Source organism: Impatiens glandulifera, chromosome 3, assembly GCF_907164915.1.
Source record: "Impatiens glandulifera chromosome 3, dImpGla2.1, whole genome shotgun sequence".
Lineage (NCBI taxonomy): Eukaryota > Viridiplantae > Streptophyta > Magnoliopsida > Ericales > Balsaminaceae > Impatiens > Impatiens glandulifera.
In genome coordinates this window covers 22,725,132-22,797,220 of record NC_061864.1, presented here as the reverse complement: position 1 = coordinate 22,797,220, position 72,089 = coordinate 22,725,132, and the positions used below count along the sequence as shown (strand labels likewise).

The following is a 72,089-nucleotide window of genomic DNA, read 5'->3' as shown; positions in this document are numbered from 1 at the left end:
TATTGAAAATTTCCTCCAAATTTTCAGAATATTTGAAGATCACATATTTTAAAAAAAGTTTTACCAATTTATTTTTTAAAAAAATGAGAAATTTAGGAGAAGTAAGTGAGAATTGAAAATGAATATTAAATGACTAGAAAGGAAGAAAAAACTTGTAACTACACAAATTGATTTATTTTTTACTAGGGTGTTTATTTATTTATTTATGAGGGAAGCTACAAATCCCCACAATGATAGTCTCGCTTTTATATATATATATCATGGTTAATAAAAACATTAATTTAGTTAAGTTAGGAACATATAAGATAAAGAACAAGAGAGATAACAACAAGATAATGTATTATTGTTATTAAAGGGATACATTTACAATGTTCATATGTGTGAACTAGATACATAGAAACTAAAGGTCTTCATAATGGTGGAATATGAAACCAAGAGTCTAATCCAATGACATTCATTAAATATATTGCATTTATAATACTCTCCCTTGGATGCCATTGATATACTAATCATTAAAAACCCATTGGGATAAAACCATGATTAAGGGAAAAAGAATGCAGTACGTAAAATTCCCCTTTTGTTACATCATTTTAAACTTTTGAATCTTCGCATGCCAATATTATACAGTAGTTTTTCAAAGGTCGTAGTAGGCAATGCTTTTGTAAATAGATCTTCTAGATTATCTGATGAACGAATTTGATGAACATCAATATCATCTTTCTTCTAGAGATCATGAGTGAAAAAGAATTTTGGTGATATGTGTTTCGTTCTATCGCCTTTAATATATCCTCCCTTTAATTGTGCAATGCAAGCTGCATTATCCTCATATAAAATTGTTGGAGAATTCTTGTTTACAGATAAGCCACATGACTCTCAAATATGATGAATTATTGATCTCAACCATACACATTCTCTCGACTTGCCTCATGAATAGCGATGATCTCGGAATAGTTTGAAGATGTGGCAGTAATTGATTGTTTCATAAATCTCTAAGATATAGTTGTACCACCATATGTGAGACTTACCATTATGAGGATCAGATAAATACCGTGCATCTACGTACTCAATCAATATGGATAATATAATCCCATGTCCATAGTTCTTTGAAGGTACCGAAAAATATGTTTAACTCCATTCCAATGTCTCCTTGTTTGTGAAGAACTATATCTCGCTAATAAATTTACTACAAATGATATATCGGGTATAGTATGAGTAATCAGATACATTAGTGCTCCAATAGCACTAAGATATGGTACTTCAGGACCATTTAGTTCTTCATCACACATACGAGGTCGAAATGGATATTTATTTACATCAAGCGATCTCACGATCATTGGACTACTCAGGGGATGCGCTTTATCCATAAAAATATTTTTAGTACTCTTGATGTATAAGCAAATTGATGGACAATAATTCTATTATCTAAATACTCAACTTGCAAGGCATAACTTTGTTTTTCCCAGATCTTTCATCTCAAATTCTTTCTTAAGATATTAGTAGTTCCAATAATATTCAAATCGTCCACATAAATTGTAATTATTACAAATTGTGATCCAAATCTCTTAATAAACACACATGAATATATTGGATCATTTTGAAAGCCATTCTTTAATAAATATTCACTAAGACGTTTATACCACATACGTCCAAATTGTTTCAATCCATATAGAGATATGCATAATTTAACCGAGTAAAAGTCTTGACAATCTGAATTAAATGCTTTTGGAATTTTAAATCCTTCAGGGAGGTTCATGTATATGTTGTTATTAAGGGAGCCATATAAATATGTCATAACAACATCCATTAATCTCATCAACAATTTCTCGTGTATTAATAAACTTATCAGATATCTAAATGTTGTTGCATCCACCATAGGAGAATATGTTTCCTCATAATCAATACCATGTCTCTACGAGAATCTCTGGGCAATAAGTCGTGCCTTATATTTTATAATTTCATTTTTCTCATTTATTTTTCTTATAAATACCCATTTATAACCGATCGATTTAATACCTTCAGGGGTACGGGCGATAGGTCCAAAAACTTTATGATTTGTGAGTGATTTAATTCAGCTTCAATCGCATCTTTCCAGTTTGGCCAATCATTTCTCCGTCCGCATTCTTCTACAGACTTTGGTTCATGATCCTCATCTTCTTTAACAATATCACATACTATAGCATATGCAAAATTTTCATCGACGTCGATTTCATCTCGATTTCATCTCGATTCCATCTTTTTCCAATCAAAACATAGTTTATAGAGATCTCTTCATTTTCAGGTACCTGTGATTCTTCTAGAATCATTTTTTTAATGACTGGATACTCTTCTAGAGTAATTGTTTCCTTAGTTTGAGCCATTACTTCTTTTCTTTTTTGAGGATTTTTATCTTTGGAACTGACTGATCTACCACGCTTCACTTGTATTTTAGGCTCGTTAGTAGTAGTGGGTTGTCCTTCAGGAACATGAATCCTAATTGGAGTATTTGCAGCTGAAATATAAGTTTTCGTAACATTTTTAGGATCAGTAAACGCATCTAGCAATTGATTTACTAAAATTTTCAAGTGAATGATTTTCTGAACTTCAAGTTCAAATTGTTTTGTACGAGGATCGTAGTAATCTAATGATAACTCACGCTAGATTATTTCATTTTCCAACTACTTATGTTCCCCTTTCAATGTTGAAAATATCATTTCATTAAAATGACAGTCGGCAAACCATGCCGTGAATGAGTCACTCGTCAATGGCTCAAGATATTTAATTATAGACGGTGATTCATATCTAACATATATCCCCAATCTCCTTTGAGGTCCCATCTTTGTGCGTTGTGGTGGAGCAACTGGCACATATCGCACATCCGAAAATTCTTAGATGGGAAATATTTGGTTCCTGACCATAAACCATTTCTAAAGGGAAGACCTCATTATAATGTGTAGGTTTAATACTAATTAATGTTGCTGCATGTAAAATACCATGTCCCCAAGCTTGTATCAGATGTTTCGTTTTCATAAGCAATGGTTTTGCAATTAGTTGAAGTTGTTTTATCAATGACTCTGCATGACCATTTTGTGTGTGAACATGTGCTACTGGATGTTCAACACTTATTCCAATTGACATACAATAACTATTAAAAGCTTGGGAGGTAAATTCTCCAACATTATCAAAACAAATAGATTTAATTAAATAGTCCAGGACGTGAGCTCGTAATTTGATCATTTGAGCAAGCAATCTTGCAAATGTTTGATTACGAGTTGATAATAAACACGCATGTGGCCATCTTGTTGATGCATCAATTAATATCATAAAATATCTTAATGGTCCATGGTGGATGAATAAGCCCACATATGTCACTTTGTATTCTTTTAAGAAATTTCAAGGGTTCAGTCCTAATTTTAGATGGTGATGGCCTTATTATTAACTTCCCTTATGAATAAGCAGCACAAGAAAATTCATTGGGTAGAAAAATCTTTTGGTTTTTCAGTGAATGTCCACATGAATGATTAATTATTCTTCGTATCATAATAGCTCTAGGGTGTGCCAATCTATCATGCCATGTAATAAAATTATTTTGATCGACAAACTTCTGGTTTGTAACTACATGTACTTCGTCAACACTTATGTTTGTGAGATATAATCCAGAGGAAACTGTAGATAATTTTTCTAAATAACATTTTTTACCCGAGATGATACTTGTGATAGATAAATATTATTTATTGCTTTCATTTGTAGTCTCGATGTGATATCCATTTCCGCGGATATCTTTAAAACTCAACAAGTTTCTTCGAGATTTGGACGAATACAATGCATTATCAATACAAATGTTTGTTCCTTTAGGTAATATAATATTTTCTCTTCCGAAGCCTTCAATAATTTTTGAACTACCCGATATTGTATTCACATATGTCTCTTTCATCACCAAAGAAATAAAAAAATTATTGCTTTTCAAAATGGTATGTGTTGAGGCACTGTCTACGAGACAACTGCATTTTTCATTCATCACGTGTTCGTTTTCAGGAACCTTCATTTTCTTCATTAAATAAAATATAATATTAATAATTAATAACGAACAAATAATAATAATAATAATAAAAAACATCATCAAACTAAATATATATATAAGGCATTAACAAATACTATTTTTATTTTTATTTATTTATTTATTTTCGAAATTTTATTAAATATTATAAAGAAAACACAAAATATCAAATGACCTAATTCTTATTTTCACGCTCGAAAAAGAAAATCGACGATGTCAAACCCGAAAAAGTCATCGAGTCCAAAAGCTATTTTATCATCGTCGGGAGTTGAAGTCGAGTTGGACTCGATGGTCCCTTTTCCTTTTAGCGATGCTTGATAAAGATTGATAAAATGCTTCGGCGTACGACAGATACGTGACCAATGACCTTTCATGCCGCAACGATAGCATTTGTTTTCCACGGTCTTATTAATTTGATCCTTTTTATCATCGTTGCGGATATTGTGTCGACCACCACCACCACGTCCTTGACCATTTCCGCGGGCACGACCTGAAAAATGACCATGACCACGACCACGACTATGATGTCGTCCTCTATAATTATATGATGTCACATTCACTTCAGGGAATGGGTTCGATCTAGTTGACAGTCCTAATGATTTTTCATCAAAAGCTCATTATTTTGTTCGGCCAATAATAGACATGATATTAATTTTGAATATTTCTCAAAACCTTTTGCACAATATTACTGCAGTAGGAGCACATTCGATGCATGAAATGTGGAGAATGTTTTCTCTAACATGTCTCTGTTAGTAATAATTTCTCCACATAATTTGAGTTGAGAAGTAATCTGAAATAAAGAAGAATTATATTCACTCACTGATTTAAAATCTTGTAGGCGCAAATGCAGCCTTTCAAATTGAGCTTTTGGAAGAATGATAGTTTTTAAATGATCGTACATTTCATTCAAATTGTTCCATAGGACCAATGGATCTTTCACGGTGAGATACTCAATTTTTAAACCTTCGTGAAAATCATTGATTTGGCATTATCTTGGTCGGACGTAGTGTTTTCATCTTTGATGGTATTTTCAAGACCATTAGCGGCAAGATGAATTTCAGCATCTAGAATCCATAAAAGGTAATTCTTTTCGGTGATGTCAAGAGCCGTGAACGCTAATTTCATAAGGTTCGACATGAAATTGTTAGATGAAATAGTTAAGATTGAGAGTATAAGAGAATACCGTTGTCAATCTTGATCGATTTGGTTTTCACAAATGAGGTGCGAAAATTTGGCTACCACAAACGAGGAGGGAGCCTTCGACTTTTGCTTTAGGATCGAGATTTATCGTGCTGATAACGTGTTATGAACATACAAGATAAAGAACAAAAGAGATAACAACAAGATAATGTATTATTGTTTATCAAAGGGATACCTTTACAATATTCCTATGCGTCATATTTATAGGACTAGATACATAGAAATCAAAGGTGTTCATAGTTGTGGAATATGAAAACTAAGAGTCTTACACAATAACATTCATTAAATATATTGCATTCATAATAAAGTATTATATATTATATTACATAATTAGAAACACATTTGATGATTTGAATTTGAATTTGAAAAAGTTTGAGTTGTTTTTGCTTATAATCTAGAAAATATTTTAAATATGTTTTGGCTATGAAAGGCATTCAATTATTTTTAAATGAAATAATATTTAAAAATATATTTTAGTTATATATATATATATATATTAAAAAATTTAATAATATTTATTCATTTACTTAATTTTTTTTTCAAATATGCTCATAATAATATTGAATGAAATATAAATACTTTAAAAAATAATTTTTAATTTACATATATATATTTAATTACACATTTAAGTAATTATTTGTTATTATTATTTAATATATCCATAACAAAAAGATAATTTATACTAACTCAACACTTTTATTTCTATGGCCACTTAACTTAATTAATAATGGTCATTATTATATATATATATATATATATATATATATATATATATATATATATAATATTGGAACGATCATTATTATTGAAATTGAGATACAAAAATTGATTTTAAAAATATTTAATTTTTAATAAATAAAAGTTCAAATTGAATATTTTAAATTTTATGAAACTAAATAAAGAGTCAATCAAGTTAAAATTAAAATAATAAAAGGTTAAGCAATAAATTAAATAACATTATAATATTTAAATTATGAGAAACAACTATAAATTAAATAACATTATAATATTTAAACTATGACAAACAATCTTAATATTAAATAATAAAAATTACTTTTAAGTTTTGACAACTAAAACTCTAAATTATAATCATTTTCAAATAAAATATAAGATCAATTAGATAAAAAAACAATAAAACATTTAAACCAATTTAAATCAAACAAACTTAAACTAATAAAAAAATAAAAAATTAGAAGTGATAGTGCGAGAAAATGACATCATTAGCTGCGAAATAGATAAAGGATGATGAGAAAGAAGAAAGAAAAAATAGTTATTTTTTTAACGAATCAAATTACGTCATATTATTTTCTCTCAAATTTCATCCCAATCATTTTTCATATAAAAATTAAAAATAAAAATTAAAAGAGATGAGCTAAGGTAGAGAGTATGCCATGCAACAATTTAAACCAATTCTTGTTTGAATGTAAAACCAGTCCCCAATTTTCACATAAGACCAATTTTTTATTTCACATTCTTCCTAAATACTTAAATTATAATAATATTATCAAATAAATAGAATAATGATATCGAATTCAACAATTAGACGTTTTTGTTGGAGCGAGCAAAATTGTTTCAATCAAATATCCGAATTATTAATAAAACTTTGTACAAAAATTAGAATTCATCGTAACTCCTCATAAAAAAAATACATATTTAATCTTACTCTCATTATTTATTTAATATATTAGGTGTGATTTTGTAAAATAAATATAATTTTTAATATACAAATGTTCAATTCAACACGGAGTATTTTGAAAATAAATGTTAGTTGGGAGAGTCAATACTTGTTTTTTGGTCAGAAATCGAGAAAAATAAACTCCTAAAATCATGTCATGGTTAATATCTAGGGTTGGGGACAAAGAGTAGGAAGAAATAATTAAAGAAGTGATGACACATGCATGGAGTCATCTCCCATTTTATTAATTGATGAATAAAGTAAACAATTAATAGTTCATATTATTAATCTATCTATCAATTATCTTAAATTATCCCGATGTAGCATAACTATTTTAACACATCTATAAATATAAAGTTAAAAATTACAATTCTATAAATGGGCATTCTCATTTTACATAAATTATACCCTTATTTTAACATATATAGTCTACATTCAATGTTTTTGTTTATTTATATGTGACATTTGCATTTTTATTTTTAGTATGAAATCACACTAAACAAGGGGTTAATAAATGAGTTTTGTTGGTTCCTTTGGGCTCCAAATGGTTCCACGTTCTCGGCTTAGTGGCATATTGGACTTTGAACTCAAATGATATTTGAACAAGATGAAGTTCACCTTGTTAATTAATTTAATTTTATTTAATTCCAATTATCATAATTTTATGTCAATAAATCAATATAAACGTCAATAATAATGAAAGTATACCCAAATTTATCATAATAATACTTTATGAAGACGTTCAACGAATCTTTGTTTGGTTTTGAATCTTGAGTTCAGAATCTGTAACGAGTCAATTATCGTATAGACTGTCTTAAGTATAGACTGTCTTAAGTGGTGAGCTTTTAAATGTTCAAAACAATAGTGGTAGATGACATGAATATTTATTATTAACATTCATTCAATCTATTTAATTTTTATTTGGTTAATAAAGATTGTGTAGATCTCTTAAGGAGAAATGCATATATATGAATATTGGTCTAAGTGAACTAATGTGGAATGTTCTATCTATCAAATGGATATTTTTTTTAAATCTGAACAATCTATCTTATTTATTTATTTCTTTTATTTTTTAAAAATAACTTTTATAATAAATAAGAAATTAAAATATTGTAAAGAATCATAAAATCCAACTAGTCCAATTTAATAAGACTCCATAGAAACATTTGAATTTTGTAATTTTTTTATTTTCTTTTATTAATTATTTGTTTTATCTACAATTAAAGTCCTCTAATCTATTTATAAATTTGTGTACAGTCCTCATAAAAAAAAATATAGGTTTGGGTCAGTTTTTCATAGCCCACCAAAATTCATTTCTCATCTTATCATTTTTCAAACTTAACTTTTCATTAAAAAAATATATATCAATTTTTACTTTATTTTTTTACTTACGTCAATATATTTCAAAAACGTCTATGAAACATTGAAAATTTAGTAAAATGATACTAATTTCTTACATTCCAACAAAAAAATATATTTAATAAAATTAATATATTAATTAAAATAGAATTTTAAATTTGTTACAGATTTCTTCGAGTAAATAATGGCAATAAAGACATAATTTCATCCCCTCTTTATACTAGGAAAACATGGGCCTCTTTAAATCAAATTTTGGTCACTGAATTCAATTGTTTCAATTTAGCCAAACAATTTAACTACATACATGATTAAATGTTCATATAAAATCTTTTGTTTATTATTGTAAACAAGTTGTTTAAGCCATTTTTTTTTGTGCATTGTCCAATTCAGATACGTTCACTCGTCTTTGAAAGGAGGACGAATCGTCGTGGATTCAGATTCGGTAGATGATTTTGTGTGACTATGATCTTTTCCGTGACTCATCTTCGAAGCTGCATGAGCCGTGTGAAAAACTCGGCGGAGATTTTCATTAGAACATAATCCCATTCCTTGTAGCAATCGTTTTCTTCGTTGTTGAATGCAATCCGGATCCGACATCCAAATGTCGTAGTCATCAAACATGGGCGGTGGTGCCACTACTTGGACCGTCTCAAAATCGTGAATTTTTGGGGCGGAATTTGAAGTTGTAGAGGAAAAGAAGATGTGGCTGTCCTCAAATTCTTCGTTTTCGTCAGAACTAGACGATGCATTGTCAATGGGGACTGACGATGTGAATCGGGTGGTTGATTCGAAGAACCGATCATTTTCATCGTCGTCTTCGCCTAATTCGTGTCTCTTAGTCTTCCTTTGATCCGTGTCTGTATTCGTGTTCGATCCCTTTCTTTGAACCGGTTCCATTGCTATTTTTTTTTACCATTCATAGTAAATAATTGGCGGGTATTAATAATGGATATATAAATATATACACTCCTTATAAAATGGCTCACTATACTCTTAACCACTTCTTTTCCTAATGAAGTGGAGAGGTGAGTATGACTTGCTAAATAAAAATAAAATAAATTTTTTTTTTCTCTTTTTACAATTTATCTTTATCTCTCTATTCATTTGCTAATATATATGTTTTAAAATATTTATTATATTTTTATTAGAATAATAAAAAAGATAAAAATAAATAAAAATAATAACATTATTGAAGCAATTTGTTGAGATTGTGTTTTGAGAAGTAAGATTTAAAATGAAAAAAAAATATATGTTTCATTTTTTCAATTTCATTATCCTCGTTATCACTTGTTATTTATTTAGAGATAGATTGTATATAAACATAATATATATTGAATTTTTTTAAAATAAATTAAAAATATTGATATTTTACAATGTCTTGTTAGTAAAAAAAGAATGAACATTATTTATATTTAGAGTACTAGACTTAGTTTTTGCATGCTTCGTTTTTATTTAGTATCAATTTTTTTCTTTGTAGACCAAATTTTTTTTTATATGAGGTCTCTAATTCTAAGGTTTGTCACCATTAACTGTAAAGAACATATTTATCTAATTCAGCCTCAAGAAAACTGAGTTTTATTTATAGTTTAAAGTCTATGAGAGAAGTTAATTTGACATCAATGGACAATTATATGAAATGAGTTAGTGAACAATATAAGAATGAATGTCACAATTTGTAATCTTTTCTCACTTCTTGAGAAATAATCTCGCACTTATATAGATTCCTTCAATATTTATGTTATTGATCAATTCCTTGTGTTCTTCAATGGAGGTGACTGGTGAGTGTTCCATATATTTACATATACGCGTTGTAATTCCTTAGGCGATGACCGGTTCAATCCTGTGGTCTAATAATAACGAAATTGAGATTGACATTGCGAACTGGGCTATGACTTCGTGCCTCAAGGAAATCCACATCCTCGAAAGCTTCTTTTACATGAACATTAACCTATGTCACTATGTACAATTCAAGTAGCATCATAAAATTTTCAAACCTACAATCAGTTCCAAATCTCACTCATTTTCACAAAAGCGCTACTCTTTATTTTATTTTTCTAGTAAAGCAAGACATATAATTTGTTTAGGCACTAATATCAAATTTGACCTAAAGAGATTAAAAACATAAACTTGACATTAAATAAGGAAAAAAAACAACGCCCACCATGGGGCTCGAACCCATGACCACAAGGTTAAGAGCCTTGCGCTCTACCAACTGAGCTAGACGGGCTTTTGATTATTATTTTAATGTATAAATATACAACTTATAAATAAATAAGGGTTATATACTTAAAAGACGTGAAAAATTTGAGCTTCGAAATACTTACGATTATGATAAAAAAAATAATAATTATTATTATTATTATTGGAAACTCATATCTTATGTCGATTATGTTGACACTGACATAATTTATGCATGTGTTGGAGAATAGAGTAGTCAATTCAAGTAATTAGAAGGATATGATATTGTGCACATCTTGCAAAAATAACTATTTTAATTTTTTAGAATATTATTTTTATTTATAAAGTAGGTGTAAGGTTGTTTTCAATTGTTGATTTTATCACCACTAAATCTAAAGTAAAGAAAATGAGAGGTTTGTGAGTTGAAAATTGGAAAACAACAAGTGAGTAGTGAACAACTATGATTGATGGTGAACTAAGGAAAAAAAAAAACAATATCCTCAATGTGAAGAAAGTTGAAAATTTTATGTTGATTATGTTATTATTTTCTTCTTAAAATAAAAAAAATTATTGTATATTATTATTATTATCATAAGAAATAACACTGCTCTAATTTTAATTTATAACGATTTTGTGAGATTAAAATATAAAATTGTTTTATTTACTTTGAACTATCATAATAGATATAATAATTATATATATTTATCTTTGTTTAGAGGAATGTCATTCTCATTTGAATTGAAGTGTTCTTATGATATTCGAATCTCAAAATAAGAGTCAATTTTTTAATTTACAATCTTTAATACAAAAGGAGTGATAGAGAAGGATATTTGAGAAAGAGAATAACAAACGAAAAAAAGTAAAAAGTGTGAAAAAATAGAGAAGATAAAAACAAAATTATTATTATTTTAGTCAATCAAATTACGTATAAAAAAAAAACATTAAATATTAGATAACTCATTTTGAAACTTAATTTAAATTATAATGGAAAACACTTCATTTTTATAAATTAAGTTTATTCTTTGGAGTAAAGTAATTAAAAGTCATTTCTCATTATTGAATTTAAATTATTTTTAAGTGATTTAGTTTTCTTCTATAAACCAAACTTTTTCAAAACACTTTATTATATATATATTGTTTTGCTAGACTTTTTTAGGGCTGAATAGTTAAAGTAAAATAGATAGAATGGAATCAAAATTACTAGATTTTGCCCCCACCCACCTAAAGGATTTTTATTTATTTTAACCATAAATTAAAAAGTGATTCCATTTTCCACACAGAAAGAAAATCAAGGGCTCAACTCTGTTTTGGGCCCACCACTTTCTATCTTTCTTTCTATGGGCCCTTCACTTTACTTGTTTAGTCAATTATATAATGGGCCTATGTAAAGTCGAACTCAAAACAATTTAATATGAAAAAAATTATTTTCATATATAATAAATAAGGATAATATGAACGATTCTCTTTTTACATTTCAAATATTTCTTCATACAGATTTCATTTTGTTTTAAATTATTCTGAATATTTATTTTTGTTCAAATATTATAAAACGTTAATTTATATTGAAAACACAAATTCTTTTGATACTTAGTATATCAATTTTGTAAGTTTAGATAAACTTTCTTATTTTATTTTTGAATGACTTATTCAATTTCATTCTCAAACAATAATGCATCTACTCCGTTAAATTTTCAAACAATGATTTACATACTAAGTCGACGATGAAGTTGTTACTTATTTGTCTCTTCCATATTTAGAAATTATGTGTTTGTGTTGTGCCTTCAAATATCTCTAAGTAATAATGAATATTAATATTGAAAGAGATAAACATTTATGATAGTCATGTAAATAATATGATAAAGATTACGAAATATAAAATATGATATCCTAATATAAAACATATTATATTTTTGAATCGATCGATTAGACAATATTTATATCAATATGGTTATCCACTTAGTCAGGATAAATATAATATGAAAGACAAAATTAATTATTAATAAAAAAAATAAGTTTTAATCCAAATTTGAAAACATAACATTTAGCTGTATTAAGAGTTCAAAAATTTTGAGTAGAGAACATATTCATATTTGGAGTTTTTTTTGTATAAATATATAAGGAATAATTCTAAACAAAATAATATATATATACTCGTTATTCCATATCAATTAATGTTTCCCTTTTTCTGTATAAAATAATTTGAAAATTATTAAAAATAAAAATTTGAATTTAAATATTTATTCTAATTATTAGTATGCATTTTTAAGTTGAGTCTATTCATGATTTAAATTTGGAATTATAAAAATAGAGCATTTCGTGTAATATTTACACTAATGTTTGAAGTTTGAGATAATTGTATACTTGGTGGCTAAAGTTAAGGGAGTAATTTGAATCTTTAATAAATGTTTAAGAGCTTTTTGCTTCCTTTAATAGTACTGGCCATGTGCTGTAGGGTCATAATAGTTGCCCTTACGAGTAGAAAAGGACAATAAAGTTGTTGATAGGTCACCTTTTAGTTGAGATGGATAAATCAGTAGTTGCTTACATTTTTATTTGTAATAATATAGTTAAATTAATTAAATATATATATATTTCCAAGTATAAAAATTCAAGCATGATCACAGTATAAAATAAAATATATCATTTTCTGAGACAAATATTATGTAATAGATGGGCTGGTGGAGTATATAACATGAAATGAGAAAAAATCATGTATTTAGAATGGTTTAATATTAAGGATTTACTTTATACTTTTGTATGATTATATTGGTGCTTAATATGTTTGTTTATTTTCATTTTATAAAATGTTGTATTTTGAGATCAATTGTATTAATGTTTGTTTTGGGATTCTGGGAATCATTTTTTTTTTTTTTGAGGGTTCAATCTATTTTAAGGACTTTTTTTTAGGGTTTCTATATATGTTGATTGATGGTGTGCTTAAGAAGATGTCTTATCATGTTTTAATAGAATTTGTAGAAGTTGAAATAAATAAAATTAAAATAAAAGAACATCACCCACTAGTGGCTATGGGGAACAAAGTTTTTTATAGGGAAAATAATTGAAGGATAACACCAATAATATTGCATCTATCAATGAGAATATTATTTCTATATACAATTAATACAAAAGAAATTATTGGAGAGATAATTTGAGAAATAGAATGGGGAAAGGGATGATGTGCAATTTGATTAGTCAAAAAAATAACAAAATTTCTCTCTCTTCTCTCTCTTCTCTCTCTTAACATTTTATACTTTTTCTAACCAGTGATATAGTGACACATTATTTTCTCCCTCAAATTCTCTCCTTATCAACCCCCTTAATATAATTATGCAAAATAAAATTATAGATATTAAACCGTATGAATCTACATAATAGTAGGATTCAATGAATTTAAATCTAGTCCCGGAAATCTTATTTATTTTATGTATATTGAAATTGGAGACGGATTTGCGTTAGGACTGTGGTGACTTAAGTAAAAAAAAAAATAAGGTCAAATTTCTCCTTAATTTCATAATTTTTCAATCTAATTCACTATTCGATAAAATATATATTTTAGTTTATCCCTTTAATTTTTAAGCTCATCATAAATCTTTTTCAAAGTTAAACCTCAAAATTTGTAATAAACTCGTCCTCCCTCCAAATCCTTGATCGGTCGGTTTCAAATTATTACTAAAGTCAAACTTTATAATATGTAGTAATAGTATTGGACTTGGATAGGTATTTCTTATAAAGAAAACAATGAGACACAAACCTTAAGTTTGTCAAGAAAAAGGGATAATTTTGTCTTTTCCAATTTTCAATAAAACATTTAATTAGTTCCATGAATCAAATAGTTCTTTTTGACATATTGCTTATTTTTTAAATTTTAAAAATGACCTTAAATTTGATACCATCATACCAAACATGGCTCATGGTAGAAAAATAAACAAACTTAAGCTAAGTCTCTGGTTTCAACTTGTGTTTGCCTTAATTTTCTTCCTCATTTAAATCAAGTAAACATCAAAACCCTCTTCTTGTGCATCCTTTTCTTCTTCTTTTTTCTAATTTAACAAACAAATAAATAAAAAAGAAATTAATAAACAAAAATAATATATTCTCCATTCTTCCTTTAGCTGAGCATGAGCATGTTGTATATTTTTATATTACTTAATATGTTGTTCTCATTTGAGTAATGTTTTCACCGGTCAAAAACCAAAAGAATCGGTTGATGCTGGCTTTTGGCACCTTATATTAAACTAACCTATTTTTTTTTTTAAATATTGTTAGGATTAATCAAATATTCAAGTCTACTCAACAATATATTAATTAATAAATGGAAAAACGCCAATTTTACATACTAAATTGTAAGAAAATGTTAAATTTACTTATTAAATATCAAAATTCTATTTATATGTATGTACTTGTCAAAAAGTGTCAAATATATTTAAAATAACAGAAATATTAACGGCGTCAAAATTTTCGCCACATGTAATATCCACCTATTTTATTTTTTAATTTAATATTACTTTTAATTATTTTTTCATTCAAACAAAACTTATTTTTACTTACCTATTTTTTTCTCTCTCATCCCTCCACAACTCTCCATTTTTTTTCTAACTTTTCTCTCTTTGATTAACCCAAGTTCTTTCGAATTTTTACCTTCTTCCTATTAACCTCTAAGTGCTAAATAACTGAACTTTAAACAGTCATCGTCGTTGGTGAAAGTTTTTGTTGGCCAAAATCTTCATTAGTCGAACCCTAAATCATTGTCGACATTAGCGGAAAATGCCGAATCAAGGTAAAATCTCCCTTAACCGACTTGTTTTAATTTTAATTTTCATAATACACACTGTTAAACTTTATCAGCTCTCAGACGTAACCCCCAAATCCAAGTTTTTCTTAGTTAAACCTTAAACAATCATCGTCAATGGTTGAAACATTCATTGGCCGAATCCTAAATCGTCAACGTTGTGGTGAAGTCTTTGTTGGCCGAATCCTAAATCGCTAGCGCTGTGGCGAAGTCTTAATAACTCGTTACTTTTTAGAACAATTTTTATAATTAATCAATTAAATATTCTTATTATTAATAAAAATATTTATATTATGGAGAAATGAAAAGAGAAATATTTAAAAAAAATGGTAAGTTGTGAGGGTAAAGATTGAGAAAAAATAAATAAGAAAAGATTTTGATGTTTTGTTTGAATAAAAAATAATTAAAGTAATATCAATTTAAAAAAATAAAAAATATGTGGATATTACATGGGCAAAAATTTTAACGCCCGGTTTAACATTTCTGTTATTTTAAATATATTTAACACTTTTTGACAAGTTAGTATATATAAATAGAATTTTGATACTTATTAAGTAAATTTGACACCTTCTTACAACTTGGTGTGTAAAATTGACATTCTTCTCATTAATAAATACTAAATTAACTTTTAAACCGACCTCTAAACTAACATGTTCACGAACTCATAAATGAGTTTCTAAACAAATATTTTCACGAGCCTCTAAACGAACATGTTCACGAGCTAACGAACCGAATATCTACAAGTTCTAGCTTGACTCGTTTAAAATTTCAAACTTTTAAACGAGCTCGAACGAGTTTTTTATCGAGTTAAGATTCGAATAGCTATTCAGCTCCATCCCCAAATTCAATCAATCTAAATATAATCTTGAATCTAATCTTTAAAATCTGGTTTATTTTAAAATCTAATTGTATATTACAGAATGGTATTGAAAATCAAATTTTGGATGTATTGCTGTCACGGTTCTAACTAGCTAGACACCTTGCCCTTGTTTGAATTAGAGTTATTTAACTTAGTTTGGTATGCAACTATGAAAATTTAGATTTTTGGGTGAAAATACTCAAAAGTATTAATATTTAATGAAAACTAATTGAAATAAAAAAAAAATATATATATAATATTTTAGTTGATAAAACCAAAATATTGGTGATAAAATAATAAATTTGAAGATATTTGTTAAAAGAATGGAAGCATGGAGAAACATCATTATCCATACATTCAATCGTGGAGAATCCTAATTTGGTCGGCTAACCAAATTAAGAATCGTAAACGTTTTGATGATTTGATCGATATTTAGAATTGTAAATGTCGTGTGACACGTGTACGGCGGATTGCTCCTCACCCCTTCCCTTTCGACTATTATAAATAGAGACAGTTTTCTACCTTGATCAAATTATACATTGAGAAAAAGAAAGAAAGAACATCCTTAATTGAACATTATAAATTTGTTTTAACTTTTTCTCACTCTAGAAACAATTATGTCTTGCTGTGGTGGAAGTTGTGGCTGTGGCTCTTCCTGCAAGTGCGGCAACGGCTGTGGAGGGTCTCTCTCTCTCTTCTTTAATTTTGTATTCATATTTCATATCATCTTGATTAATTAATTCATGTAATTAATATTGCATTAATATGATTTATGATGATCACAGATGTAAGATGTACTCTGACCTCAGCTACTCGGAGACTACCACCGCCACCGCCACCGCCACCATTATCGCCGGCGTTGCTCCCCGCAACAACATGTATATCTCTCTCTCTCTTCTCTCTCTGTATGTGTGTAGATTTAGGGTTCTTGGTGAGTACGTACTAAGTAATTTCTGGTGCAGATACAGTGAAGGAGGAATTGAGATGGAAGGAGGGAATGGAGGATGCAAGTGTGGGTCAAACTGCACCTGCGATCCATGCAACTGCAAATGAATCATCTAGCTACAACAAACAAGGAAGAAGATTGATCAGACTGGATTTGATCGATGGATGATCATGAATAATACAAATATATATATATAGTATTTGTACTAATATAAGTTAACAAATCATCATCAGTACATTTTCTTTTCTCTTCTGTGGAGAATTAATGAGTGATGATGCTTGGTATATTAGAGTACTTCAAATTTCAAATAAAGTTTTCTATCCACAGGTCGATCTTCTTGATCTTCCATGGTCAAAAGCTTCATTGTGTTGTTGTTTACTTGTGTTTGTACCAAAACAATATTAAATATTGGATGAGTTCGGATTCTCTAATTGTCTACTTATGTCTCTGCCCATTTTATTAATTAACATGCCTAGCTAGATTCATATCATGTCATTCCCAGATACTAATTATGAATCTAATAATTAGAGTTAACAGTAGTCTTGAATATAACAAATTAATGACATTTAATCAATTATACAACTTTCTAGAGGTGGAGATTCATATATTAGGGATATATAGCGCAACATGCATGTCCGGTCATATTTTCCAATTTTCAAATCCGAATAAATTCCATTAATAATGGAACCTTACAATTACATATATATCATTGTAACTTTCTTATCCATTAAAAGGCCCGTTCAGAAAACATAATTTTAAAACTGAATCTAATTAAGTTTTAGTTTGACAAAGAAAATATCTCGAATTTATTAATATATCTATTATTAAGCTATGTTTTCTTTTATAATTAAATATACAAATGAGATTATTGCAAATATAAGTGTTTTCAAAGAGTTCCTATGTTCAACCCTTCAATTTCCGTCATTGAATTCGAAATATATTTCTCTTAAATACAAAAATTTATCATTTAAATTAACATATTTGTTTGATGCATTTCTACTCCATATGAAACTAGGCAAAATAATTTGCAACAAAAAATTGATGGTTGACAAATAAAGGAACTAAAATTCTATAGAAAAAGAATATGAATTTTGTTAGTTTGAGAAAATAATTAATAAAATTTTATATGGAAAAAGAAAATGCTAGAATGGGTTCTATATACCATTCTTATTTAAATTATTTGAATATAATGATTAAAATATTTTTAATTTCACATATTTTGAGTGACTTGTGGATGAAAAAAATATCATTATGTCATATATCACCTACAAAAATTTAAAAGCATTTTCGTGATATTTTATAGTTATTCGGAGTGATGTTCCGGTTTTAGAGTTAATCGTAATAGCTAGACATCTTTTTTTTTCAGATTTTGTTCGAATAGAAAAAGGATGTGGTTGTCAAATGTGTTGAGGTTCACAATTAGTGGTCTTCCGTTAATTTATCTTGGTATGCCATTGAGTGCAAATTATGATCCAACATCTTTTGAGACCCGATTATCACTAAAATAGAATCTAACTATCTAGATAAAAAAGAAAAATAATCTCGAAAGTAGGTCAGTTAATCCTCATTAAGAGTGTGTTTTCATCTATGCCACATATATGGTGTGTTTATTTATTCTCTCCAAGAGTGTAGCACAGAGAATAATGTGTAATTTTTTTATGAAAATCTTATAACTCATCGTTTTGTCATCTAATTAATTAATTGGGATAAGTAAAATGTTTTACAAATCAAAGAAGTCTTGATATTCAAGATCTTGTTTTTTTAATAAAGCTCTTCTACCAAAGTTGTGTGGTAGATTTGAAACAGAGCCAAATAGTTTTTGGGCATCGATGATTAAATGTAAGTATGGTCATGATTAGGTGTGGAAGCGGATCGATTCGGTCATTTTGTTTTTAAATATTCATCATAACCGTCGACATCGGTTTTCCAAAATCTTCACTTGTCGGTTGGCAGTTGAACGACGGTTCGATTTGATCAGTTATAACTTCAGTTTGGTCGATTTCGATCGTTTTATATCTGAAGAATTGCGAAAAATAATTTTAAACCGAGCATTAAAAACGTTTTAAAATCTGGACATTTAAAAAAACTTCAATTACAATATAGAAAACTACTCAAATCTAAACATAATTAATCACCAAAGTGTAAGATTCGAACATAAACATGTTTTCAAAACAACACAAACATGTTTAAACTTTAAATTATATAACATAATTAAGCAACACAAAAAAAATAGTTCAAAAACTGTTTCAAATATAATACCCAAAAATTGTTAAACATTAGACACAATTTAGCACAAAATTAATATGTAGCACAATCCATGTCATATCCGATACATTTTACGACTCTTCGTTCACAGTCACATTGATAGACATTTCTTCTTATATCAAACCACAAAATATTAGATTATAAAAAATTAATTAAATAAAAAAAATGATGAATTAACACATAACTTCTTCAATAACTTCAAGAATATGAACATAATTTAATATATCTTCGATCACAAAGAGGCTTTAGACGCAACCAATCTTGTGTGCAAAAAAGTGTCTCAACCGTTGCATGACTCATTGAGCTACGAAATTCATCCAGAACTCTTCCTCATGTGCTAAAAATTGATTCTGAAGCAATGGTAGAAATTAGTATTGTTAACACATCTTTAGCAATTGACAAAAAAAACTTGATATTTGTATTTATTAACTTTCCACCAAGCCAATAAATCAAACTCTTTATTATTCAAATCTACAATTTTATCAGATAAGTATTTTTCAATCTTAGATTTACTATTCCTAGAATTTTCCTCCATAACATGTTTCATAAATTGATTAACCAATGAGAAACTTTCATCATCATCCAAAATGTTTTCACACTAGTAAAAAAGTCTCAATACCGTCCGATTTTTCACTCGATAATACCTTAATTTCTAATCGGTATAGGGAAATACCAATTGGATTTAATATGGTCATCATCGGTCGCTAGAAACTTTCTCTATAATAGGAATTTAAGGCATGTCGATTGGACTTTAACCAATCGGTATAGGGAAAACTGATTGGACTTTAACCAATCGGTATAAGGAAGGGAAACAAAGACTGACCTTCCTAACCCCCCTCACTTCTTCTCTGCGTTGGTATTCTTCAGTTATCTCCTCAACTGTAGAGAGAAATCATCATTTACATCTTCAACGTCCCAATCATCTTCCCATTGCTGAGATATCTTTGTTGCTCAAGATTTATAACATAGTTGATACAATTATAAGAATCAGTCATAAATTATCATTGAAACTCTGCTCTTTAGTCATAATTGATCTATGTGGGGAATTGTTACAATTTATTCGCTAAGATTATAATTTTTTTGGGACAAAATTTGGGAGTTAAATATTTCATCCAATATCTCGTTTTTTATGGAGCATTATTCACAATAGAATTCTTACGGATGATACGTTATTGAAAAAATATTGTATTATGGTTTGTCGTATGTATCACGATAATGTTAAATTGATAACTCACTTACTTTTTGTATTGTCGAGAAGTGACTAATTTCTAGAGTTTTTTTTGTAGAGTATTAATGTGATTCATTAGATGATGACAACACGTTTAGGTAGTTACTAAATATATATATATATATCATTGTAACTTTCTTATCCATTAAAGAGCCCGTTCGGAAAACATAATTTTGAAACTGAATCTAAGTTTGAGTTTAACAAAGAAAAATATCTCGACTATTATTAAGCTATGTTTTTTTATATTTAACATTCGATTGAGTTTTTCAACAAATATAAGTGTTTTCAAAAAGTTTATATGTCCAACCTTTCAACTTCAGTCATTGAATTCGAAATATTCTCTTAGATACACAAATTTATCATTTAAATTAACATATTTGTTTTATGCAGTACTTCTATTAATGTATCGATATGAAACTAGACAAATTAATTTGCAACAAAGAATTGATGGTTGACAAACAGAGGAACTAAAATTCAATAGAAAAAGAATATGAATTTTGTTAGTATGAAAAAATAATTGATAAAAATTTATGTGGGAAAAGAAATGCTAGAATGGGTTCTATATTCCATTTATAAGAATACTTTAATATATATATATATATATATTTATTTATTTATTTATTTATTTAAATTATTTGAATAATGTGGGTCAAGAAAATATCATTTTTTCATATCACCTACATAAATTTTAAGCATTTTCTTGACAAGTCTTGGTAATAAACCAAACACCTCACAATCTTACTTCATACTTGTAATTAACAAGATATTCCCAAGCTCTTTCTCTCTCAAAGTGTTTCATCTTCTTGTATCTTTAGAAATGTTGACTAGCTAGTATTATGACAATCTAGACTAGTGCCGCGCGAGACGATGAAATATTCGGTCACCGAGTTTCTGCCCGTGACAAGTGAAAAAAAAAAAAAAGTGCTTCAAAAACTATTTCAAATATAATACCCAAAAATTGTTAAACATTAGACATAATTTAGCATAAAATTGATATTTCAGCACAATCCATGTCATCTCTAATACATTTTATGACTCTCCGTTCATAGCCACAATGATAAGCATTTCTTCATATATCAAACCACAAAATATTAGATTATAAAAAATTAATTAAATTTAAAAAATGTTGAATTAACACATAACTTCTTCAACAACTTCAAGGTTATGAACATAATTTAATATATTTTCGATCACATGTTTAAGAGGCTTTGGGCGCAACCAATCTTGTGTGCACATAAGTGTCTCAACCATTGCAAGTTGATTCCGAAGCAACGTTAGAAATTGATATTGTTAACACATCTTTAGCAATTGATGAAAGAACTTGATATTTGTATTCATTAACTTTCCACCAAGCCAATAAATCAAACTCTTTATTCAAATCTATAATTTTATCGAATAAGTATTTTTCAATCTCAGATTGACTCTCCCTAGAATTTTCCTCCATACATGTTGCATAAATTGATTAACTAATTAGCAACTTTCATCATCCTCCCAAATGTTTTCATACTAGTAAAAAAAGCCTCAATACCGTCCGATTTTCCACTCGATAATACCTTAATTTCCAATCGGTGTATGAAAACACCAATCTGATTTAATATGGTCGTCATTGGTCGCTAAAAGCTCTCGCGATAATACGAATTCAAGGCATGTCGATTGAATTTTAACCAATCAGTATAGGGAAACACCAATTGGACTTTAACCCACTAGTAAAAAAATAGTCTATAGAGATTGGTTTACCAATCGCTATTAACCTCCAAACCAATCGCTATAGGCAAATAGCGATTGATCATAAACCAATTGCCATCAATCGGCAGAGGTGTCCTCGTTGTTGCCTTAATTGGAAACGGAGATTGGTATATTACCAATCGTTAGATGCCTATGCCAATTAGTTATTATACCAATCGCAATTTACATTTAGCCTATGGTGATTGGTTGATAAACAAATCAAAATTTACATCTAGTCTATGGCGATTGGGTTTTAAACCAATCGCAACTTCCTCATAATTGTATAGCAATTGGTTATAGGACCGATCGCAATTTCCTAATGATTCTATAACGATTTGTGTAATAACTAATCGCCATAGACTCATTAGCAAATTGCGATTGGTCCTATAACCAATCGCTACTTGCTATATAAATAATAATATTATAATAATACATATAAAACCGAAAATTTAACTACCATAACCACCAAATACTCAATTAAACCAATATCATCATAACCAATGTTATTAAACAACCACACAACCAAAATTTTACCAAGATAATAACAAAAGAAGTTTATTAACACAAACATTAACATTTAAATTCAAAGTAGTATTACACCAACATTTGAAACCTAACCAAAATTATATAACAAAAGTTCTTACTTAATTTACGTCTTCCCCAGAATCATCATCGTCTTGTTGGAGCTGTACAAGTGGAATTGCGGTTGATGACCCTTGACACGATGATTGACCGCCAATATTACTAAACTGGGCAAATAGTGTAGGATCTATTAATGCACCGTCGGGTATAAAATGTGACATAAAACGCATCATCTTTGCACTCTCTATCATCAACCTCTCTTCCATATCAGCTTTCATTTGAGCCTTCCCCGTCCTCATCCTTCTTCGATTTTCTCTTCAATTTTGTTTTCTATTCTATTTTCAATATCATCGATTTTTCTTTGCATTGTCACATTATCTCGACGTAGTTCTTTTTTAGACATTGTAGGCTCTCAAACTTTGGAAGCTAAAACTGATCTCATTCATATAATCTTTCCTTTATCTTGATGACCAAAAACTCCTTCAACCAAATCGACATCAGAAATGTCGAGACGTTCAGCTCGCAACTGTCTTAATTCATCCTACAACAAAATATGTTAATACCAATAATAGATAAAATGTAAAGTAAACATATTTATATATATACTTACCACTTTCTATAGTATGTGCGGATCAACAGTTTTATCTTTTTTGGTCCTAGTCGTCAAAAACAATTCTTCATAGGTTGGAACTGATTTTTCTTGAACTTCCTGAGAATGTAATTTAAATTTAAATTCATTTGAAAATAAAGTTAAAAAATAAGTCTTACCATTTCTCGTTGCAGCTGTGTAAAAGATTTGCTACCAGAACGATGTGCATATTTCGATTTTTTTGTTTTCTATGCTGGTAGCACTTCATTTCTACAATTAATATATAATGTTAGATTCAACATTTTATATTTAGTACAATATATGAAAGAAGAACCTGGAATTTGTCGGTAAAGTAATAGTTTTCAAGAAGTCACTCCCAATCTTGTTGGGTCATTTCATCAGACTTATCCGCCCTAATTGCTTCCACGTCTCTATTGTGCTTTCTTATCCTAGTTAGATTTATGTCGTACCTCAAATCCTCCCACCTCGACTTAATGTGTTTCAAAACGTCGTCTTGATAACTCTCAATATCAACTGAATCAAATTTATCTTGAAATAAAATGTTTTATAAGAAAAAATGATTAATTTTAAACATAAATGTATTAAAAACGATTAACTTACGATAACGGATTGCCAGAGAGTATCTAAGGTGGTGGGGGTGAGGTGGCGCCAATGGTCCATGCAATGTGGAATAATATTATTCTCTCGAACAATGACCCCCAAATGCTGACTCCACATGCCCCTAGTTTTGCAACACGACTTTCTTTCAATTAGGTTAAATGTAACTTGCACCTTTTTTCCATTAGCCGTCAATTTGGCCAATTCAAAGTTTTCGTTGGTACCTCGCCTTCTCTGGGAGCTTGAAGACTTTGTATGTGTCCCTTCATCTGTCAATTGTGTGGGTTCATCTAAATTTTGCACATCATCATCAGTGGATGGTCGTGTGGGCTTTACAATATTTTGCTCCTCGGGGATATCCTCCATTTGAGTATGCGACGAAGACTCACCTTAATTCTTTTTTTTTCTTTATAAGGACATTGAGTTGTGATTGTAAAAATCCAGGCTGAAAACTCTTTAGAGGTTCCATTTATACCTGATAGAAATATTTAACATTAACATATAAACAATAACGAAGAATAATGAAGAAAAGTAGTAATAATAATATCATACATTTGACTGTTTAGGATTTGTCTTTGTTACAATATTTCAACCCGGTTTATTACCAATGTCTTTGGCATAAAATATTTGTTTTGTTTGGGTTGTCAATATAAACGGCTCATTTTGATATTGAGACTTCCGTTGACGATTTAGGCTAAAAAATCCGTATTTATCAGTTTGAAGTCGTGTAGCTCCGGAATGCACATCAAACCAAATGCACTTAAATACAATAATTCGTTTACCACTAAGGTATTGCATTTCAATTATATCTGTAAGCACACCAAATTATGTTTTTTAGTTTGTACATTAGAACTACTATCAATCTGTACAACAATTCTATCATTGCATCGTAGTTTTTCTCTATGACAATTCCAAAATGTGTAACTCTTCCCTATTCCATACAAAATCAAATGATTTCTTATGTCTTGTTTGTCTAAATAAACTCTATTACCACATTTAACGCATGGACATGCAATGTTGGTAATTCGGCCAGAACTCACATCAAAACTAAGAAAAGAATCGACTCCTTGAATGTATTCCGGAAGATGTCGATCTTTTTCCGTATACATCATTCATTTTTTTATCAGGAATATCCATATATAAACCTAAATCAATATCAAGACCTAAATCAATATATATCAAAAAGTCATATTTATCAAAAATATCTATCATAACCTAAATCAATGTCATGTCAAATCCTAAATCAATATCATGTCAAAACATAAATCAATATCTATCAAAACATAAATCAATATCTATCAAAACCTAAATCAGTATATATTCAAACCTAAATTCAATATCAAATCATGCATATAATCTTTTATTAGTAATTTCAACTATGACCTAAGAATTTAAGTTTAAATACTTTGATTCAAGGAAACTCCGATCTCAAATGAAAAAAAAAAGAACTCAGATGGCGTGAGGAAAATACGTCTTCAACAACTCCTTAATCTAGCACTCAACCAAAAATAAATAAAATTAAAGCAAAAGATATGAACCATTACAAAGATTATATACAAAAGAAGCTAAATTTGAAAGGATTTTTGTATGTCAAACTCTTGCATATAGTTCTTATGAACATTGCAACAACAAAATGATGCAATGTTAGAAATACTACAGTTAAACACTTGTAAAAAGAAGAAATATGTAATGATTGACTAAGACATTTACCTGTGGAAAGTGTATGTAGTGAAAAAATACTGAGTAAGTGTAGCAACAAACAATAATGTGTATAATGTCGTGTACCTGCGAGGAGGGGAAGATGTATAAGATTATAATCATTTGGCAACTTGTGGATCTACGAAGAATTGAATATCAAGGCAAATGGAATGTTCTAAGTTAATTTGATAAAAAAAAAACTACATCAGATCTATCTAATTAATCTTCATATATAGAAACATAACTTGATATTCTTTCTCTATCGTTAACATATATTGAATTGCTGATATTCTTTCTCAATCAGTAGAAAAGCTAATATAAGTTTGCAAGGTTCAATCAGTAGAATAGCTGATATAAGAATATAATTATGTGTGGAAATATTACCTACTATCACATTAAATTCTTGTGAATTCTTAGTTAAAAAAATCTTATTTCTAAAAGCGTCAATGTTTTCATTATCATGACATACTAAAACTAAACGGAGTGGAAAAAAATGCACATGCGATTGCTTATCACAATGGTATAATCACGCACTTCATTACTTGAAGTGCGTGGAATCAAAGGGAATACTTGGAATGAAATTTGCCACAACAAGCCTCATACATCTAACGTGTCCATTCACCGCAGAAAATGAAGAGATGTCCTTCCACTTATGTAAAGAAATCAACTATTGTAACCTATATGTAAAGAAATAGGACACATTACAAGGGGTTAAAGAAAATCAATAAAAAAAAATTTGAGATCTTGCCCCGGATGAAATCACTTTAAAATTCACATTGCATTTGGAAAGGAGGAGAGTTTGAACAAATCTTGGGCGCGGGAAGAACGACGCAGAAAGAACTTCAAAACAAATAAGAATATCAAGTTATGTTTGCACATGTACATAATCGTGTATAGACGCAGCAAAACCTTCTAAACACAACATTGAAATCATCAAATTGAAACTAGGGCTTGAATTCGTAAATTACCTTTCTTGTGATTAGGGAGACGCATCAAAAACCGTAAATTACCTTGCTTGTGATTAAGGAGACGCGACTTTGAATCGGCGCACAGGAAGAACGGCGGAGAGGAAAGAGATAAACGGATAGCAATACTTGGAAACTCTCGGGCTGAAAAGGTTTTAATAGGAAATCGCGATTGGTTTTGTAACCAATCGCTGCTATCACTTAAGTAAATGTACCAATCGCTAGTATATGTGAGTGTGATTGGTCATTTCTCCAATTGCGATTATGTTTAACTTATATTAATATTACCTTGTGGTAATGGGTTCGAGTCCCATGGTGGACGTTAATTTAAATATTTTTTTTATTATTTCTAATAAAAAAAATTAAAAATCAATTTTTGTGATAATGTTGAAAAAAAAAAATTAATGAGTAACAATTTTATATGGAATAGACTTTTGGGTAAATCTTTGATAAAATAAATAGTGTTGAAAAAATTCTCATTATAATAAGTAATAATTTGGGTAACTCAAATAACAAATTTAAAAGAATTTATTTTTTAAAGAATAATTTTAAATATGGATTAGTAAAAAATGATAAAAATACAATAAAAATAAGACAACCCTAAAACCAAATTACAATAATTAACCCAAATTAATGGATTTAAATGATATATATTATCAATGATAAAACAAAACCACAATGATTAACACATGCAAATTAATGGTCTATATGTTATTATTATGAAAGGATGTCTAATATCTTTCCATTCATTAAGCTAGGGAAATAATCTATTTTTTACCAAGTCAATCTCAAAATCATTTAGGTATTCATAGGTATACATTCAATTTAAACTCTTTAAGGAAATTCTTTGTTTATTAATGTTATAGCGATTGGTCAAGTTTCAATCGTTAATATGCTTAAGAAATGGCGATTGGTTATTTATCCAATCGCCACTAATAAAATCATAGCGATTGGTTTCTTTTTCAATCGCTACTAATCTTCAAAAACACGGCAAAAGTAGGCGCCATTTTTTCGCGGTTTTTTAATAGGTTTATAGCAATTGGTTTTGTAACCAATAGTCAGTCGTTATGTCAAGGTAGTAACGATTGGTTTAAAGACCAATCGCCATTAACAAAGTAGTGGCGATTAGATTTCCATTTAATCGCCACTACTTTGTTAATGGCGATTGGTCTTTAGACCAATCGCTATGTTTTCTAGTTAATTGGACTTTTTTTACTAGTGACCAATCGGTATAAAAAATACTGATTGAACTTTAACTAATCGGTTACAAAGACTGACCTTCCTAACCCCCTCACTTCTTCTCTACATTGGTATTCTCTAGTTCTCTCCTCAGCTAGAGAGGAATTGTCATTCACATCATCAACTTCCCAATCATCTTCCCATTCCTTAGATATCTATATTGCTTCCTTATTGTCTCACTCGGTCATAGTTAGCATTTAAAGAAAGAAATCATCCAACATCAAGCTTCAAGATTTGTAACATAGATGATACAATCATAAGAATCAGTCATAAATGATCATTGAAACTTTACTCTTTAGTCATAAATGATCGGTGAGAAATTGTTATAATTTGTTCGCTAAGATTAATCAATATAATTTTGTTGGGACAAAATTTGGGAGTCAAATATTTCATTCAAGATCTCATTTTTTTATGGAGCATTATTCATAGTAGAATTTTTACGGATGATACGTGAATGAAAAAATAGTGTATTATGGTTAGTCGTATGTGTCACAATAATGTTAAATTGGCAACTCAGTTACTTTTTTGTATTGTCGAGAGGTGACTAATTTATGGAGTCTTTGTAGAGTATTAATGTGATTCATTAGATGATGTCAGAGTTTTTAGGTAGTTTCTGAGAAGTTTGGATTGATGCGATTAATATGTAGACCTACATATTTGGATTAACAACCCAATTATGTTTTGGTGGACTATTTAATTAAGAGAAATTACTGAATTTTTTAAATGATCGTTCGTCCGATGTGTATCATTCACAATAATATTATTACGACATTTTTTTTAGATTCTATCCGGAAGTTAGTCGTTCTTAATGAGGATTTACGAGCTCAATATCCTATTAAATAACATTTTTTTTCATATCATGTTTTGTTGTTATATTTAAACGATTTTTATCATTTTTAATATATATGAACCGTTTTAAAAATAAAATTTTCTTAATATTAATAAATTAACTATAAAAAAATAAAGTAAAATTATTTATTGTAATTGATAGTTTAATGATAATATAAAAAATACCATTATTTAAAAAATAATATCAAATATCCATGTATGCAACATCAAACAGTCTACAAACCTTTACCAAAAAACAATGTTAACTAAAAAAAACTAATTAAAACTTAATGGTAATATTTTATATTAAAAAAATACAAGAAATTGTTGTTTAAATTTTTATGCAGATTATTGAAATTGTATGGTGTTATTGTCACCATCACAATCACTTCTACAAATTACCAAAATATTATTCGATTTCATTTGATATAATTTAAGATAATATAATAAAAGTTTAATAAAACTTTATTTAAACTATACAAAAATTTAATCAATTGTTTTAATAAAAATGATTAATTTTGATTTTTAACAAAAAAAAATACAATTTATTATAACAGATAATTTAACAGTCAATTATCCAATCAAACAATATAATATTATGCATAATAAAAATAAATGACTTTGAATTTTTTTTTAAAAAAAAACTAAATTTCTTTTCATTGAATTTAGAAATTTACCATGTCTCCCAATCAATTAGAAATCATGTAGACTTTTTCATTTGAATTAACTTATTAATTTTTAAACAATAAAAAGATTTTATTTTTCTTAAAACTGGTCAACAAAACAAATCAAACAAGGTTTAGTTTGATTTTGTAATGGAAATTTATGAACGTTTGAGAAGAAAGTTAAAATCAAGTCAACCATCGAGCGCTTCCAACAGGGAAGATCGAGAGAAATCCTAAAAGGGTTTCATTCCAAAAGAGAATATCACAACTGTTTCATTTAAATCAAATTGGATTCACCGGATTTCTTCTTGCTTCACGTAATCAACCCACAAATCTACCATTGAGAAGAAGAAGAAGAAGACCATAGACTATTTAACAGTAAGATACTTTCCTTTCACATTGGATCTGCAATTTCTTATTTTTATTGTCTGTTTTAATCAACAGGAGAAAAACAATTTATGTTCTCATGTCATGGGTGCTTGCTTAAGCGATCTATACGAAACCCAGAAACCATTTCAGACAGGTTTGAATCCTTCACTTCCAATTTGCTGTCATGTTTTCTATTTCTCTTCTTTGTGAAAGATCAATTTTTTATTGTTTTAGGGTCAATTTCAAAGAGAAAAAGGAAGAATGTGAGAAGCGATAGTAATTCGAGTACTACTTCTTCTGGTTCAATCACTCATCCTAAGAGTGAGGGTGAGATATTGCTGTCTTCTAACTTGAAGAAATTCACATTCGATGAACTAAGAAACGCCACTAGAAACTTCCGTCCTGATAGTGTGGTGGGTGAAGGAGGATTTGGATCGGTTTTCAAGGGTTGGATTGATGAGCATTTACAGTTGGCTGCAACACCCGGTTCTGGGTTAGCCATTGCTGTTAAAAAGCTTAACCAAGAAGGTCTTCAAGGGCATAAGGAGTGGTTGGTGTGTGCAGATTATACAGTTTTTGTCTTTTTTTTTCATTTTCTTGTGTTAAAATCAGAAGGGGGGTGGTGGTTCATTTCCTAATCTTAGAACTGTTATTTGATGAGATTTGCAGGCTGAAATAAACTATCTTGGTCAATTGAAACATCCTAATCTTGTGAAACTGGTTGGTTATTGCTTAGAGAATGATCATAGACTATTGGTATATGAATTCATGGCAAGAGGAAGCATGGAGAATCATTTATTTAGAAGTGAATTTTCTTTCTTTCTTTATATTGAATCCATGTTAAGTTTTGAGTTAATCTAATGATAATGGGGAAACAGGAGGATCTTACTTCCAGCCACTCTCTTGGAGTCTTCGAATGAAGGTTGCTCTTGGAGCTGCAAAGGGGCTCGCATTTCTTCATAGTGAAGAGGCTAAAGTTATATATCGAGATTTCAAAACTTCAAATATCTTGCTTGATTCAGTATGTTGTATGCTGAGATGACAACTCTGTTAACTTTTTTTATTTTCAATCTTATTAAACTTGCTGATAATAATAGTATTGAATTTCGTCGGTTATAGGACTACAATGCAAAGCTTTCGGATTTTGGGCTGGCTAGGGATGGTCCTACAGATGATAAGAGCTATGTCTCTACTAGAGTCATGGGGACAATGGGTTATGCAGCTCCTGAATACATTTCCACAGGTAATAGTCCCTTCTTGTGTTCTCAATTCCTTTTCAGTTCAGCTCGGTTTGTTGATTTTGTTGTGTTGGGACTTGGAAAGGGCATCTTACGACGAAGAGTGATGTATATAGTTTCGGGGTAGTATTCCTAGAAATGTTAACTAGCAAAAAGGCAATTGACAAGAGTAGGCCAATTGGAGAGCAAAGCTTGGTGAGTTGGGCTCAACCGCATTTGATGAACAAGAAGAGGATCTTTCATATATTTGATAGGCGTCTTGAGGGACAATATTCGATAGGACAGGCAGTAAAGGCGGCTAACCTTGCCCTTAGGTGTCTATCTCTGGCGCCCAAGTCGAGACCGAGTATGGATGAGGTGGTGGTTGCCCTCGAGCGAATTCAGGAAAGGAAGAAAGTTTCAGTCAAGAGCAAACTAAACGAAAATAAAATCAGTAGCACTAATGTGCATAAATCGTTTAAAAATAGTGCATCTCTATATACTTGATAATTTTAACATTGAAGAACATCAATGTTCTTATGATTTTTTTGAATTTTGAATATAATTATAAATGGGACTTTTGATGAAAACCCATTATTAAGAAAACAAATATGTTGTAGTTTGTTTGTGTTTTAAGTTTCCATATCTGTAAATATAAATCTCGTATTTCTTACGTTATAGATGAAGAATACTTGTCTAAGTCTTAAGTCTTGAAAGTTGAATATGACTTAATATTTACTGGGAAAAATGGAAGCTTATTGTATACTCCCTTCTAATGGTTTCTTCAACGAAACAAAATATTGATTTCCCTACCAAGTTTTGAAATTTGAATTTTCCTTCTAAATTCATTTTTTTTTAATAATTTGGGAGTGAAAAAGACTCCAATACATGATATTGAGATTGTGTTGATGCACTCTATCCGAATTGTCATGTTTTAAGTAATTTTCTTAAGTCAATTGGGGATGAACTAGTCAACCTTCTAGGGTACCCCTCCCCACGGGCACACAAAAAAGAAAGAAAAATGTACCCTCTCATTATGTGTTGAGTACCATCTCATTATGTGTTGAGTCAACCTCGTAACCTTTGTAACAAAGAACCTAGGATTGGCGATGAGCAAGTTTTTTCGGGTTTGATTAGTAGTTGATTGATAATGGGCTATACCACTTTTCTCACCACACCCAAACTAAAAACAAAAAAGAATCATGGCCATAATATATGTTAATATAAAACTTGATCAACTAGTACAAAATTATTATTCAAACATATTTTGTAAAAAAAATAAGAACAACTTTATTTTTTTTTTCACACCAAAAAATTAAATTCAACACAAATTATGTAGTTGCATAGGCCCCATTTTTATAAGGCCCAATTTTTTAATATTTAATAGTATTATATTAATAATCTTATTTTTTTTTCTTTTTTTTCTCCTTTAATATTAAATATATATTATATAAGTATTACTTTTTTTTTTATCTCATCTTTAATCTCTTATTTTCGTATTATAATATATTAACCATTTATATCTCATTTTATATTATTAAAATTAAAAAAAAAAATACTATTTTAGGATCCCAAATTCTCAGGGTCGGTCTTATTCTCAGCAACCCTGAGGTCCTGAATTCGAGCTCGTTAGACAGTAAGTTATGCGCCTAGTTAAATAGTTAAGTATGTTTGCGGGTTATATGTTTAACTTATGAGAACTAGTCACACTCTAAATAAGAAACGAAACTCATCGTTTTAAAAAAACTTTAAAGTATATACACCTTGGACATATTAGACTATTTATATTATAAATTATAAATTATTTTACTTAAATAATATTGTTTTTGTTATTTATAATATAAACCGTTCGTGAAGATTTTTGGAGAGATTCATCTAACCATGATGTTTTCCAAGGGAATTCCCAATCACAATATAAACGGAGCGGTATGTGATATTAAATTCATTCTCCGTTGACGTATTGTCATTGTCATTTTATAGACCCAAAACTCTTTAAAATCAAAAACTATATTATATTATTTTTTCATTATAATTTTTAAAGCTACAATTTTATGTATCTCAATTTTTTTCCTTAAAAACACAATAAATATATATATATATATATATATATTCAACTTTAAAATAAAATCTCTTAAGTTACCCAATTGTCAAATATGCTAGCCCAAGTCACAAAATTCGGGTCACAAAAAAAAGTTTAAAAATAAATAAAATACATGTTTAGTATAGACTATAAAAAACAACCTAACGTAAACAATTAATCCCTTGAAACGCGTTTGCACAGCTGCATGCATGAATTAATTATCATCAACAAGTTAACTAAGATTAAGATTATAATTGTTTATATATTACTTAATAACTTCACATAATTAATTTCCCTCTTCCAGTTCATGAGAAATATGGTGAAAGGAAAACTCGAGATTTGTGTGGTTGATGCCTATGGAATCAAAGACAAGGAACAACCCTTTGGTACCCTCATCTATCTCTCTTTTTTCTTGTAATTACCTTTTACGTGTTTTCTAAAATCTTCGTTAAGCCTTATTTTTCGTTGTTAATGATCACGATGCAACATCATACCATAAACACATATTGTCGAAGCCTCACGAGAGGGTACATAATAGCGTTTATTGGTCTGAACATTAAATAATGACAGTAAAAAACCTCGTCAATTCTATTTACATGAAGGAAATCAAACATCGACAATTGTGCTCGTTAGCGACAGTTTTTTAATACTGTGGCTATACATTGTTCGAAGCTCCTATTTATTTTTATTAGAGATGGTTATTTTCTAGTTATTAAAGTGATAAAGCCAATTAATCTCTAGTTAATCAATTTCATTTCAGGCTGCTTATCTTGTCTTAAGTGGAAGTTACGTCGTCCTTATATTCTGATCAGCTTTTTAAACCGAAACTGCTCATCTTCGGTTGCAACTTATCAAGGTTTTAATTTCAATTTGTCCTATTTTTACAGTGCCTTTTGTAACTTTTTCAAGATTCATTGCAAATTAAAGTTACAAAATTATATTTCATCTCTAAAAGTGTTACTAATTAAGCTAGAATTTGTAGTCTTAGTAATTACCAAATCTGTCGCTAAATACTCATTTAGTGCAGTGCATATTATCACAGATAAAAACAATATTGTTGTGTTTTGGAATATAGATGTTGATTTTTTATTATAGAAAATTGAATGCTATTTAATTTGTAAGAAATTCAAAACATATATTCTCTAGCATAATTAATCTTAATATATTGCAGGAAAAAGAAATAAATTAGTATGGAATGAGAAGTTTACATTTGAAGATGTAGAATACATGGAAAATCAAGACCAGACGTACATAATCAACCTGAAGATTGTTGACAATCATAGGCTCTCCCAAGAACACATCATTGGTGAAACAAAGTGAGACGAAAATCTAATTGTATTTTTCATTAGCATAAATGTGTCTCAATTAAGCAATTAATTTTATTGCAGAATCTACGTGAAAGATGTTCTTTCAATCGGGGTTGAGAAGGGAAAGGAAGAACTTCGAGCTCAAAAATACAGGGTTGTGTCGCCAAATTTGACATATATTGGTGAAATTACTGTTTATGTATCATTCATCGTCACACCCTAAGATAAGTTTCTAGATGTAAATTAATTCTTCTTAAATTATAAATATATCTTAGTATTAAGATCATTTATTTAATAATTACATGTATGATTTGTTAGTTATAAAAATCTTAGAACTAATAGATTTATTTTTCTGTAATTATGATATATTTTCTACTATTTGTTCTTATTTCCTTTTGTAGGATTCATTTTTTTCTTTTTCTTTTTGTAGGATATTATTTCTCAAGAATTCTTGTCAAATATTTTATTATTAAAAAGAATATTATTTACTTATTCATAATCGATTATAGAAACATTATGTTAGTTACAATTTTTTTTAGAACTAATAGATTTATTATTATAAAGTTTCATGTTTAATTTGTATTGAAAAGAGTTTACAAAAAATATATTATCATTTAACCTAGTCAATTGCTTAACAATTTGAGGAAGTAGGACTTTAATATTAACTAATGGGCCAGTTTGGTTTATGGGCTTGCTCTTTTGGGAGGAAATGGGTTGATAGTAAATAAAAAAAGAAAAAAAAATAGTTAAAAATAGGCTACTTTAAAACAAACCATCCTGTCAATTTTTTCTTTCCTTTCATTATTTTTTATTTTATCGTTAAATAATTACCGAGTACAAAATAAATAATACTTTACAGATTACATTATAATCTAATGATTAAACTTGTCACTAGGTTCAATCAATGAAACATTTTTTAACGCTGAGTTTCACGTTATTTTTTGAAATACGATTAATTCAACGGGTTAAACACACGCAAATACACTTAATCAATTAATCAGGCAAGTAAAACTTGACGCTTGACGGTCTTTAACCCAGGACCTCTATGAGGCTATGATATTCACATTTTTTTGCCGTTAGACTAAAAGAGGTGATTATAACCGAACTTCAATCATCCAAGATTTCAAATTTATCGCGTCTCTTTTAGAATGCGATTAATCTACGCGGGTTAAGTACATAACTCGCAAACACACTTAACTAATTACTCGCGCGAACGAAACTTGTCGTTTGACAAACTCGAACCCAAGACTTCTACGAGCAGGGGCGGAGCCACACATGGGCTAGGGTGGGCTCCAGCCCCACCTAAATTAAAATATTAAACTAAAACATTTTATATATATGTTTGATATAGGACTATTAGCTCATTTGGCTAAGTATGTAAGAAGGCGCTTCTCCACATACTCCAACATAGGCCAAAGCTCCAGTTATTTCAAAATAAGTCTGCGTCTCCACGATTTCCTTGTAGGAGGGGGATGTTTTTGTTGCGGCCACGAAGCTCCCAAGAGCGGAGTTGGCCCATCTTGAGCATACGGATCAGATAATGAAGGCCTAAACCAATCTCTACTGAGGTGGTGTACATCTCAACCGCATTGGAGATTGTTTTGATCAATGCATCAAGATCACGTTTTTCATCATCAGAAAGAACCTGATTTCCAACCTCTTGCATTGCATTACCATAACGAAATAATGATAAAGAGAGATTTATCTTGTGACTCGGAATGAACCTTTCTCGGTAGAGGAAAGATAAGGTCGGGTGGTCAAACCCTGCCTCACACTTTTAATATTATATTTTGAAACTAATTCTTAATTATATTATTTTAATTTTATTAAAATAATAATTATTAATATTTTATTTTATACTAACAATATTTTCTAATATAAATCATATAATAATATTATTTATTTTAAAATTAGAATTATATTATTTTAATTTTATTAAAATAATAATTATTAATATTTTATTTTATACTAACAATATTTTCTAATATAAATCATATAATAATATTATTTATTTTAAAATTATATTTATATAATAATTATACATTATTTTTTTTATTTTTTTTCAATATAATTAATAATACAAATTATTAATATGGGTAAAATATAAAAATTAAAATAATAATAGTGTTTTATATTTCTTAATTTTAAACTATTTCAAAATTTTATAAGAAAATATAGATTAATATTAATAAACAAGTTAAAATAGTTACATTGGTTTGTTCGGTATTTAAATAAAGAATTTGATATCCCTTCTCAAGAACTTAACAAATCTCCTAAAATTGATGTTGATGTAAGTTCTCTTAAACTTGATCCAGCATCACGTATTCCGATATGAAAATATCATTTTAATCAAAAGGATGAAATTAGACGAGCTTATATCAAGATGAGGTCATATCAACCTATTAAGGATGAGTACCCGTTGACCAAATTTGGAAATCAAAATCGACGGTTCAAAATATTGGTTTAAGAAATTTACTTGGTTAGAATACTTTACTTTGAAAGATGTTGCTTTTTGTTTCTCATGTTTCTTGTTTGAACATAAGCAACCCTAAAACCTACATTTACAATAGATGAATTCAAATATTAAAAGTGAGTTAATGATGCGGATATATACTCTTTTGTTATGCATATATGATGTAATATTTCACCACATAATAGGGCAGTTGAATATCTTGATAATCTAATGAATATCCTTGTCATATTGACAAAGTACTGAATGCACAGTCTTCAGATTAAAAATAAAATAACAAATTACGGCTTACAACAACTATTGAAAGCACTCGGTGGCTCACTTTGTAAGCGTGTACATTGAGAGGGCATGACGAGTCTCCATCTTCTAATAATCGTGAAAATTTTATTGAAAAAAAACGGAGCATAGAAAGTTAAATCTGAGATGCAAGTTTGGAATCAGCCCCATGTAATTTTTCATCCTAGCTCCGCCCCTGTCTACGAGGCTATGATATCCATTTTTTTGCCGTGAAACTAGAAGAGGAGATTACAACCAGAGGCCCCGAATTTTGAGCTGCCCTAACCCCGGTAGAAAAAAAAATGTTCATTTTTTATTGATAAAAATATATTATTTTTAGTGAGAATTAAACTTATAACTTAATTAAAATTCAAAATTTATATATTCAACTATACAATATTTTATGTTTAAAAAATTATAAATATTTTATATACTTTATTTAAAGGCCTACCCTAACTTGAGGTATTTTCCGTGACTTACCCAGACCGTCAACTCCAATCATACAAGATTTTGAATTCATATATAGTACAAATAATAATTATAAAATACAGACCTAACAAATTGAATGTAGAAAAGGACTAGAAGATGAAATATTAATGATGCACTCAATCTTTGAATTTGCCAGCCGTGTTCTTTTAATTGGTTATAAATAGAAAATAATATTTTTATAAATTTTTAATCCTCACTTATAGTTTGTTTGATCTTGGGAATTTTTCTGAATTTTTACAGATTTTTTGAACAAAAATATATTTATTGATAAAAAAAATAGTAAGTTAATAACCCTGTAAGTTGAAAATATACATCAAGAATTTAAGAAAGTCAAAATATAAGTTGAAAATCAAACTAACCCTTAGGACTCTATATTGGATTAATATTTTATTTTTTTACCAAAATCTTCTTACTTCTTATCTATTTTTTAATAATTTAATATCTTATTTTATCTTTTTGAAATTAAGAACATATGAGCTAAATTTTAACTTAAAAATTGTTAGTGAAAAATATATGATATTGATTTATTAATTAAACAAAATTGTTGTCACTTAAACTATATGCATTCAAATATCCTTACTTTAATTTTATTAAATTAAAATTTATTATAAATTTATATTATAATAACTCAACCAATTAAAAATTAAATAATCTATATTTTCATCTTTAACGATATTCTTTTCAATAAAATTTCAAAAAAAAAACAATAATATATAAATATGATGAAGATAAGGAGGCGGCAAGAGAATATTGCATATATACCAATTTCTTTCATTTTCACCTTTTTCCAAACTTTCTCCATTTTATCTTTAAACTTGAAGCATACAATTTAGAAAAATAAAACAAAATATTATCTTGTTTGATTTAATTTATATAAATTTAACTATGTAATAATTAAAAAAACAAAATGATAATAAAGTGGATGGAAGAATATTTGTAAAGCATTGGAAGCGCATTAGCCAAGATGATAAATTCATTGCCTAGTCTTCAACTACTAGTGGCAGTAATTTGTTCTATTTATGCTTGGAACTTGTTCACTTTTTTTATTTACTATTTCTTTTCAACTATAATATTCGTTAGGGAACCGAGATAAGGAATGACATGTCGCAATTTGATGTAATAAAAAATAATTTTAGAATTGAAAATATAACCTTCACATAATAAAATTTTCAAAATAACAAAATCAAACCATCTCTAACTAGACCTCGATTGAAATCCTGTTATTTTAGATTTTAGATAAAATACAAAGAGATAGAATTATTAAAATATGTTTTTTTTTGAATAGTACTGTTACTATCATGAATCTGAATAAAGATCTATTTACTTTACTAGCAGCCGCCGCCCTTTTCCAATGCTTCAAATTTAAAATGCCAATGTCCATTGTGCTTGCATGTTACTCTCTGACTCAAGACCTTGTTTGATGCTTGCGATTATTTGAATTTTGTATTCAGTTATTTTTTAAATTATTTACATAATAAACAAGTTATGGGTTTTTAATTTGTTTAATAATTATAATATTATTCTTTAATTTTAAATTTTATAAAAATAGATTAAAAATATTTTAATTCATAAATTAAATTGTTATATATATATAATAATTAAGTTTTTCGACAAGTATACAAAATAGTATAATTGAACTTTATTATTAAAATCATATACTAAATTTATGATGATAATTTAAATAAATAAATAAAAAGCTTGTAAGGGCACTAAAATAAACAAGTTTATATTTTTTTAAATATAACATAATTTTTTTTTAAATGTCAAACTATATTAAAAATGATAAAAATTGTTTAAACATAACGACAAAAAATGATATTAAAAAAATGCTACTTAATATGTTATTGAACTCGTAATCTTTGAAAATAACGATTCGCTCCCCGACGAACTCTACCGACTTTTCTAAACGAATATCATAAAGCGTCATAGTAGCATTATAAATGATACTCATTAGACGACGTAAAATGTTTAACGATTTCTCTTCATTGTCCATAAAAAAAAATAATTTGAATGGTAACCCGTACATGTATGTATGTCATAATTAGTGACATCAATCTCGTGACAAATACGACATTGACTAACCACGATAAAACATTTTTAATGCACATATCATCCTAAGAATTCCATTATGAATAATGTTCTATCCAAAAAATGAAATTTTGGATTAAATCTTTAACTTTTAAACAAGACGGAGTGCGTCTCACCAAAATTAAACTCTATTATGAAACGAATTATTCATAATATTTAATCTTCTATATCCAATACAAGTAAAGTCATTAAACCGAGGATCAAACTTTGATAAAAAAAAAATAATAGTGAGTTATTTACATACACTTTTAATTTTGATTGCACATTTGTAATAATATGTTGGTTGAAGTAGATTGCTTAAAGAAATTGTTACTAAATTTTTACAATCATTAATGTTAAAGAATACCGTTTTTAGATAATGAATAAGAAAATAAATTAAAATAAATAAGAAAGATAGATTAAACCATCATATTCAAATTATCTATTTCGAATATGGTAAATAGTATCATCATCATCATAATGTTTAAGCTGTAAGCATACAAGCTTAATCAAACTATCCCTTAAAAATAAAACCTTATCCAGAATCTATGGTTTTTACTAATAAGATTCTCATCTCATCCCTTCCCTAGGACGGACTATACCCGCCACCTTCAAAGCTTTCTCAAAGAAAATGGAGAAACCTCTAGGGCGGATATTAATTAAATAAAATCATATAATATTAATAATAATAATAATAAAATATTAGGTCATTAATTGTTTCATCAGACACGAAAGTTCTTCCCGGTAAATGTTTGTCCAAAACGCCAATTAGAAGGCGCGATATTCATAGACGTGGAGGTGCGGCGATCGCTGCCCGTAACGCGGAAAGAGATCGCTTGACCGACAAGAACAACATTAGATTGCCAATTCTGCCCCCAATTCCTACTCATAGTCATCCACTGAGTATTACTTCCTTTTATACTCACTTTCACGATGTCTCCTGCTCCTGCCACGTTGCTTATCAAAACCAAGTTGAAGAATTTTGAACCGTTGATTGTAAACCTTATCCCTCCGGATTTTCTACATGCCACCCTATATTTATATAAATTAACCAAACATCAAACATTAAACATCAAACATGTCCTTAACATTAATTGTCGAAAATACCCTTACACTAAAAAACACAATTAAAGAGTTATTTACCGACGGTAATTCACCGGGACTATGCCGGCTTTGTATTCGGCGATTTTAAGGAACATGGGCATGGCTAGATCGAAATGGGTACGAGGTGGGTTACACCAGCCACCGTTATCTGACGGGAGAGCGAAGTTGGGTGGGCAGAAATTTGTTGCGGTGATAAGAATTGAAGGGTTTCCGGGGAGGCACCATTTTCCGTCGTTATCGCATTTTATTTCAAAACAAGCGCCGCAACTCAGACCTTCGTTGAATAGAGCTGTACTTAGGGCTGCCGTGTCAACGCCGTAACCCTGGCTGTATAAGTTACCATAACCGCAAGCTCCGCCTGATAATGAGAAATGACATGTTATAATGAATTTGAAGTGATTTTGGATGGATGGGAAATAGACTTACCCATAGTACCGGAGGCGTCGCTGCCGCCGTAGAAGGTGGCGTGGGCGTTTTGCCAGGATCCGGCGGTGAATACGCCGGGGATGTGAGCATCAACGGCGGCGGCTAGGGTTAGAAGAAAGAGTAGGGTTGCTGGGATGCAGAGTGCCATTGGATTAGATTAGAACACTCACTTAGAGAGTAGAGAGGAGATATGGTAAGTTGGGGACGAATAAGAAAGTGGGAGGAAGGTAACATATTTATGGAGGGAAGCCGAATTTGGGGTAATAATCACATGAGATGTGGCCTACCATTATTACAATGTAATTTTCTTACTTTTTTTATTTTTATTTGTCTTCATTAATTACTTCTATTTTTTTTTCTTTAACCACATTATTTTAAATAATAATAATATATAAGTTTAATAATTAATTAATTCTCATTAAATCAAATAAGAAATTATAAATAAAACATTAATTTATAAATAATAAAATATAACAGGAGTGAAATAATTCAATTTACAAAAAAAAAAAAAAAATTTTTAATAGAAATCGTCCAATAATCATATTATAAGTTTTTCAAAATACTCCAAAACTGAACTAATTCGAGTTACATAACCGCAAGGGATAAAGGAAAATAAACTAATTAATGTTGAAATAATATTTACCAAAAAAATTATAAGCGGCAGTGAAATTTATCTTTTCTCAAGTGTTGATAAACAAGTTGAAAAATTGTTCGGTAAAATAATAATGGATCATTTATAAATAAAGTAAATAAAGTAAAAAGTGAAAAACTCATTGAAATTATTAGAGAATACATTTAAAGAATTTTTAGAATAAAAATAAATTTCAAAAATTATTTATTCAAAAAATAAAAAAAATAACTTAAGATTTGATAATACAATCTATTTGCTCAAAAGGGGAGATAAATACAAAATCGATCAATGATCACCAACCTGATTAAAAAAATATAAACATCATGTAATCAAAGTATAAAAATATTCGAAATCTTTTTTTTTAACACTAAATATAATATTAACACTAACTAAAATATAATAAATGAAAAAGAAAAACAGACTCTCTCCTATTTTTTTTTTCTTTCAATAATAATGAAATCTTATTGGAACTAAATATAAATATTACTTTTTAATTTATTTATTTTAAGTTTTTTCTAGAAAGATAAAAGAGGAGTTTTATAAACTAATATATTAATAATACATATATAATGGCTCTTCTATCATCATCAAATATTTTATGTTTATTATTAGGTTATACTGACATGTGTACATTATTGTTATTATAACTTATTTATTTTATTAGTTAATGCAATATCACCTTCCCTTCTTAAATTATTAGTATGTAGTATGTAGTATGTACACTCAATCTAAGTTAACTAAAGTTTTATTTTAAAATATAATATATTTTTGTGTGTAATACATAGGCTGGTTTAAATTATTAGTAAACATTTAATTGATATTTTCTTTCTAAGTATTAATTCTTAGTTAAATAAGAAAATATTTTTTTATTAATTTTAAAATTTAAAACCTCAGCTATATATATATATATATATATATATATATATATATATATTTCAACTTTTTATTTAACAAAATATATATTTTAAATAATATGATCACTCTGTTTAACTAACAATATTAGTTATTAAAAAAAAAATATGTACCAATGTCAAAATATTACCAACTATTTTATTTTATTGATATTTTACAACAATAAATTATTTCTATAAAAATATATAAAAACAAATGCATAAATTATAATAAATATTAGTAATTATTAATGCATAAATAAATCAAAGTTAAGCTAATTTAAGTAACAAAACTTGTTTTTTAAAAGAATAAAGATATGTTTAACTATCATAAATTCTTAATTTTGAAGTGTAGCATGACTAATGGTTATATTATTTTTTTATTTAATTTAAAATGTTAGCAGGAATCTTAGGTCATGAACCTAACTAAAGGCCTTCTCAAATAAATAAAAATTACAAATTAATAATTAATTATATATATATATATATTTAGTGTTGATGATATTTTAAAATTTAAATAAATGGTAAAGTTTTGTTTGATGGGTAAACTAACTATATAATCTATCTATATATAATGATGCTTAATTTTTAAAGTGTCCGGATTGTCGGGTCGAGAGCTGTGTATATTTGGATACTTGGGTCGGATTGTGGGTTGACCCGCCTTTAAATTTAAAACAGTTAAAAATAAAATTAAAAATGCTAAAGGTATGTTTCGAACTTGCAACCTAACAAAACAAACACAACTTTTTAACCAACTAGGCTACAAAGACTTTATATTTTAAATTCAACACCAAATTTAATAAACGCGTGACGTTTTAATATTAATATAAGTTCAACTTTTTAACTAACTAATATATATATATATATAATGATGCTTAATTTTTAAAGTGTCTGGATTGCCGGGTCGAGAGCTGTGGTTAATTTGGATACTTGGGTCGGATTGTGGGTTGACCCGCCTTTAAATTTAAAACGGTTAAAAATAAAATTAAAAATGTTAGAGGTATGTTTCGAACTTGAAACCTAACAAAAACAAGTACAACTCTTTAACCAACTAGGCTACAAAGACTTTATATTTTAAATTCAATACCAAATTTGATAAACGCGGGACGTTTTAATATTAATATAAGTTCAACTTTTTAACTAACTAATATATATATAATGATGCTTAATTTTTAAAGTGTCCGGATTGTCGGGTCGAGAGCTGTGGTTAATTTGGATACTTGAGTCGGATTGTGGGTTAACCCGCCTTTAAATTTAAAACGGTTAAAAATAAAATTAAAAATGCTAGAGGTATGTTCCGAACTTGCAACCTAACAAAACAAGTACAACTCTTTAACCAACTAGGCTACAAAGACTTTATATTTTAAATTCAACACGAAATTTGATAAACGCGGGACATTTTAATATTAATATAAGTTCAACTTTTTAACTAACTAATCTATATATATAATGATGTTGAGTAAATGGATATTTGGGTCGGATTGTGGGTTGACCCACTCATAAACTTAAAACGGTTAAAAATAAAATTAAAAATGTTATCCATAATTTTTTTTCACGGTTTTTTATATTATTACTCGTGCAAATGCACGGGCTAAATTCTAGTTAGATAAAATATGATATTTAATATTTACATGGATAATATAGAGGCATTCAAGTTTCAAAAATAAAAAGAGTCAAAATTGCTTTAGTTGTCAATATCAGAGTAAGGGAATCTACAACTTTACTCTAGCTAGCAGGTTCTTAAAAATTAATTTATTTTATTTTTCTATATATATTTTATAGTATTTTTCAATCAAGTAAAACTATGGATAATGGATTGTATTGAAACCGGATAGAGTCGGACAGAAACAATCAAATAGTTAGGTTAGGGGATCCATACAAGTCGTATTGATACATGCACAATTATTTTTTTATCTAACTGATTATTATATTCAAAATATATAATAATTTTGTATTATAATTAAAATAAATGGGATAAATCGTATAATATAGAGCAGGGAGTTAGAGTTTGAAGTCGGGTGAATCTTGATCCTATTTATTTGTTTACTCAAATTGCTGCTCACCGGTTTCCCTTCCAAACCACTTCACTTTGATCTCACGTTTTTAGGTGGAAAATGACACTTAAATTGATCTTAGTCATAACTCTCGTAATGAAACAAGAGTTAGTTCATATGACACCACGTTCTCGCGATCATTACGTAACCTTAATGTACTTTTTACTTGTAATATTCGATAAGTTGCTTTCATGACACAATTTTCTCGAAAATTCTATAGGTGGTCCTCGACACTCCAAACATAAATTGAGACCCTTGACATGTGTCAAAATGTAACCATAAATAGCATAGACAAAATAATTAGCATTAGAACCAAAACACATGCAAAAGGGTACCTTATAATAGAAAATTAATTTTTATTCTTTGATTGGGCAGTTTTTTATTATATATAAACATGTTATTTAGAACATTATTATTATTATTATTAGGATGAAAATAACATAGAGTCAAATAATTCACTTCCACCAATTGGTGTTTTCTCTGCAAGAGTATGAATCCTCTTCCTATGTTCCCATCTCGATTAATTCGCGTAAAGAAATTGGCTTTTGATGCTTATAATTGATTATATTGTGGTGGTCAAAAGTCAAAACATAGGTGCGTTACTATTCAATTCGTGGCATGGGTATATAATTAAATTTCAAACTTCTAAAATAGTCTTTATATATTCTTTCAAGTTAAAAAGAATTTTTCAAAAATCAATACAATTTATTTACATTATTGGGAACAAAATTTCATTGAAAATATATATCAATCTCAATCGAAAACACGCTTAGTTACAACTGCATCAATTTATTTATTGCTTGTTTGATTTTACTATAATTTTAGCCAAAGAGTGAGATAAATTATCATTTAATGTATAATTCTTTTTTTTTTATCAAAATATTGGGTCAAAGTTATGCCAGGCGGATTTATATTATAACTGATTTTTTTTTAATTATTTATTTATTTTAATGTAGGTGAGGTACAAATTAAAAAAAAAATACATATTTGGGAATTCCTCTTGTGTGAATTGGAATGCATTAATTTTTCGAGACGAAACTTGATGATGTAAGAGATATTTGTTGGGAGCTAGTGCAAATGTACAAATATTCACATAAATGTTGGAATCTGGTGTAAATGTTTTGAGAGATTTTTAGTTAGAGTTGGTAAAAATGTCCTGAAATGTCTCGAATATGCACATTTAAAAAATATTTATTACAAAGTGCACTATACCGAACTGGATTATAATGTTAAATGTTAATGTCGAATGTTTGAGTTCAAAGATATTTTATGTAGGCATATCATGACTGTGTTGAAAAAAAATGAGGTACCAATGTGTTATATCATGGACCGATGACGTAATATTAAGTTTGAGTATCAAATTATCATGAACATTTATGATTCATATATGTCTGTGGAAGAAAAAAAACTTTACAATAGTCTAACCCCCTTAATACAAGAAGTTCAACACATTGGAGCAAAATTTAAAGAAAATTGTTCTTCTTTTGATCAACAACATAAAAGCCTTCAAGGAATATTTTATGTTTATGAAATATAATCATGGGAACAAAGGCACAAAAACATCTTCAGACAAAGGCACATAAGTATCTCCATCAACAAGAATTTTGATACACTCCCATGTCAAATTAAGGACTCGATGTCGACTTCCAACTAAGAGGAAACAATCTTTCATTGAGAAAATTGTGAGAAACGTCCAAAAAATGTTCGTGTTCGAGAGATAAACATCCAGAACATGTGCATTTTCAGGACAAAACGTCTCGAAAATGTGCTAGTTCGGGACATAAACGTCTCAAAAATATTTGTGTTCAAGACGATTATGTCCTGAACTTGCATTTTCTCTCGAAAATGCACATATTCAAGACGTTTATCTCCCGAACATAAACATTTTCGGGAAAATAACGTTCAAATTGACATATTTTTTCACATACATTTATTTTTAAATTCAAATACACTTAATTTTTAGTATACATTCCATCAAATGATAATATATAAAATTATTTACAATGTTACAATTGTGTATATAATGTTACAATTGTTTATAATAATACTCATCTGCATATTTTTTTTGTTTAACAACTCGTCTTTTAGAATTTGACAATATTTTTCCGTAAGCCTCGGGAACTTTGTGTTGATAGATGACCTTAGAATCATCGCACTAAATTTTATTCTAAAAGTCTCAAGTAATCCATTGGCCTTAAAAAAAATAAACCTTACCAGTTATTAAATAGAATTCTAAAACAATCAAAATGTTAAATTTATAGCTTAATTTTTTTGGTTAAACCATAATCCTTTTTTGCTTCATCTCTAGTATAAGTTTGTAGATGTCTCATGTATTAAATTCTTATCTATTTTATTTTTAATGTCTTATCAAGGGTATGTCAAAATCCTAAACGAGAATTAAATTATTATATTGGCGATTACTGAGTCGACAGTTCTCAACCACGAATGCAACTTTCTATTTTACCAATGAAATAAAAAAAATATATATAATGATGCTTAATTTTTAAAGTGTCCGGATTGCCGGGTCGAGAGCTGTGGTTAATTTGGATATATGTGAAAGTAAATGGATACTTGGGTCGGATTGTGGGTTGACCCGCCCATAAACTTAAAACGGTTAAAAATAAAATAAAAAATGCTATAGGTATGGTTTGAACTTGCAAACCTAACGAAACAAGTATAACCTTTTAACCAACTAGGCTAATAACACTTTATATTTTAAATTCAACCCAAAATTTGATAAACGCGTGACATTTTAACAATATAAGTTTAACTTTTTAACTAACTAATCTATATATATATATAATGATGTTTAATTTTTAAAGTGTCCGGATTTCCGGGTCGAGAACTGTGGTTAATTTGAATATATGTGAGAGTAAATGAATATTTGGGTCGGATTGTGGGTTGACCCGTCCATAAACTTAAAACGGTTAAAAATAAAATTAAAAATGTTATAGGTATGGTTCGAATTTGCAACCTAACAAAACAAGTACAACCTTTTAACCAACTAGGCTAATAACACTTTATATTTTAAATTCAACCCAAAATTTGATAAACGCGTGACATTTTAACAATATAAGTTCAACTTTTTAACTAACTAATATATATATATATATATAATGATGCTTAATTTTTAAAATGTCCGGATTGCCGGGTCGAGAGTTGTGGTTAATTTAGATATATGTGAGAGTAAATGGATACTTGGGTCGGATTGTGGGTTGACCCGCCCATAAAAGTTTTACCGTAATATTTTTTCACGATTTTTTATATTATTACTCGTGCAAATGCACGGAATACATGCTAGTTTATATAAAAATAGATGTGAAATATAAACACTTTTAGAGAAAATTCAGTTTATTACCAATGGTTGAGCTGTGACATATTTTTCTTTCTATTCTGAATCTTCTGGAAATTGAAGGTTGTCGATGATTTGAATTTTTCTTTTTGCCATATTGAAGCAGAACATTTAAAAGTGCTCAATATTTAAAATTGATTAAAAGATCTGCAAAGTCTCATTCTTTAAGCCTTATTATGATATATCGAATACTCTCATTTCATCATTAAGTGCATCAAAAAAAAGATATGGGCTCATATATACACCCTGCAAAATAACATCACAATAAAACTATCAGATTAAAAAATAAAGATAATAAACCGCTATAATAAGATTATCAAATATAAAAAAAACAGCTTATATAAAAGATTATTATAAAACAAATTCTCCTGAAGGATTTGGATTGATTTTTATTCTACAAATTGATAAGGTGTGCCCAATACCAAAATCCATATATCATTCACTTTTTATTGAAAGAAAATGTCATCTGGTGACCGTGATATGCTAGGTCTTGAATATCACTTCTTTAGTGAAAAGAAAATAAAGAAAACACATTCTATTAAGAGTTAAGAAAACATTATAATGATTATGAAGAGTTTTAAGTATGTTATCTTTCCGATTCATTTGAAAAAATGAATCCCACTATGATTTATCTTGGTTATCTACTTTAATTTTGTCAAAAGTAAGTTGAATATTTTTTCGTTTTGGTTTCATATATGAAGATTTAAGGTCTATCGGAAGTTTCATCTTTCTCTTAGAATTTTTTTACTGCCCTGACCCTTTTTTCTATGTTATTCTTTTCACCACGAAATACCACAATTTGTAGATGATTTTGTACTATAATCTCCACTTGGGGTCCCGTTTTTCCAACCACCACTTCAAGTGTGTTTTTAAACTCTACGGCTTCAACCATCACTTGGGGTCCCGTTTCTTCAACCACCACTTCAGTTGTCTCTATGAAGAATGTTTGGAAGACATCCCTAAGATATTCGTCTTTGCACATATCATCGTATAACATTTGGATCGAAGATTCATACATTGACCTTATGTCCCAATTTTTTATGCTAACTCTCTTACACCTTCCAACACTCATGTGGCTGTGTAGATGTAGCAATCAACATGAATGCATCACTAATAAGCTGTCATGTTTGAATCTCATCCTCTACAATATGATGTGCTGCCTTCCGAGGAGCTAAAATCTCAATGGCAGCCACTGTCTCATGCCGAGGCACCCCCTAAAATACCCATGCCTCATGTTGAGATACCCCATCATCTCCCCTTGTCTCATGCATCTCAGGCTCCTCGTCATCTCCCCCTGTCTCTTGCATCTCAGGCTCCTTGTCATCCAACATGTATTGGGTGTTTGGAAATGGAAGTAGAAGACTTTCAACATCGTTTCCAAATCTGAATCCTCCTTGTGTCAATTCCTTGTTCAACATATTCTTCATCTTACTGTCATTCCAACATGATAGTATAAAAAATCGTCGTTCTTGAGGTATTTGAAGTTTAAGGTTACAAATCTTATTCAAGTAGCACACTAAAAACATATATATATTAGAAACATTTACATTTAAATAAACCACCAAAAGAAAGTATTAATAAAAAATGATTACTTATAGGAGAAATGTTTGCGATCCATGAAAATGTCATTTTTCATTTTTCTTCCACTTCTCACAGAATAAACTAATCCGTTAAGTTTAAATTGGCACAAATTAAACTTTGAGATATTATTAACATCAAAAAATAGATTTGAGAATTTTAAACTTGCAGGTACAAAATAGATTTGAGGATTATTAACAATGAAAAGAAGTGTATATAAATGAATGTTGTTTTGAGATTAACTCTATACTTAGACTGTTGATTCTGCGAGGTCAAGAGAAAGTTGTTGATAAATTATAGTACAAAGTCAACCTTAAAATTATTGTGAGCTGCTATGTTCTTCAAGATTTTCTCTGGCATTTCAGTCGTTTTATGACCGCACTGTTATGTGTGATTCCCCATCGACTCATCCACTCCATCAACTTGATATAGTACTCGGGCACCTGGTCTCACATCCGACTGATTCTACAATCTCTATCTCCCCTCTAGGGATGCCCAATACGTACTGAACATCCTCTTCTTCTATTTTAATTTCCTCGTCACTCCGTAGGATGATCGCATACCTACTACAATCAAATGACCTGACGAAGTATCGAGAGAGTTCACTAGGGAATTTAGAAAAGCAAAGTGACAGAAGACCACTGAAGCCTATGGCTTGCACGACCTCTTTTTGTTCATTAGATAGTCGTTGAATAAGATTGTAAAGGCTCGTCGACGATGTCCTAATCAAAAATAATGTTGTGGAAAACTTTTGGTCTCTATGGGGCGGGTATAAACGTCCTGAAATAAATAAATGAACCGTGCTAAATATATAACAAATACAAAGTGCTGAAAATTCGGGACAAAGACGTCTCGAAAATGTGCATGTTCGGGGATGTTTTTGTCCTGTGCATGTTCAGAACGTTTATGTTTCGAATAACATTTTCAGGACCTTATTCTCCAATCGCAAAACTCTAATCGCTAAATCTTAATCACTAAACAAAATCGTCCTAAACATGGAGATTTTCGGGACACGTCTAAATAAGAGTAGATAATGTAGGATTTTTCGGAATTTTACATTTGAGTCTTTTCAACAGACTTGGATACAATTGTATAAATAAGTTTCTCCTAAAATGAAGAGAAAAAAAAGTTAAAAATGAAAAATAGAAACGAATGAACAGACGAAAAAAAGAAGGAAGAAGACGTTGAAGTTGTACAAATAGCTGAAATGAACAAATTGCCAAATCATAGTAGAGAGAGCGGAAAAGAAGAGAGCGAAAGAATGTGAAGAAATACATAAAATATATAATGTCTTATTTTTTTTAAATAATCGACGTGGAACGGCCTATCATATAACGTCAAGATTCGTGGTTTTGTTTTTATTTTCTTATTATATATATATATATATATTATATTACATTACATAACTAATTATAAATTAATTTAATCTATAAATTTAAAAAATATATTAATATTTATTTTAATTATTTGATATATAATATCCAATTATATAATTAGATATAATGAGTTTATTAATTAATATACAAGGTATAATCCTTTTAGTTTAAATGTTTCTATATTTAAGTTAATTAGAATTCAGTATTCACCTATTTTAATTTTAAGTTTTATTAAATATATTAAATTTTATTTTTTATTCTTTTAAGCTTAATACGACTCTAATTCCTAAATTCCTATAATGATTTTATAAATTAATAATTTAATCTATAAATTAAAAAAATATATTAATATTTATTTTAATTATTTTATATATAATATCCAATTATATAATTAGATATAATGAGTTTATTAATTAATATACGAGGTATAATCCTTTTAGTTTAAATGTTTCTATATTTAAGTTAATTAGAATTCAGTATTCACCTATTTTAGTTTTAAGTTTTATTAAATATATTAAATTTTATTTTTTATTCTTTTAAGCTTAATAGGACTCTAATTCCTAAATTCGTATAATGATTATATTATATTTATATAAAAAAATTATTTATTATAATTATTTTATATAGTATATATAGTTTAATATATTAAAATTAATATTATTATAAATAAATAAATTTAAAATTCTTTTAAAATATAAAAGATAAATTTAAATATTTTTATGTAGGTATTTTTGTTAAAATCTTTTTAATAATTTTTTTTCTTATAATTTTAAAATTAAATTATTAATAATATAGTAAGAATAAAAGTAGAGAATTGATGAGACAATATCTTGAAAAAAAAAAGTAGCATAAAATCATTCTAATAGGCTGTCTACCAGGCTGGCCGCCCTTATGGGTTAGGCTGGTTAAGATAATAATAATTTAAAACACATGTTTATTAATCATCAATTACGTCATTAAATAAATTATAAATATAAAATAAAAATAATTAATAAGATAAAATGACGATGCTTCCTAACCAAAATACTAATCATCTGGCTTGAAACGAAAGAGCCAACCCCCCCTGCCCCGAAGATTCCTTCCATTCACTTCATCATCATCATAATCATCTACAGATTCAATTTCGTCAAATTCTTCTCACAACCCAAAAGCCGAACGGATCTGATTTCATTTCCCGTCTAACCATCGGAATTCTCATCAGTTCGGGTTTTTCTTAGGGTTTCAAATTATGGGTACTCCTCAAGACAAGAAGCCACAAGGAGGTGGTGGATTCTTCGCTTCGATTGCTTCTACCCTGTCGAATTTCGGTACCGCTATGCAGAAATCAGTCAACGGGTATGCCTCACTTCTTTAAAAGCTTTAATCTTTTGTCTAGATTTTGTATTTTTGATCAGTATGATGTGATCTTTGTAGATTGGTGGGTTATGAAGGACTGGAAGTGATAAATCCAGAAGGAGGGACTGAAGATGCTGAAGCAGAAGCTCAGAGAGGAAGATGGAGGCAAGAGGTGAAATAGATAGATTTGTTAATATAAAATATATAAAACCATCGATCATATTCATAGATAGATCATCTAATTACCAATCCATTTGTTAAACGAGAGTGTGATCTTATGCTTTTTAATTGTAAATTTGTTTTAGGATCGAGATAGTTACTGGAAGATGATGCAGAAGTATATTGGGGCTGATGTTACCTCACTTGTGACTCTGCCCGTAGTTATTTTCGAGCCAATGTCGATGCTTCAAAAGATGGCAGAGGTTTGTGCTGCTGGCAATTTGTTATTTTTCTTTAAGATTTGCTGCTAACTGTATAAGCTGTCTGTCTGTCTGTTTGTTTGTTTGTTTGTTTGATTGAATAGTTAATGGAATATTCTTACCTAATGGATTCAGCTGACAAGTGTGAAGATCCACACATGCGGATGGTGTATGCATGTAATGTAACTCTCTCATTCTTCTTCTTCTACTGCTGTTTTTGTATTTTCTCATTCTGTTCCTTTGTCTGCATTTCAGCTACTTTCTTTGTAGCGAATTATTATGCACTTCAAAGAGCGTGGAAGCCTTTCAATCCCATCTTGGGTGAAACTTATGAAATGGTTAATCATGGTGGCATAACTTTCTTATCTGAGCAGGTGACATATATGTGTTTTTAATTTTCATGTTTTTTTAAATAATTTTCTATTGGTTTTTTTATGGAACATGATCTTATTCTCTATCAGGTGAGTCATCATCCACCCATTAGTGCTGCTCATGCTGAAAATGATCATTTTGTATATGACATAACTTCCAAAGTGAAGACAAAATTTCTGGGGAATTCCATTGATATTTATCCTCTTGGAAGGTAAGTAAAACTGAAATTAGGTGCTGAATTTTATGTGTTGATTCAGTTAACTATTTGTTGAATAAACCAAATGAAATTTTGTTGATTTGATCAAATTTGAAACTAATGTGGAGAAATTATTATTTATACCCATGGTGATGGTGTAAGTTCATTATTTTAAGGGTTACAGTTGTCTTTTATGTTCTTATTAGATTATAGAGTTAAGTCATTTATAGATTACCAAATTAAACGATGTTTTATAGCTTAAGTTTTGTAGCTTAATTTCAGTTGAAGGTAAATATTTAAGTGATATGAAGTAACCCTTATCAATGAATGTTAGAAGTTGTGTTATCAAAGACCACCAATATGATGTTAATATGAGAGAATTAAGGTTTGAACTTGAATTTTGAGTAATGTTTGTTATGACAGGACTCGAGTAACCTTGAAAAAAGATGGCGTGAGTCTTGAATTAGTGCCGCCTCCATCAAAAGTTAACAACTTGATATTTGGACGGACATGGGTTGACTCTCCGGGAGAGTTGATCTTGACCAACTTGACTACTGGGGACAAAGTGGTCCTTTACTTTCAGCCTTGTGGCTGGTTCGGGTATGGTTCTTGAGGAAGGTTTTGTTATTATATTTCGATTTTCGAATGTGCTAATTTATTTTGGCTGATTTTGTGCAGTGCTGGTCGCTATGAAGTGGATGGATATGTTTATAATGCCGCTGATGAGCCAAAAATATTGATGACTGGTAAATGGAACGAGACGATTTCTTATCAGTTGTGTGATTCGGAGGGTGAGCCCCAACCGGGTGCTGAACTGACACAGGTTAGCTTCGACGTGATTTTGTTAACACTTTGTTAACTTATAGCAAATGAAGCACAACATCACACTATATTATGGACCATGTTCTAAAAAGTATCTAGATCATGATCCAACTAACAATCTTACTCGGAAAACAAAATTCAGTTTCACCTTTAGGATTTTCCATTGAGATCGCTCAACGTTTCTGATTTTCATCTATGTCGATCTGTAGGTATGGAAAGTTGCGGAATCTCCTGTAAACGACAAATATCAGTATACCTATTTCGCGCACAAAATTAATAGCTTTGATACTGCGCCCAAGAAACTACTTGAATCGGATTCTCGGTTGCGTCCTGATCGATACGCACTTGAAAAGGGCGACTTGTCTAAATCGGGATCTGAAAAGAGCAGGTTTCTCACCTCTTTGATTGTCTATTGATTAGAAAAGCTGCAACTTTCTTTCTGGATATATATATATATATATATATATATATATATATATATATATAAATTTTCTGACTAGGGTAAATTAGGGTATTCTTAGTTAATTTGGATTTATAAAATTCTCAGATTGGAGGAGAGGCAACGGGCTGAGAAGAAGATTAGAGAGTCGAAAGGCGAAAAGTTTATTCCGAAATGGTTCGATGCGGAGGAAGAAATGGTTCCAACGCCATGGGGTGAGCTTGAATTATATCGCTACAATGGTAAATACGATGAATATCGAGCTTCTTCTTCTTCTGGAGGCAGAATTGAAGGAGAAAATGATATAAGATCGGAGGAGTTCAACCCATGGAAGTATGAGGAACTTAGTTAAGGAATGAGATTGATATTTTCTATACATTCATCAGAAATATGTTTCCTTTTGATTTGTAATGAACTTTACCTGTCTACTCTCTTGTATTTGCAAATATGCTCTGCTTTTTATTTGAATCTGTTATATAGGAACCCTAAGGAGATATAATTGTGAAAAAGTTGGATAAATATAATGATTATAGTTGTCACATGGATAAGATATATATTAGAATTGTGATGAAAAAATTGCTAACTATTGAATCAAAATAAATATTTGTAAATAATTAATCTTTTACCGACATATAATAGCGTCAGTACAAATGTTGCAAAGAGGCTAAATTAAATTTTATTTTTTCTATATAAAAAAGCTATAAAACATGAATTATAAAAATAACTCTTATTTTTTCACTATTATCACTGGATAGAGCAATAAAACATGAATTATAAAAAAGCTATTGGTTTTTTTCTTGAATGAGTTATGGTTATATAATAGTATAAAAACTCACTTATAGCTCGATCCAGTGATAATAGTGTTTTAAGAGAATAAAAGTCACATGTTCGAATCACACCTAAAACGTTTTAAGTTAAAGTACTTAAATATTAAATATTAAGAGTTATGTTACTACTGTTCAAAAATAAAAATAAAATAAAAATAGTATAAAGGGTTAGACAAGGAGACAATAACACGTGGTTCTATTTTTATATAAATCAAAATCACGTGAATCAATACATACATCAATTTTTTAAACTCAAACTTCATTCAAATTTTACTATGTCAGTTTTAAACTCCAACTTCATTCAAATTTTACTGTCATTTTCATTGAAGGTAAATATATTTCGAAACATGTAATAAAGTAATTTAGGAGATTATTTAAAAGCTTCTATGTTCCACTTCCTTAAAATTACTCAACTCACATTCTTTATCATGTAATTCCCAATCCCATATGCATAATAGATATACTTTTATGAGGGGCATGTGAAGTATGTCTTAAATTTTAGTAAGATATATACTTACTTTCATTTGTGTATTATTTTAGGGATAAGTACACAACTTTTCACCTTTTTTTTATTACTATTAATCATCTTAGTGCTTTTGTATAACTATTTAAATATTAAATGCCTTGTGTCTTTTGCTTTATCAAGGTTTATTATATGTTTAAGGCTAACATGATTTCTCACCGTTACACGCCCTCTACTTAAATAATAAGTGAGTAAGAATAAAAATATTTTTTCTTTTAACATTTAAGTGAATATTTTTACTTAAAGAATAAAATATTTGATTAGAAAAAAATAAGACAATTTTAAATAACAAGACTTGTTCTACCAAGATTAATTTCATATTTCGTTTTTATGATTCACACCCACTAAGTAACTAACAAAATTTTGTATAGAGAACTTTTTAGAGAAACTTCATTTTTTGGGCTGCATTTATTTATATGTCAAAATTTGTATTTGATGTTTTTATTTTTATTTTGTTGTAGTTATGTATTCTTTTTAAAATAAATCCTATATAATCTTATGGGTCATTTTCAAACTGATTTTTTTTTTTTATAAAAATATTATTAAAACTAAATGAATTTATTTTATATTTAGTATGATTATTTGTTTTTGGTGGACGAGAGAATATATTTATTAATTATTGTGTATTATGTAAATTATATTCTTGAATCTTGACAGAGGAGATAACCCTGACGCATGCCACGAGATAAGTCCTCTAATTTGATTGATTGATTAATTAATTAATTAATTTAGTGAGGGAAATTATTGGTCAATTTAAATAATGAATTATTTATTACTTCATGTTCAAAGGAAGTTAAATATTATTCAGGAGCCCATGTAGACATCCCACAAATACCCATTTTTGAATTAAATATGTAATGTGGTTTTTCCATATGATGAAGCATTGAAATTTAATATCACTTATTATTAAAAATTGAATATGCAATTTTAATCTCTTAAACATCGAATCTTATTATTTCAGCTATTCCAATAGATTTAAAATTCAATTATAGCTTAGTTTAGCCTGATTTACATTCCTAATTATGAGTATATGCATCATTGTTGAATTATTAAAACATCTTATGTATTTAAATTAAATAAGAATATTTTAGAATTTAATTAATAAATTAATAATTTTATGAAGATAAATGATGATATATATAGCACTTTTATACATAGCTTCATATAACATCAACTTAATTTGATATAAAAGAGAAAATATATTTTAAAAAAAATACAAAGAAAGAAAAAAATATTTTCTATTTCTTACTAAATCAGGTAAGTACGGTGGGTATGAATGTGCTGTATATATCATTTCTTTTTTTTTTTATGAAATAGTTAAATTTTGAATATTTTTTAAAAAAAAGACTAAGATGAAACTAGCTCCAAATACCTTAGATTTATATATCATTGATTAATGTGTGAAATGACCTTTTATGTTTCTAAAAGGCCAATATAACATAATTAACCCCAAAATATATTTATATATATTAATATATAAAAATTAAGTTCTAAAGTAACTTTACAGCTGCAGAGATCTAAAGAAAGTTCTCGGCCCTTCTTATAAGGTAAGGTAAGGATAATTTGAATAATAATATTTAATATAAGATAAGGTAACGATTATATATTTAAATAATAACATTTACTTATTTAAATAATTAGACATCTTACTCAATTATTTTCAATAAATCATATCAATCATTTATCAAATAAAATATTACAACACTATTTATTTAATTTTTAAAATATATATTTTTTATTATTAATTATTAGTTATTTTTTTTAATTAATAACTCAAATTTTCATAATTTAATACCCTAAATAATTTATTTAAATAACTTAAATCCGAACAAATCTTCAATCAATCTCACATTATTAGAAAATTTGTTTGGTCAATTTTTTCTATAGAAAATAAGTGGTTTTGATTTTTTTACAAAATAATAGGAAAATTCTGTAACAAATAAACTCAATTAAACTTATTTCAAACTATAAAGATAATAATAATAATATCAATTAGCATATAAGTAAAAAAAAGAAATACTACATTTTATTAAAATGTATTATTGGCTATGATCATCCCCTCTAATATTAATTATAATTTATTAATTTTGGATACTATGTCAAGATCAAGTTTTTCAAAAAACTCAATAATATTTTAATGATATGCCTTTGGAGACCATAAATGATAAATGTGATTGCCCATAATTTCGTGACAATTAATGAATTTGGACAGAAAGAGATATATAGATGCATTTTAGATGATGAAAGAACTAATTCTAGACACATCTTCTAAGAGTTTTGAATTTTTGAATTTTATTCGTTTTTTTTCCTCTATGTTTTGTTTGAGACCATTATAATACCGAATATTTGTGTAAGCAAAATCGATCGAACCGTCCAAATTGAACTTGTTTGTTTGATGCCGATCGAATCACAAACGACTAAATATGGTTAAAACTTAAATATATATAATTTCATTGTAATATCTAAATTTTATCTCTTAATAATTAAGTTTTTATTCAATGAATTATAATTTTTATATAAACTATAAATTATAATAATAGGAAGTCTTTCATATAGGCATTTTTTATACACTTTTTTTTTATCATTAATATTGTTTCTATTCCTTGAAAACAAAATTTAGACATAATTTTTATTATTTAAGAATGCGTTTTTTCGTAAAATCGAACTGACTTCAATCTAAAATGACCAATGAATATAAACTTGACGATTTACGAATTCTTTTAAATCGGTGGTTAATTCGATCTTACTTTATATATACAACTCAATTCAATAATATCCAATTAGGCATTATCACGTATTTGAGAGGTCATATGTTTGAAGGAAAAAAAGAGTAAATAAATGTCTGCCCATTACAAATCTCCCCGTACTTTGATAGAATCAATATTTTTGTTTATTTCTGTCATGGGAGCTGCTCCTCTTTTTTTTTTTGACCGACTTAGAATTCTGAAAATAATAATAATAATAATAGAAAGTGACAGTGGTATGTAGGTCCATACTCCAATTAATCTTATAATATCCAAAAATAAACAAATTGTTTACCCTTTTCCTTTTTTCTCTTTAAATAAATTATTATTATTATTATTTTCATTTACAACTTTTTTTCTCTTTAAATAAATTCAACCAAAATTTTGGCAAACCAAATCTTATAAGTCTGACTTTGTAGGTTATTCATTTTCTTTATATGTCCAGATAGTTCTTCAATTTGTGAAAACTAATAATAACTTTCAATTTTCTAACAAATCATAGTCAATTGTTTGAAACACGAGACAAACATAGAAAATCGAGTTTTAATGAGAACGAAGCTTGTAAATAAAAATAAAAAATGTTAATTCTAACTTATAATCATCTCATTTCCAATCAACTATATGTCAAACTTATACTGAACTAAAATAAATCATCCTGTTTTGGGACAATTGAGATAAATGATTATTGAGACTATTAAAGTTGATTATTTATCTTTTGTTTCATTGTAATAGAAATGAATATTCAAACCAATATGAACAACTTATTATGCGATTATAAAGTTTTAATATGATAATAACCTATTTAATCTGACTTAAACTCGAAATATATATTAATTAGAGTTATTAACAACAAAATTATCTTAAAATATCGAATAAATTCAATTATCCTTATATAAACTGAATTTAAAATTATCTATTAGTAGACAAACAACTAATTATCGTGAGAGAGAAGTAACAAACGTTCAAAAGTAAGATGATTAAAGATGAAATCTTAACTCAAGTAAGAACACACCCACAAGACTTAAAACTGTAAAAGCATTTATATATACATTTCATCTTCATCTTCATCTTCATCTTCATCTTCATCTTCATCTTCATCCTTGCTTCATTTATTCTTCAATCTAAAGCATAAGCATAGAGAAGTATTCTTCAAACTCTTGATCAATTGTTGGTTTCTTGATCAACCCTTCTTGAGAATCTGCAACAAGATTCATAAAATCAACATCTAGAATCAAACTTTAAAAAAAAAAAAAAAAACTTTTTTACAGAATCAACCGCCTTACTTTTTTGGTTAATATTCCATCTTCCAGTTGAAAGAACAAAATCACTAGAAGATTCATCATCAACGTTTGAGTACATAAAATCTTCTAGTTCTTCAACTGTCTCGTTAAAATTCTGAGAATCATATAATTGAAATTCCTTTGGTGGGTTTTCTTCTATTCTGAAAAGGGTATTGACTTTTTCAGAATCCATCTTCATGGAATCATCAGAATCAGGACCCCGGTTACTTGTACTACACAGATGCTTCGGATAAGGCAAACCCAATTGATCAACTTGTAACTTCCTTTTCTTGTTCGGATCAAAAACTTTGGATTTCAGGGTTTTGTTAAGCTCGAAACTACAAGTGAAAAAGGTCGGTTTTGATCATAACAAATTGATTAGCAAAGAATTGGTGAAAACAGGAGAGTTTGCAGAAAGAAAACAATGAAATGAATCGGAGATGAAGAGATATCACATACCTGGGAATCTCAAAAGGGTTTTTATCTTTTGCCATAGCCATCAAGGAGGTGAAAGGGAATTAAAGGTGAGATTTGAGGAAGAGAAGAGAAGAACACAAACTAGCTTCCTCCAAGTTATGGTAGAATCAATGAATCAGCCATATCCATCATCTCTCTCTTTTTATCTTTCTCTCCCTCTGCAACAAACAAAACTGAGAGTTTCAGATTGCTTCGGGAACTTAAACCAAACTTTGATGAGATCTATAAATTTTATAAACAAACAAACAAAGCTCATTTTGCCTCCTCAAGTAGCTAAAAGAGTTCGTTTTGCATAGTAAAATTTCATTGGACTCATTTTACTTAAACAAACTTATCTATTCAAGATTTGTGATTAATAATGTTCTAAAACTAACCACTACAGAAGTTAATTAAGTGTGGTTACAGAGTGATCTGGATTCAATTTTTAGTTGATGGGATAAGATTAAGGGATTAATTATGTTACTAAATGTTTCATTTTACTGCATTGTATCGATTTGACAAATCTTCTTAAAAGGAAAATGGTCGTGAAATCTTTCAAGATTGATTTTGGTGTTAGCATAAATTAATAACATTGGGTTGAGATTTGAGGAGACTTATGTATAATAAATTATTCATTTTGATTGGTATATTTTCGATTTTAAAATCTAATCCGTAATTAATTATTGTTGAATCCTATCAAATATGATATCGTCTTCAAAATAATTACTTATTTTTTATCTCATTCAATAAGTTGGTATATTAATTTTAGAAAATTTATTTATCAATCGAGATAATTTTAAATTATAAGTAAAATTTGAGTATGTTTCTATGTTAGTGTTCAGTTTAAAAGTCGAGGGATAATTTTTGTTGGGAATTTGTATTATTTATGGCCCGTTTCTTCCTCATCTTAAATCCACATTCTTCAATGAGTTGATTTACGTTGCTCGTATTTGTAATCTCCCTAATGTGTTTGCAAGAGACATGAAGAGAAAATGAGTCAGATAGTTTTCGGTACTGACTTCTATTTCCATTTGTAGAGACGGTCAATGCCATGTTTGATCTGCACTCTGATAGTTTTACTAGCAGGATCAGATATAAGAGATGCCTTAAGGGCACACTGAAGTTCTTGATCATGCAAGATTGTTGGATTTGGTGGGTTTTAAGGAGGTCAACCCTATTATTCGTGATGTTATGCGATTGTGTGATATGCAAATATTTAATGTTGATCACTGTTATTCGTTATTTAATAAAGTCACCCCATCTAGTTTTTATTAAAATTTGTCGTGGAATTCCAAGGTGCATAATCAGATTTCGTCGGTTGGAGGTATCTTAATGGATGACAAATTAAGTGTAAGGGCTTTATTATGACGAGTTAATGTTGAATGTGCCTTAAAACAGAGGAGAGCAGAGGAGACAGTTTTGCATATGCTCTTGCGTTTTCAGAGTTCGTAGTTGGGATTTGAAGCATTTTTTTGACTTTGATGCCTAAATCTATTGTTAGTTGTTGATAAATTTGGGTAGAGACAGCCAAATTTGCTGTTCTAAATGGTAGGATTTTATTCTGTTATTTTTTGGTGAATTATATTGTTAGAGCAGAATTGAAGAACTTTCAATAACTATAGACAACGAATTATGTTCATTCACAACGCTATTACCATGACGATGTTAGTAAGATTCGGTTAGAACGTGAACTTAACGAATTACTCTCTTAGAAGATCTTCGGTGCTCGGTGGATTTTTTTATTTTTCATGCAATACATTTGTCGTTGATTTAACCCTACTTTAATTTTGATGCATCATCTAATAAAAATAAAATAACTTATATACAAATTTGATGACTTAAATTAATGCAAATCTTTAGTTTAAGAGTTTATTTTTTTAATATAAAAATTTATAGTAAGTTATTAGTTTTATTGTCTTTTATGATACTTAATTTTATAAAGTAACATTCTTTTGTTAAAATACATTAAGTGCTATTAAGAAAACTAAGTGTTTAACATTAATACTGATTTTATAATTCTTACTTCTTTAGCTGAATTTAACAAGTTTAGTTTTGTGATTAACATGAGATTTTAAAATAGCTTTAAAAAATTAATTTAAAATAAAGTAAACAATAAATTATTTCTCTCACGTAAAACTATTTTTTTTTTAAATGGATATAAATTTAACCACTTCACTCACCCTCACAAATCACCAATACAAATATGAAATAAAGATTATAATAGATGATGTCCTAAGTATATACATATATTTCATCCTTAACCTACAGTTTTATCAAATTAATAAAATGTGACAATTATATCTTAATCAAAATCAACGTGTTCATAGCCAATCATATATCTTAGAATCCTTATAAGTCAACCATACATACACAATTAATTTTTGTAAGGGATAATTGATGACATGACTTGTATAATTCTTTAAATAAAGTTTTCTAAAAAAAAATTATATAACTACTTTTCTAATTTATCGTCATTTCATTTCACTCGAAAAACATATTAAATTATATAATTTAATATATTGAGTTTATTAATTAATATAATTGAATTTGCTTAAAAGATCAAAATGTCACGGATTCGATTTAATTTGAAAGCACTTTGAGTTTAAGCGGAAATTATGCATGGTTGTGGGTTGTCACGCTAGTTCTCCTCTAATTCTAAATAAAAATCTAATATAATTAATATACGAGGGTATAATACTTTTAACGTATTTTTTTCAGATATTAATTTTAGATATTATGAAAACAATTCAAATATTAAAATTTAAATATTTTATTTGAATAATTTAACCCTTTTTTCTTTATATATTTAAGTCATCTCGGCCTGGTTTGGATTCGGGTCATTTAAATAACCGATAATTTAAATGATTCGTGATGATTTTGAATCGGTATATTTTTATAAAAAGACTTAAAAGATGTTAATATACAATGATAAAATAAAAAATATTTCAATATTTTAATAATGAATTGAATTATTTAATATAAGAAAAAGTAATATAAGATATTTTGAATTACTTCGAATTCAGTGTTCAAATATTTAAATCTTAATTTTAAAATCAAACCAATGTGGTTAATAAATTTTATTGAACACTGAAAACGGTGAAACATTGACTCGAAATTTAATGTTGGATGTTAATGTTACATGTTGCCGGTCCAATCAAATCACTCATGTAATAAATAAATAAATAAATAAATAATACCATTGTTTACAACAATGTTATGTATAGTCTTATATATGCTACAAGTAGCATATGATAAAAATAAGTTATGAAAAATGGTATAAATTTTATAATTTTGTATTTGATAAGTCATATAAAATAAAAGGATAATTTTATTATTTTAGTTAATTAAAATAAAAACATTGATGCATGTTTTAAAAATTGTTTAACTAATGGACATGATTCACATGAACAATTAATATGCATATTTAAAAGCTGTTGTGACAGAAAATAATAGTCTAGGATAGTAGTTTGGTTTGACAATTAATGGACATGAACCATTCATGTATATTTTACAAATTAAATTAATTTTGAAAAACAATAATTTTTTTATATGATTTGTTTAGTATAAAATATGTGAAAGTGATTGAAATAAGAAATAAACAAAAAAAAAAATATTAAATAATTTGTTGGTCCATCTCAAAGCAACATCTATGATCATTACCAAAAAAAATGTTAATAAAGCAAAAATCTAGCATAAAAAAGAATATATATATATCGAAAAAGAATCAAGAAAAAAAGAAAGAATCGAAATATATAAACTTATCTAGTATAAAATTTACGAAAATAATTAATTATTTTTTCAGTCTACACATTCATCATCTTCTACATTGTAGTTAGCCATAATTAACATTCCGGCCTATCATTGTCGTAATTTGTAAGGTTACTTTTATGTGTGCAATTTTATAAATTGTTAAATTTGCTTAAAAATTCCCTTTCAAAAAATAATTAATTTTTAAAATCATGTATACATATTGATTCATGTCCTTTTGTCAAAAACAATCTACTAAGGCTAGTTAATGTCTGTCACAAGAGCATGCTGCTTTTAATTAATAAATTTGATTGGATATTGAAGACTGAAATTAAATTGATATTAGTTATTTAAACAATCTTATATCTTATGAAATATTAACATTTTATGAAAAATATTAATATTTAATGAAAAAGTTAAGTTAAAGTGAAAAGGTTTAAAGAATATTATTTTAAAGATAAATGATATTGGTTATTTAAACAATCTTATATCTTATGAAATATTAATATTTTATGAAAAAATATTAATATTTAATAAAAAGTTAAGTTAAAGTGAAAAGGTTTATAGAATATTATTTTTATAATAAATAAATAATATTTTAATTAATAAAAAAGATAAAGAATTATTTAAATAATCAAATGAATTATGAAAATCTTTTACCTATGTAACAAAGTCATTATCATCATATGTAATATTGTTCAATCAAATTCACTACTATAAATAATACATGTGATAAGAACATTATTCTTCATTCCCATTCATCCTTCTTTGTTTAAGAAAACCCAAAATACAATGGATAAAGTTTTCTTAGTCACTTTCCTCCTCTTAATTTTGGTTATTTCTCCATCATTTGAGATGTCTAATGCCATTAGAATGGGGAGTGAACGTATGTTATATTTAATTTTTTTCTTCTCTTTTGTTCAATGTCTTATTTTACGATTTTTTTTTATGATTTATAGCATTAAAGTTAATTTGTTCGATTTGAAAACACTTGAAGTTGAAATAGAGCTTTAGTCGAACGAACGAACAAATGTTATTAAATTTGTTAATATATATAATTAAAATATATTTTAAAACATAATTTCATCTAAACTAATACCCTAATAACCTTAGTTTCGACTCTGAAATTGGGCATTTCAAAAAAAGGCTAATGTTACTCTTTGATATTGCAGTGATACACAAACCAACATGCTCAACTTGTACATGTTGCAAGGAACCTCCATCACGATATACATGCTGCACCTGTTGCGGAGATGGAAATTGAAACATGTTTCTCATAATGTTCAAAATTGCGCTTGTTAAAAACGAATAAGGGTTAGCTAGCGAGTTATTCGACTAAGCATGTTTTTTTAAAATACTAATAATAATTTTGTCAAACAAATATATACATATATTTGCATTTTGTGTTTATTCTCTAAGTAACCTACATATTTTCTCCTTTCTCTTTCACACTCAAAATGTTATATAGTAAATACTAAATACATAATATAAGAAAAAATTATAACCAAACTAACAAATTTTCAAATTGAACCTTGGATAAAAATAATTATTTTGTTTTACTAATTTGACGTGTAGAATAACAATATATATTCTATTATTATATGAGATTGCATGTTTATCTTTTTAATTGTTTTTACAAGATACAACATTTTTATTAAGTCCCAATTTTATGAATAAGACATTATAATTATAAAGAATCACAAAATTAAATCAAGATAAAACATATTTCAAAACAAGTAATGATATAAATCTTATTAATTAAATCAAGATAAAAAACAGAAAAAAAAAAGTATTAAAACAAAGGATAACAAAATAAAAGTACATTTTATGGCACATAAAAATTAAGATACGACACATTTTAAAATGTCATTTAATGGATATCTTTCACTTGGTTCGTTTCCTCCTTTAGACCTTCAATGTTTTACTTCTCTTACTTTTTCAAATTAGTTTGTCGATAATCTTAACTTGCAGTCCGAAGATGATACCTTTCAATAAAGGCTCAACATTGTCGGCATAAATGGTACTCTCGTTTTTTAAATAATTTTATATTTTGTTTGTCTCCCATTACCTTGCGTTTGTTTATTTTTTTTAAAGTGACCGGGACTAATATAAATATTATTTATATTAAAAATATATAAGAATCAATATAAAAATGTATTACAAGATTTTAAAATGACATATAAAAATGAATACCAAGATTTGTCATCACAAAAAGTACAGAAGAAACAAACAATAATAATAAAAAAAATGTTTAATAGTGTCGTGTCGGTATATGTATATGATATATGATATATCGACCAAAACAAATATGATTAATATATGAAGCAGAGAAGAATATAGAGGTTCGGGTGGGTTACAACCCACCCTGAATTTTTTTTTTACGGTTAAAATGTGACATTACTCCATAATTTAAAAAAAATTAATAGAATTTACTATTTTGTTTATTTTATTATTAAAAAATGGTAAAATTTACATTTATTAACTCGTTTTATCTAAATTTTTTTCGTTATTTATTTAAGTCCACCGTAATTTTTTTTAAGCCTACTCCACCCTCCAATCCTAGGTCCATCCTTGATATGAAAATTAATATCGGACCATTGAAGAACAATATTTGCTCCGCATCGCGATTTTGTGAAAAATCCAAGGGCAATGCTTGTCCATTTATTTTGATATTTTCTAAATGATTGAGTATTTTCTTAAAATTTATTCTCTACCCAAAGCAATGCTTATATACTTAGCAAAATAATTTGTTTAAACACAACGTTTATCAATAACATCTAACCTTTTTGTTTCATTACTAAACGAGCCTGTTTAAACATGGAGATATTTTTACTACATTTCTTTTATATTTTTTTATGAGTTTTAGAGGGTGTAGTTCTGTTTTGTATATAAATTTAAAAGGAAGGATCATCCTTTTAAATTATAAATTTTAATAAAATAAAATAAATATTTATAAAATATATTTAAAAAATCATTAATATATTCTAAATTAATAACTTAAATTCTAATATATTACATATATAACTCTAAAACAAAAATTACACATTTTATCTTTTAAATTATAATATAAAAAGTAAATTAAAATTTTGTAAATATTTTTAATAGTAATAATAAATGATAAAATTTCAAAAATTATTATAATAATAATGGTTACAAAAATTAGTTTATAAATTATTTGAAATAAATAAACAAACTTAAAAAAAAATATTATTTATATTGTTAACTAATTTTTAAATCTCATATATATAATTATTTATTTTTATTATAAAATTTATGAATAAAAATCATATATTTGATATATATTAATAAAAATAATTATAATAAATTATAATTTATTAATATTAATATATTAAGTTTTAATTGTGAGATAAAATTGCAAACTACACACCTGAGGTAAAATAAAATAATTACTTAAAAGAGAGTAAAAAATATTATTAGGAAAACATACATTCTAATGTGAACTCCAAACAATTCCTAAAAATAAAAATAAAAATAATAAAAGTTAAATATACCAACTAATGAAGTAACTTTTGATTTAGAAAAACTTTCAATTTCAAGACTATACATTTTTAAATAGATTGGTTCTCTTCAAAAATATACTTGAAATTGACTTGAATCTAGCTTTGAAATTAAAAATTAATTTATGAATTGTAACAAGTTTGGTATGAATTTTTTGTTACTCTTTTCTAGATATACCATCTTTCTAATGCACTATTATTTATGTTGCCACAAACTTAAAACACTTTTAAAAAAAATTATTTATGTTATATAGGTATTGTCATCATCAAGATTGAGATGTATATATTTTATTTAGAAAAAAATTGATATTGGGCTATGCAAAACGTATTGTGTAGACATACAATCTTAATAATTACAAAATTAACAAAAAAAAATCTAATCAATCAAAATAAAGAAAGTCAAGAATTAAAATAATTTCAATAGGATAACAAACCAATTGTATAGAGATGTTCAAAATCTCAAAGTTAAATAAAAAAGAAAAAACATCAATTTAATAAGGAACAACCTCTTCTCTCTGTCCAACAAATTGGACTTTAGACCAAGGCCCATTTGGATTGGATTGGGTACACTTAAAATATGTTTTCTAAACATGGTCATAATTGAATGTGAATTGAGTTTCTCTCCCTCACCAACAAAGAATGTGAAGATATTAAGATATCTTTGAATTCACATATCCATTTTCAAACCCAAAAGCATATAATTCATGTCCAACTTAAAAATTCATTTTCAAACTTTTTAACCTTATTAATATTATTTATATATTTATCAACTTTACATATTTAATCCCAATTTTTTTCAATTCATTTAATAATATTAAAATAAAATTAAGTATATATTAATAATCCATAAACAACAAAATAATTCAATAATACATTTAAATAAACAAACATATTATATTAAAATAAACATTATTAATAAAAAAACACTTGATACACATACACATAGTATAAACAATGTATCAATTATCAGAATTGGTGTACTCTTTCAATAGATGATCGATTAATGCATTACGAAGTTCAATGTGTGCATCTTTATTTCTTATTTTTCCGTACCGAGATATGAAATCTTGAAATCGAGTATTTTCATCTATCACCATCTCAACAAGCCCAAATTATGAAAGAAATAGCTCAAAATGAAAGTCAACCAGATCCTTCCATCCTGACTACATTTTCGGACTATTTCAATAATCTTGAAGGAAGTGATGCTAATTTACCATATAATTGTTGTTTTTTTAATGTATTTTCTATGTTTATTTGTATAATTTATAATTAAAAATTTATAATTTATAAAATTTAAGTTATCAAATATAATGTAAAAATATAAAATAAATTATAAAATATAAAATAAATTAGATAAATTTCAAGTATAATAAATTTAATAATTTAATTATACATTTAAAAAATAATATAATTTTCTATCTTAAAAGTAAAAAAATATAAGTTGAAGAATTAATTTATATGTACAGAAATTAAAAGTTATTATAAAAAATAATAAGTCTGGTTATTTTTTAAAAATGGCAATGGTGTAATGAATGTTTTTAGAGAGGGTGAATTCCTATTATACAGTTGCGTTTGCCCAGAATTCACTTATGCGTTTGCGTTTGTTGATCGGTTAGAGATGGAGATGGAGATGGAGATGGAGATGGAGATGGAGATGGCCTAAGATTAGAAGTATGTAACTTCATAAAAAAAAAAAAAATAGTATTTTATGATGTAACTATCACAATTATAGAAAAAATGTATGTTATTTTGATATTAAAAGTTGATTGAAACTTTTTATTTGAGATGTTAAAATGATATTTAGAAGTTTGAATAAAAAAACATATTTTAAAGTAAACCTTAAAAATTTACAAGTTGAAATCAGAGAAAAAAAACAAAATGTTATAAAATAGTACTCTAACTTAACTTTAAAAATAATATAATAAGAATATATTGTGAGGGTATACTGGAAAAATTATAAATCTAAGCAGTGGATAAAAAAATATTAATTTATATTTTACTAAATAAAATTTAATCTATATAAAAAATAATACAATTTCATCTTTATAAACACAAATACTTTTTAAAGTTATAAAAAAATATAAGTTATTTTGATTGTATTTGATAATAAAAGTTATTGAACATTTGTTTGTGTGTAGATTGTTGTAAAAAACATATTTGACAAGTTTTCATATAAACAAAAATAATTTTTTAAACCATAAATATTTACAAGTTCTTAGAGAAAGAAAATAAATGTTATAAATTCAAAATAGTACTCTAACTTAACTAAAAAGGATAACAATAAACAAATACTAATTCATTTTTATTCTAAATAATATTTATCTAATCCCATCACCATTTTTATAGAAAATATATATATATACGTATAATATACTTTAATCTTCACAATTATAATTACATGTAAAAGTATAAAAAAAAGATTATTTGGATTATATTAGATAGAAAAATTGAAAATGAAGACCTAGGTAAAATATGAACAGAAAGTGATAACATAAGGATAAGAACTCTTTCCTATGAGGAAAATAAAAATGAAACCGTCGTCGACAGCAGGGTTCGAACCTCCGCGGGCGAAGCCCAACAGATTTCAAGTCTGTCTCCTTAACCACTCGGACATATCGACATGTGTCAATAATCAAGTATTAATATATATTACAAAATAGAGATTTTTCCATTGTCACTGTTACTGTTTGTTGTGCAAGTTAATTTTGTTATTGTAAGATGGATATAATTTATTTTAAAATTTAAACACTTCAAAATATTATTAGTTTAAAAGGAATGAAATAGTGTTGGATAATTGGGCATATATATATATATATATATATATATATATATATATATATATATATATTTGTTATGCATGGTCAAAAATTGATCTTAAAAAATAATTTAAATTATTGTCATGTATGAGTAATTAAAGTTTTATGTTCAACAATAAGTACTTTTGAAAAGAATATATATATGGGATTGAAACATGATTGAAATTTGAAATGAAACAAGCAAATACATTGAATGAAGACTTGTAATTAACTAGCTATATAGGTTAATTAAGCATGATGCATTCATTAATTCATTCTCAAACTTATGACCATGCTTGATTGATTAAAGAAAAAGAGTAGAATTAAGTTGAAAGTGAAATAGGTCTTGATCAAAATTAGGTCAAAATAAAGCAAGAAAGCAGACAAGAAGAAACAATAATGCAACTTATACTACCCCACCCACCAATAGAGACAAGGCCCTTCATAAGAGACTATTATAAGCTCAGCTCACAATCAATCTTTTATAATGACAACTGTAAAGAAAGACTACAAATTCTATTTCAACATATCATGCTAAGTCTAGTTATCCCTATCTATATATTTTCAATGGATAATTATTATAAATTCGTCGTCATTGCGATGAATGATAAAGATCGAAAATAGGTAGAAAACTAGGGTTAGCAGCTAGCTAGATTGGCCTGCAAAAGAAGAAAAGATAACATGGTTTGTTGGTCTAATTAAATAATTTCTTATATTGCTTAAAAATAATGGTGTTATTGTCATTACCTATACTTGGAAAGTGACACATTTAATTAATTATGCATGGAGCTATATATAAAACATGATGTTTGCTCCCTAACAGAGTCTTTGTAATCAATGGCATCATTGATTATTAATATCAGACATGTTGTTTTTCTTTTTGTCATAGAATAATTAAGAATTAATAATACAAAGTGGGTATATATGTTTATAATATATATAAATAAAAGCTGTCTTTATTTCTTGGTATTGTCTTTTGAATGCAATCATGGAGAACAAAGCTAAGAGATGGTCTCTCAAGGGCATGACTGCACTTGTCACAGGTGGGACTCGAGGAATTGGGTAAGTAATCGATCGCTAGCTAGTCCTAATTCCTTTCCGTTCTTGTTCATTATGCGCAATTCTTTCTTTCGGTTAAAAACTCGATTGATGTATATATATAGGTATGCCATAGTGGAGGAATTGGCAGGATTTGGTGCTATTGTACACACTTGTTCAAGAAACAAGAATGAACTAAATGAGAGGATTCAAGAATGGAAGGAAAAAGGGTTTAATGTTAGCGGATCTGTATGTGATTTGTCTTCCAAAAATCAAAGGGAAGACTTAATGGCCACTGTTTCCTCAATTTTTGATGGAAAACTCAATATTTTGGTTAGTTATTTTATTTTTCTATCAATTATGATCATGTTAATTTTTTTTTTTAAATTAAAGAGAACTAACCTAACACCCCACATCTATGACTCCTCGTTTTAACTCAAAACATTTCCAG

General features: G+C 27.9%; 6 protein-coding genes and 2 non-coding genes across 9 annotated transcripts in view; 3 read left to right on the top strand and 5 right to left on the bottom strand.

Moving 5' to 3' along the window:
* Window positions 1-4,221: 4,221 nt before the first annotated feature.
* LOC124930009 lies at window positions 4,222-5,170 on the bottom strand. The gene is made up of 3 exons (XM_047470379.1): window positions 4,997-5,170; window positions 4,723-4,823; window positions 4,222-4,567 (listed from the first exon to the last, which is right to left on the bottom strand). The coding sequence occupies exons 1-3, from the start codon at window positions 5,168-5,170 to the stop codon at window positions 4,222-4,224; spliced, it is 621 nt and encodes a 206-aa protein (XP_047326335.1).
* Window positions 5,171-10,421: 5,251 nt separating this feature from the next.
* TRNAK-CUU lies at window positions 10,422-10,494 on the bottom strand. The gene has a single exon. It is a non-coding gene; the product is annotated as a tRNA-Lys (tRNA).
* A 19,190-nt stretch (window positions 10,495-29,684) lies between these two features.
* Window positions 29,685-31,709, top strand: LOC124930782 (probable serine/threonine-protein kinase PBL10). Its single transcript, XM_047471137.1, has 7 exons — window positions 29,685-29,819; window positions 29,886-29,964; window positions 30,045-30,364; window positions 30,480-30,615; window positions 30,689-30,831; window positions 30,930-31,053; window positions 31,134-31,709. The coding sequence occupies exons 2-7, from the start codon at window positions 29,913-29,915 to the stop codon at window positions 31,532-31,534; spliced, it is 1,176 nt and encodes a 391-aa protein (XP_047327093.1). The 5' UTR covers window positions 29,685-29,819; window positions 29,886-29,912; the 3' UTR covers window positions 31,535-31,709.
* An 8,508-nt stretch (window positions 31,710-40,217) lies between these two features.
* On the bottom strand, window positions 40,218-41,466 carry LOC124932370 (expansin-A4-like). Its single transcript, XM_047472989.1, has 3 exons — window positions 41,247-41,466; window positions 40,860-41,178; window positions 40,218-40,748 (listed from the first exon to the last, which is right to left on the bottom strand). The coding sequence occupies exons 1-3, from the start codon at window positions 41,392-41,394 to the stop codon at window positions 40,439-40,441; spliced, it is 777 nt and encodes a 258-aa protein (XP_047328945.1). The 5' UTR covers window positions 41,395-41,466; the 3' UTR covers window positions 40,218-40,438.
* Window positions 41,467-52,153: 10,687 nt separating this feature from the next.
* LOC124931628 (oxysterol-binding protein-related protein 3A-like) lies at window positions 52,154-55,251 on the top strand. 2 transcript variants are annotated; one of them, XM_047472141.1, is made up of 10 exons: window positions 52,154-52,462; window positions 52,541-52,634; window positions 52,768-52,884; window positions 52,986-53,058; window positions 53,137-53,255; window positions 53,343-53,464; window positions 53,873-54,049; window positions 54,128-54,272; window positions 54,481-54,659; window positions 54,819-55,251. In XM_047472141.1, the coding sequence occupies exons 1-10, from the start codon at window positions 52,356-52,358 to the stop codon at window positions 55,060-55,062; spliced, it is 1,377 nt and encodes a 458-aa protein (XP_047328097.1). In that variant the 5' UTR covers window positions 52,154-52,355; the 3' UTR covers window positions 55,063-55,251. The 2 variants fall into 2 exon arrangements, with proteins under 2 accessions (XP_047328097.1, XP_047328098.1); XM_047472142.1 differs by having other exon boundaries at window positions 54,481-54,726; window positions 54,760-54,929.
* Window positions 55,252-59,865: 4,614 nt separating this feature from the next.
* LOC124933064 (protein FAR-RED ELONGATED HYPOCOTYL 1-like) lies at window positions 59,866-60,645 on the bottom strand. The gene is made up of 3 exons (XM_047473790.1): window positions 60,544-60,645; window positions 60,088-60,422; window positions 59,866-60,002 (listed from the first exon to the last, which is right to left on the bottom strand). Exons 1-3 carry the CDS (start codon window positions 60,582-60,584, stop codon window positions 59,926-59,928), a joined length of 453 nt encoding a protein of 150 aa, XP_047329746.1. The 5' UTR covers window positions 60,585-60,645; the 3' UTR covers window positions 59,866-59,925.
* Window positions 60,646-70,343: 9,698 nt separating this feature from the next.
* Window positions 70,344-70,425, bottom strand: TRNAS-UGA. The gene has a single exon. It is a non-coding gene; the product is annotated as a tRNA-Ser (tRNA).
* A 1,119-nt stretch (window positions 70,426-71,544) lies between these two features.
* The window catches only part of LOC124930008 (tropinone reductase homolog), a 1,354-nt gene continuing 809 nt past the window's right edge, over window positions 71,545-72,089 (top strand). The window contains exons 1-2 of the mRNA XM_047470378.1: window positions 71,545-71,662; window positions 71,764-71,971. Coding sequence (XP_047326334.1) covers window positions 71,589-71,662; window positions 71,764-71,971 — 282 coding nt within the window. The 5' untranslated portion in view covers window positions 71,545-71,588. The remainder of the gene's footprint in view (window positions 71,663-71,763; window positions 71,972-72,089) is intronic.

Coding starts and splice junctions, on each gene's coding strand:
- LOC124930009 (XM_047470379.1), bottom strand. CDS start 5,170: ATGTCGAACCTTATGAAATTAGCGTTCACGGCTCTTGACATCACCGAA. Junction 4,824..4,996: donor AATCAATGATTTTCACGAAG/GTTTAAAAATTG, acceptor TCTTTATTTCAG/ATTACTTCTCAACTCAAATT. Junction 4,568..4,722: donor TCGAATGTGCTCCTACTGCA/GTAATATTGTGC, acceptor ATATAATTATAG/AGGACGACATCATAGTCGTG.
- LOC124933064 (XM_047473790.1), bottom strand. CDS start 60,584: ATGGCTATGGCAAAAGATAAAAACCCTTTTGAGATTCCCAG. Junction 60,423..60,543: donor AACCCTTTTGAGATTCCCAG/GTATGTGATATC, acceptor TTTCACTTGTAG/TTTCGAGCTTAACAAAACCC. Junction 60,003..60,087: donor ATGGAATATTAACCAAAAAA/GTAAGGCGGTTG, acceptor ATCTTGTTGCAG/ATTCTCAAGAAGGGTTGATC.
- LOC124931628 (XM_047472141.1), top strand. CDS start 52,356: ATGGGTACTCCTCAAGACAAGAAGCCACAAGGAGGTGGTGGATTCTTC. Junction 52,463..52,540: donor ATGCAGAAATCAGTCAACGG/GTATGCCTCACT, acceptor TGATCTTTGTAG/ATTGGTGGGTTATGAAGGAC. Junction 53,256..53,342: donor TAACTTTCTTATCTGAGCAG/GTGACATATATG, acceptor ATTCTCTATCAG/GTGAGTCATCATCCACCCAT.
- LOC124930782 (XM_047471137.1), top strand. CDS start 29,913: ATGGGTGCTTGCTTAAGCGATCTATACGAAACCCAGAAACCATTTCAG. Junction 29,965..30,044: donor CCAGAAACCATTTCAGACAG/GTTTGAATCCTT, acceptor TTATTGTTTTAG/GGTCAATTTCAAAGAGAAAA. Junction 31,054..31,133: donor TCCTGAATACATTTCCACAG/GTAATAGTCCCT, acceptor GGACTTGGAAAG/GGCATCTTACGACGAAGAGT.
- LOC124932370 (XM_047472989.1), bottom strand. CDS start 41,394: ATGGCACTCTGCATCCCAGCAACCCTACTCTTTCTTCTAACCCTAGCC. Junction 41,179..41,246: donor CGACGCCTCCGGTACTATGG/GTAAGTCTATTT, acceptor TCTCATTATCAG/GCGGAGCTTGCGGTTATGGT. Junction 40,749..40,859: donor GTCCCGGTGAATTACCGTCG/GTAAATAACTCT, acceptor ATATAAATATAG/GGTGGCATGTAGAAAATCCG.